Consider the following 72,089-nt stretch of genomic DNA (forward strand, 5'->3'; position numbering starts at 1 on the left):
AACAGAGAGTGAAACGTCACTTTTCCTTTTCTGCACTAGATTTGGATTTTTCTTCCTTTCTTCCCTATTTTCTACCTTTCTTGTATTGAGTTTCTTAGTTCTTAACATAGACTCAAGTTTTATTTCCATATAAACTCAGAATTTCTTGTAAATATTATAGATAGTGAGTAGTTTTCATTAGATTCTGGAGTTGGGATGTAATATTTGAGATATTTTGTGGATTTTTATTGGATAATCCATATTTTGTGATTTTAATGAAGTTTTATTCATTCCTTGTGTGCTCAATGATATGCTTAGTGTACGATTCCATTAAGTATTGTTCTTAATCCATGGTTGAAGCACCGAAAAGAGAAAACCTTGTGATAGATAATCAAGAAATTGAACTTGATTAACTTAGATCTAAAAATAGACTAAGGATTAAGAGGATTTACAGACTAATTAAGGAACTTAATGGGTCTTGATTAATTTTAACTCCACGAAAGTAGGTTTAGATTGATTAAGGCACTCTTTGTCTCACTCGAAAGAGTATTCAAAGGATTTAAGGATTAATCTCCTTAAAACTCGTAAATTCCATAAGATTGGATAACCAATTTAAAAATCCCAAAATAGCTTGAATATGAACTCCCAAACTCCGGAATCACCCCTTTTATCATTGTTATTTTCTAATCGAATTTAATTGCTTGCCATTTTAAACCTTGCCATATTTTAATTTGCTTATTTTAATTTGACACAAATTTAGTTGAATCATTACATTGTTGAATAGATTATTAATTTTGCATATATAGATTCCAAACTTCAATATCTATCAATTTATTGCTTTAATTTCAAAAATAGTCAAATTAGTCAATTTTTATATCAAAAATTCGATCATTAACACAACTCATGGGAACGATATCTTTTCTATATTACTTGTATGACCCGTGCAGTTGCGATTGGGACCCATCAACTTTTTAGCGCTGTTGCCGGGGAGTTATTTGTTTAAGATTGAATTCTTGATTGTTTTAGTTGTTTATAGTTTTTACTTTTGTTATCTTTTCATTTTTTGTGTTTGTTTATTCTTTTTAGGTACTCTTAATCTTTTATGAGAAGAGTTAGATACACAAGTGACACATCCTTATTTTTTAATTCTGAAATTGAGAAATTTTGTAGAGCCAACAAGAAAGAAATCAGAAAAAGGAAAGAAGCCTTGAGAGCAACTGAAATTGAAGCAGAAATGACTGATGAAAGAATTAGAATTGGTGGTGGTAATGCTGGAAATGATAGAAACAATGAAAATGCAGCCCAAGGTGAAGAGGTTGTAAATGCTAATGTGCCTAGGAGAAGTATAATGGATCATGCATTTCCTCATTTTGATGACTTGAGAGAGAGTATAGCAAGACCAAGAATTGAGGCAAATAGCTACAAGATGGATTTTGGGGTTCTTCAAATGATTCAAAATTCCCAATTTGGTGGACATCCTTCCGAAAATCCACACACACATCTAAAGAAATTTGCTATGATTTGTGATATGCAAAAACAACCTAGAGTATCTGATGATGCAGCAAGATTGAAGCTATTCCCATTCTCTTTGAAAGATAGAGCATTGGATTAGCTTAATTCTTTACCTCACAACTCTATTACAAATTGGGACAACTCACTGATGCATTTCTTGCACAATATTTTCCACCTGGAAAAACTCAAGAATTGAGGAATCAAATGACAGCTTTCAAACCAAGAGAAGATGAAACTCTCTGTGAATCATGGATGAGATGGAAGGAATTAGAGAGACAATGTCCACATCATGCCATTCCAAAATGGATGATAAATCATAATTTTTACACCAATGTTGTGAAGGAATGGAAGCGTGAAAAACACAAGTTTATACCATTGAATTCAAAAATGTTTACCTAGGGTCACATGCATCATGCAAGATTTATTTTTATCTATTTGACTTCAATGATAAACAACATATTAAAACTCTTTTAATATGTTTTTGGATCTGTATTTGCCATTTAAGATTTTAAAATTAATCAGATTAATTTTAGAATCCTAGATTAAATCAAGAACGATTACACTAACCTCTTGATGCACTGCAGCGTGTCTACGCCTTTGAGATTCGTCTTGAGGACACCAGATGTTGTCCCTCTAGCTTGTCCACACCAAGAACACCTATGGCAGCCCTTGAACAGCTTCTAAAGCCTTTTCTATTAATTAGAAATTCAAGTTCTGCCTTTTAAGAGATTAGAGATGTAAACAGGACACTAGAAACAATTCCTAGCGTTCTTAATTCAAGAGATTGATGGCTAATCTCTTTGAATTGATAAGAGATGAAGAAGAAGAGATAAAAACCCTCAAAGTGGCGTGACAAAGGAGTGTGGCTGCTGGTTGTATTTTATTTTCTCATAACAACACTTAAATAGCTAGGTTAACACATTAAACCCTTGCCACATGTCACCCTTTGATTAGCTCTAGGTTTAAGTGACCTAATCACATTGTGCCAAGTGTCAAACCTATATTTAATCTTGATTTTAATCATCTTACATGATTAAAAAAACATTTGGCAAGCTTATGTGTTATGCCATGTGTCACCATCTCATGGTGCCACGTGTCATACTGCAAAATGACCAAAATGCCCCTGTGTCTTAATTTTGAGTTCTCAACCCAAAATAATTATTTTTCTTCTTCTAATTAATTTATATCAAATATAAATTAATTAATTAATCTCTATTAATTAATTTCTCATTAATTAAATTCATATTTAAACACTTTAAATATAAATTTAACTTATATTATACATCCAATAATCTAGATTTGGTTTCAAGTCATGCTAGGGACTTTGCAATTTAATTGCAAACCAAACCTATTTAATTAATCAATTAAACTCTTTAATTAATTAATTAAATCATATTTAAATAGGTGATAACTTGTGTATGTGTGTGACTTACTAGGCTCATCACTAATTGGCAATGAGACATGATAACAACTCTTAATATCATCAGAACTCTTTCTTACCATAAATGATTTCTCTAAATTATTTTATGAACCTCATAGACCATGGTTAACACCTAGCATAGCATGCCATGGCCACCCAATTAGTAATAAGGTTTACCTTAAATGAACCTATAATCATATGTTACCATGCACTAGACTCTCTCATTACAAAATCCCAACTCAAGTGAGTCATGGTTTATGTCAAACTCCATTTGCTATGAATATTATGTTCTCTTTTAATTCCAGTTCTTGATTAAAAGATTTTCTCATCGAAACTCTTTTACGAATAAATCTATCTGTCTGGCAGAACTTGAAACATCAAGAACAATTAAATGAACATAGGATTTTATCTCTATTTACTTAGAGGAACAGATTAAATCTTGATCAACACCTACCTCCATATATAACTAGTAGGAGCCAACACATGCCCATATACCCATACACAGTACAAGTATGAAAGCAGTATCAAACTCAAACTACCTATATACAAGATAACTGTGCTATCTCAGGTCTAAAGATTATATGCACTGATATGATTTATGACAAAACATTGACAAGAATAAACTCCATGTGCTTGTCATAAGTGTCACTGGTTTGGCCTACTTATCATTTATAAGTGCCTATCATGTTTGTTATATGGCATGAGACTCACCATTCCATCTTATTTATATCTCATATAAATAACTTGGGAACAAACATGAATACAATCTTTCTGGATAAGTCATGTCCTTATTATGAAGTATCCTCGATTGTGAACCTATTTATGATACTTCGTGCTAGAAATATTGTCACTCATATTCTTAACAACTTAAGAATAATATTTCTAACAAAATATCAATGGACCTTTTCTATTACACATAAATATATTATGTAAACAAAAAAGTGGAAATGCCTTTTATTAATAAAAATATGTACAAAATACATACTAAATGATATGCTCTAGGGCATACCACTAACAATCTCCCACTAGCACTAGAGCCATTCATTATAATATCTTAGACCTATCTTCTCAAGATGTCGGTCTAACTGAGTCTGTGACATAGGCTTAGTGAATGGATCAGCTGGATCTTCAGCTGATGCTATTTTCTGCATGGCTACATCGCCTCGCCCAACTATTTCTCTGATAATGTGGTAGCGCCTTTCTATGTGTTTGGATTTCTGGTGAGACCTTGGTTCCTTAGCTCAGATGATCGCTCCATTATTGTCACGGTGTAGTGGAACGCTGACTCAATGGAAGGAACTCTGTAAGTTCTCACGAACTTCTTTATCCAAATGACTTCCTTTGCGACATCGATGCAACAATATACTCGGCTTACGTAGTGGAATCTGCGATGCGTGCTCTGCTTGGAACTCTTCCAACCGATCGCACCTCCATTACAAATGAACACATATCCAGAGGTAGACTTTCTATCATCGATATCGATTGGAAATCGTAATCGGTATAACCATCCAATTGCAAGTCTCCACCTCCATAAATCAAGAATAAATCCTTAGTTCTTCTCAAGTACTTAAGGATATTCTTGACACTATCGATGTTCCAAACACTGGATTGGATTGATACCGCTAGTCAAACTAACGGATATGCAATATCGGCCTAGTACACAACATTGCATACATTAAACTTCCAATAGCCAAGCATATGGAATCTGGCCATCTTATCTCTTTCTTGGTGTCTTTGGAGACATCTCTTTAGAAAGATTGATACCATATCTCACTTGGTAACAATCCTCTCTTGGAATCAAGCATGTTAAACCTCTTTAACACCTTTTCCAAGTATAGACTTTGGGATAAACCAATTATTCTTTTCTCTATCTCTATAGATGCGAATCCCAAGAATATAGGTTGCCTCCCTAAGTCTTTCATGGAGAATGTATTTGACAACCATAGCTTTATAGTCGTCAACATACTGTGTCATTACCCATCAACGATCGTCATCCACATATAAGACAAGGAAAGTGATAGCACTGTCACTAACCTTCTTATATACACATGGCTCATCCTCATTTTATATAAAACCAAAGGATTTAATGGCTTCATCAAAACGGATGTTCCAACTCCTCGAAGCTTGTTTCAACCCATAAATGGATCGCTTTAGCTTGCATACCTTGGAACCATCTTGGGATTCAAATCCCTTAGGTTGTTCCATGAAAATGTTTTCTTCAATGTATCCATTGAGAAAAGCTTTTTTAACATACATCTGCCAAATCTCATAATAATAGTACGCAGCTATTGCTAATAAAATCCTAATTGATTTAAGCATGGCAACAGGCGAGAAAGTCTCCTCATAGTCGATTCCTTGCCTTTGGCGAAACCCTTTCGCTACTAGCCTTGCCTTATAGGTCTCTACCTTTCCATCAGAACCAATTTTCTTCTTGAAAACCCATTTGTTCCCTATAGGTATAATACCTTCAGGTGGGTCAACAAGATCCCAAACTTGATTCTTATACATGGAATCAATCTCGGATTTCATAGCATCAATCCATTTTGAAGAGTTTATATCTGATATAGCTTCTTCATAGGTAAGTGGATCATCTCCATGATCTACTTCTTCATGAGTAGACAACTCTTGTTCTTCTTCATGAAGAAAACCATATCTCACTGGTGGGTGAGATACCCTGGTTGTTCTACGAGGAACAGCTGTAGATGTTTCATCAACGGGTATTGGTTGACTAGATGGATCTATATCCATCTAATCTGTTGGTTGGTCAGAATTCTCCAATTCTAACTCTATTTGCCTTCCTTTGCCTCCTTCTTGAACAAACTGTTGTTCAAGAAATGTGGCATCTCTACTTATCACAACCTTTTGTGAAGTAGGCAAATAAAAATAATATCCAAAACTATCTTTTGGATATCCAACAAATCGACCTTTTTCTGATCTGGTCTCCAATTTATCAGTGTTCAGCTTTTTGATATAAGCTGGACAACCCCAAATCTTAACATGCTTAAGACTTGGTTTTCTTCCATGCCATATCTCATAAGGTGTGGAAGAAACTGATTTTGATGGAATCCTATTCAGAATATACAAAGCTGATTCTAATGCAAATCCCCAAAAGGAGATTGGCATATCAGTATAGCTCATCATACTACGTACCATATCCAACAGGGTACGATTTCTTCTTTCAGATACACCATTCAGCTGTGGCGTTCCTGGAGGAGTCAGCTGAGAAACAATGCCATGCTCTCTCAAGTATTCATCAAATTCAGTACTCAAATATTCACCTCCACGATCTGATCGAAGAGCTTTAATATTCTTTCTTGTTTGATTTTCTACTTGAGTTTTAAATTCTTTTAACTTTTCAAAAGATTCATGTTTGTATTTCATCAAATACAAATACCCAAACCTTGATTTATCATCGATAAAGGTAATAAAATAATGAAAACCCCCTAGCCATTTCTTTAAATGGACCACATACATCACTATGTATTAGCTCCAAAATATTTTCACTCTTAGCCCTGTCCAATAAAGGGTGATCTAGTCATTTTGCCACTGAACGCAAGATTCACAAGTTGGAGTAGGCTCGAGCCCAATGAGGATAGAATCCCCATTTTCTCCGGTTTGCAACCCTATCTTCTGCAACATGACATAATCTTAAGTGCCAAATATATTTTGAACTTGAGTTGGTTTTCACCATGGCATTGCATTCTTTTAGATCACTTGCATTCAATTTGTGTTTGTCATTATTATCCAAATAATAAAGACCATCATTCATATAACGAACCAATATATTTATTTCCAAAATAAATATTGCAAACATCATCGATGTTCAAATTCATAGCCATTTCTAGTCAAACTAGATATAGAAATGTTGTTCTTAAAAGCATCAGTAACATATCAAATAATAACCAAACACAAAACATTTCCAAACATGTAAAAGATTTAGATCCTATGGCTAAAGCTTCAACAGTTGAGCCATTGCCAATCCGACTCTAACATCTTGAGAACGCAAGTCGCTACTATTTGCTAGTTCCTGCATATCATTAGAAATGTGAGAACTGGCACCAGTATCTAAAACCCAAGCTGTAGATGAACTATGAGTATCATCAGAATCTAAATAACAAGATATGGACATACCTTCCGAAGGTGTATCCTTCTTATCCTTCAGAGAAGTAAGATACTCTGGGCAGTTCCTTTTCCAGTGCCCATCCTTTTGGCAGTGGAAACACTTTCCTTTGCCTCCATCAGCTTTAGTCTTCCTTTTCTGTTTAGCTATTTTCTTAGAAGGACCAGGAATCTGAGGTTTCTTTTTCTTATTGCCCTTCTTCTTGTTGGACTTTCCAGTAGAAGAAGATGCAACCAAAGCTACCTCTTTTCCTTTATTGCCTGGCATATTCTTTTGGGCAATAACCAGCATGTTGAGTAAACCAGCTAAGGTGCATTCCTGTTTAGTCATATGGAAATTTGTCACAAAATTCCCAAAAGACTCAGGAAGGGACTGAAGGATCAAATCCGTCTATAGTTGGAAATCCATGTTAAAGTCAAGATGTTCCAACTGCTCAATCAGCCAAATCATCTTGTGGACATGATCCCCAACATTCTGTCCCTCAAACATCCTCATACGGAATAGCTGTTTAGATATCTCATACCTAGCATTCCTGCTGTGCTCACCATACAACTCTTGTAGGTGAAGGAGGATCTCACTCGCACTCTGCATGTTCTCATGTTGCTTCTGTAACTCATTACTCATGGAAGTAAGCATGTAACACTTAGCTCTCATATCATGCTCCTTCCACTTGTCCAAAGTTTCATGTTCCTCTTGTGTGGCCTCTGGAGGTAAGGGACCAGGAACATTTGAATCTAGAACATATCCTATATGTTCAAGGTTCAGGAAAAGTTTCAAATTTCTTAGCCAATCAGACAGATTAGGTCCTGTCAACCTATTGTGATCAAGTATGCTTGCAAGGATATTGGATGGTGGTGATTGTTTTGTGCTCATTTTTATCAGAAAATTAACTGCAGAAAATAACCAGATTAATTAGTAAATGTATCATGTAATTAACCAAAATGATTATGGTCTTTTAATCAAATTAGTCCTCCCACTAACTTAGCGAATCCTACACTTCCAAAGTAGAAAACGGAAATCCTAGTTGGATGGATTTCTAGTGGGTGATTGAATTCTTATAATTCTATTGATCATCCTCAGGTGCATCCATTATTGGAATTACAATAAACTATAAGTGAGCAACTCTTTGCCCATCACATCTCATGTGAGGTTCAATCCTTTACCTAGCCCCTAATGCTCAAAATCTCAGGTACATCCATTATTGACTTATCTTGCATTAGTTAAGTTGATCCCATTGAGCCAGTAATTATGCAATAAATTTTAATGTCCTCAGGTACATCCAATATTGGCCACTAAACCATTTACATATTTACAACATCTCATGCTTAACAATTATTCTTAAGAAAATCTCTTAAATAAATTGCATCTTATGCAACTATTTAAAATTTCTTAAAATAATTGCCCCAATGGAGGGCCTATGTTATAATTACTTTAATTATAGCATTTCCAACTTAATCATTTGTTTGGAAGATTTTATGGTCATTCTATTTACTATTAAGGTCTCACTTTGCACATTATCCATTTAGCATGCATATATCATATAATTGCATACATTCCCATACATCTCATGCATTCATGGATAAGCAGTAAATATGGTATGATCATGGACTTTCTAAGGGATTCAATTCTGAGCCACCAAGAATTGAATCAGGGCATTCCTAGGTGCATTTCATTCATTCATTCATTCATTTTACAAGAGTTGCTGAAGGAGTACATAATCAACACTTAATCTTGAATTCCTCCCACTGGTCTCACCAATGCTCTTGACCTCCTTGAACTTCTTGCAATCCAATATTACATAGTAATCCTTGGCATACCAAGGCGAATTTACAAGAACTTAAATAAATGAAATTACAACCCAAAAATTATTACAAACTTAATAATACATGCCCAAAATAAATTAAAATAAATTAATTAATTTACAATCCCAAAGAAACATAAAAGAAATAAATCCAATCACATTGGTATTTTATAGTCCATGATTATCCATCATGCATATCACTATTTAACAATTAAATAAAACATACATACTTAAATTAAATTGAATATCTCATATTCAACTTAAAAATCCAGATTTGAATATGATTCAAATAAATTTAAAAATTCAGATTTGAATCTCATTCAAACAAATTTAAAAATTCAGATTTGAATCACATTCAAACAACTTCAAAAATTCAGATTTGAATCACATTCAAACATTTTTTAAAAAATCAGATTTGAATCACATTCAAACATTTTTTAAAAAATCAGATCTGAATTTTATTCAATCAATTTTAAAAAATCAGATTTAAATATGATTCAAACAACTTTAAAAAATTCAGATTTGAATTACATTCAAACAACTTTTAAAATTCAGATTTGAATCACATTCAAACAATTTTTAAAATTCTGATTTGAATCATAATTTAATTGTGTGATAAAAACTACTAATTAAACACTTTAATTAGTCAAAGAATAGGCCTTAGATCATACAACAATTGCAGAATTAAAAGCCAAACCTTAAACCACCCATGGAAGCCAAACCATGCGCACCATTGATGGTGTTTTTTCAAGTATGCCGCCAACTTGCTTTGCAACCAGCAATGAATTTTTGATCTCATGATCAAACACACAATTAAATCATACAATCAACAATCTAAATGGCAAATATAGTGGCTCTGATACCAATTGAAGGAATGGAAGCGTGAAAAACACAAGTTTATACCATTGAATTCAAAAATGTTTACCAAGGGTCACATGCATCATGCAAGATTTATTTTTATCTATTTGACTTCAATGATAAATAATATATTAAAACTCTTTTAATATGTTTTTGGATCTGTATTTGCCATTTAAGATTTTAAAATTAATCAGATTAATTTTAGAACCCTAGATTAAATCAAGAACGATTACACTAACCTCTTGATGCACTGCAGTGTGTCTGCGCCTTTGAGATTCGTCTTCAGGACACCAGATGTTGTCCCTCTAGCTTGTCCACACCAAGAACACCTATGGCAGCCCTTGAACAGCTTCTAAAGCCTTTTCTATTAATTAGAAATTCAAGTTCTGCCTTTTAAGAGATTAGAGATGTAAACAGGACACTAGAAACAATTCCTAGTGTTCTTAATTCAAGAGATTGATGGCTAATCTCTTTGAATTGATAAGAGATGAAGAAGAAGAGATAAAAACCCTCAAAGTGGAGTGACAAAGGAGTGTGGCTGCTGGTTGTATTTTATTTTCTCATAACAACACTTAAATAGCTAGGTTAACACATTAAACCCTTGCCACATGTCACCCTTTGATTAGCTCTAGGTTTAAGGGACCCAATCACATTGTGCCAAGTGTCAAACCTATATTTAATCTTGATTTTAATCATCTTACATGATTAAAAAACATTTGGCAAGCTTATGTGTTATGCCATGTGTCACCATCTCATGGTGCCACGTGTCACACTGCAAAATGACCAAAATGCCCCTGTGTCTTAATTTTGAGTTCTCAACCCAAAATAATTATTTTTCTTCTTCTAATTAATTTATATCAAATATAAATTAATTAATTAATCTCTATTAATTAATTTCTCATTAATTAAATTCATATTTAAACACTTTAAATATAAATTTAACTTATATTATACATCCAATAATCTAGATTTGGTTTCAAGTCATGCTAGGGACTTTGCAATTTAATTGCAAACCAAACCTATTTAATTAATCAATTAAACTCTTTAATTAATTAATTAAATCATATTTAAATAGGTGATAACTTGTGTATGTGTGTGACTTACTAGGCTCATCACTAATTGGCAATGAGACATGATATCAACTCTTAATATCATCAGAACTCTTTCTTACCATAAATGATTTCTCTAAATCATTTTATGAACCTCATAGACCATGGTTAACACCTAGCATAGCATGCCATGGCCACCCAATTAGTAATAAGGTTTACCTTAAATGAACCTATAATCATATGTTACCATGCACTAGAATCTCTCTGTTACAAAATCCCAACTCAAGCTCGAGTCATGGTTTATGTCAAACTCCATTTGCTATGAATATTATGTTCTCTTTTAATTCCAGTTCTTGATTAAAAAGATTTTCTCATCAGAAACTCTTTTCTGAATAAATCTATCTGTCCTGGCCAGGAACTTGAAACATCAAGAACAATTAAATGAACATAGGATTTTATCTCTATTTACTTAGAGGAACAGATTCCATCTTGATCAACACCTACCTCCATATATAACTAGTAGGAGCCAACACATGCCCATATACCCATACACAGTACAAGTATGAAAGCAGTATCAAACTCAAACTACCTATATACAAGATAAGCTGCTATCTCAAGTCTAAAGATTATATGCACTGATATGATTTATGACAAAACATTGACAAGAATAAACTCCATGTGCTTGTCATAAGTGTCACTGGTTCGGCCTACTTATCATTTATAAGTGCCTATCATGTTTGTTATATGGCATGAGACTCACCATTCCATCTTATTTATATCTCATATAAATAACTTGGGAACAAACATGAATACAATCTTTTTGGATAAGTCATGTCCTTATTATGAAGTATCCTCGATTGTGAACCTATTTATGATACTTCGTGCTAGAAATATTGTTACTCATATTCTTAACAACTTAAGAATAATATTTCTAACAAAATATCAATGGACCTTTTCTATTACACATAAATATATTATGTAAACAGAAAAGTGGAAATGCCTTTTATTAATAAAAATATGTACAAAATACATACTAAATGATATGCTCTAGGGCATACTACTAACATGTTGCTCCTGTAATTAGAGGGATTATTGATGCTCAAATAGGAGGAGAATTTATTATGAAGCAAGAAGATGAAGCTTATAAGCTATTGGAGAAAATTGCAAAGAATACTCATCTTTGGAGTAGTCCAAAAGGACTAGCTCCAACTCAAAAGAGGCAAGCTGTTAGAATGTATGACCTTGATCCATTCAACATGATTAATGCAAAGTTTGATGCACTTACAAATGTTTTGGCAAAGAAGATGGAAGATTTAAGTATGTTGGTTAGTTCATCATCATCATCTGGAAGTTCACAATAAGTTGCTTATGCAAAAGGAACTACTAACTATAGAGTAGAGTATGGAGAGCAAGCTGCATATGTTGGTAATTATGGAAATAAACAAATGGGGAATCCTTACTCTCAAACTTATAATCTAGCTTGGAGGAATCATCCCAACTTTTCATGGGGAAATCAGCAAAATCAAGTCCCAAATTAGAATCTTCAACCACAACATCAACAAGGAATTCCATATCAGCAAAATAGGCAACCATTGCCTAATTTTCAGCAGAGAAACATGAATCCTCCACCAAAATAGCAAGAGCAAAGTTCCACCACAGAAGTTTTATTACTATAACACCCCTATTTATATAGCCGGTATATTTCACTGTTCCGGTGACCGGTGTCTGTCCGGACAATTAAGGGGATTAGAACCACACTTAAGACAACTAGAGAAGCTCTAAACACAAATAATTAGTAATGTTCAATTAATTGAGTATAAATAAGAAAAACAGAACATAAGAATTTAAACGAGCCGAGAGTCACAGCGATGGGTGACCTTCTTGGGAACGACTGTGAAGTCGATTTAAACTCAAATTTCGAACCGTAAAATGTGACGCTATGGTCCTTAGGACCCTTATAAACATAGTGGAAAAGAGAAAATCACGAAAAAAAACTGTTAAGCCAGTCAGATAATTAGGTCAGAGAGCCGGAAGAAATATTAAATTAATTACAAACCGGGATGAACAGGCGAGGGGCAATTTGGTCAATTGACCCCGAGAGCTGACTCCTGACTTAACTGTCAAATAAAATCGGAGAAAAGAAAATTTCAAAATCGAGAATTAAATTAAAGAACTAATAGAAAAATAAATAGAAAAAAAAAAGAAAATGAAAAAGTTAAAAAGGTGATGACATCATGCATGATGCCATAAAAATAATGATTAATATATTTAATTAATTAGATTTTTGGTCTTCCTAAAGACATAAAAATAAAAAGAAAAGAAAGAAAAAAAAAAAAGAGATCAAAAGTCTTCTTCCTTATCAAGTTGCCTTCCACTCACCCTCACTCCTCCATGAATGGTCCTCCATTAAAGCTTGCTCTCAAGCTTACAATCCTTCATTAAACCTCAATAGCTCCCATAGAAACCTCATTAGAACTTGTTTTAGCCACTTGAGAAGAAGCTTGGTCATCAAAGAAAGAAGAAAAGAAGAGGAAAATTTGAGAATTCAAATTCAAGTGAGGTAAGCACATCAATTTGAAAGTTTGAGATTTAGTAGTTATGTTTATAGTTTGATTAACTTGTAAATAAACATAAAATGAAAAGAAAAAATTATAGAGGGACTATGCATGATTTTCGGCCAGCTTGGGTATGAGGGTATTGTTGTATGGTTTGATGGATTGGAAGGAGTATATGAACCTTAATTAGATGAATGATTATAATTAAAGGCTTTGAAAGTAGCTAAATGCATGAGTTTATGAATTAGGGTTTTGAACATTAGGGTTTAGAGACCAAAGATGTGAGGAAGTCGTAAATGATGTCTTTGACCTAATGTGAAGTGAAAAATGGTCAGTTGTGACCTAATGAAGAGTGTTAGAGGTGTTTGAATCAAAGCCAAATGCGGATGGAGTATGGTCATGCTGCTGGCAGCATGACCAAATTTCTTTTGAGGGATCGAAAATGAAATTTTACAAGTCCAATTGGTATGAGACCAATTGTGAATGAAAATAGACACTAAATGATACAATTTGTATTTAGGAAGCATGCCCAAAAAGTGACCAAAACCTAATGAATAAATTGACCAAAGTTAGAAAATTACAGGCTGACCTATACAAACTGACCAAATGAACAGTGTTTGTTCATTTGGCCATAACTCGAGCTAGTTAGATCTAAATGACCTGAAATTTTATCAATGGTTAGATGAGATATAGACCTAAAACTTTCATGAAGAACACAAAACCAAATTATGCCATTAACCAAGTCATTTGGCCACCCCAAGTTGGTGACCCAAAACTGCCAGCACCAAAAATTGCCCAGAATTTTGGGTTGTGTCCGATCCGGTAGCCATGGTTGAAATGGCTATAACTTGAGCTACAAAACTCCAATTGGAGTGATTCAAAAAGGAGAATAAACTTAAGACAATAGGGAACATTTTCTATGAAGGAAGTTTTGCCAAATTCCAAAAGAAAAGTGACCAATGGAACAGTGCAACCTTAGACACTAAAACTGAAAATTTATCAAATTTGCCTAAAAGACTTAGAATTTGAATAAACAACCAAAATCAACAAATTTAGTGACCAAAATGTGGTATGTGGGTGAAGTTGGAATTCCCATACCTATTAAGCCTTAGAAAGTCAACAATTTGACTTGAATAGTGTAGTGAATAGTAACCCCGAAACACAAAATTTTAAGAACATCGAGTTTAGCACGTTAGAGCTAGGTAAAAGTGAAGTTAAATTTATTTTTGGATTTATGCTAAGTTATGGTACTGAAACACTATAAAATTGTGTGTTTCAGTTGAAAAGAATACCGGGAAAGAACCCGAGAAACCGAGTTAAGGCCAAGAGGCGACTCGCTTGAGGTTTGTGCACAACATCACTATGCTTTAAAATTCATTGATAAAGTGAATGAAATATGTATTTTACTTTTGCTTTGAATTGTGAAAGTTTATTTGTGATATTATTTATAAAGTTTTAATTTAAATTGTTGAAAGTTATTATGTATATTTGAAATGACAATGTTTAGCAAATTGTTAAGATAAGTTTTGAAACCACAGTGTCATGACCATATATTTGAACACCTCACTAGCATGACTAGTGGGGGTAATTAGTTTCGAATTTTGATTCCTTCTTTGGAGAAGTGTTGAAGTGTGCCAGTAGAAGAGGATGTGAATGGATATCCATATATTTGAGCTAGCTAGCCTTGTGATGTGATTTCTCTTTAGCCTCTGGCTATTGAGATTCTATTTGTTTCGAATGGCATGATCTAACTGTGGGTTTTATGAAATGTGATTTGATACTTCAAAATGAAGTTATTTGGATTAAAATCTCAAAATGCATGATTTGTATTTAATTCTCACGTTCAGTCAAATTTTTGAATAAATGTGATTTAAGTGCTGCATAAAGATTATTTTAGTATGTTGTGCATCACTGAGTCCTAGTACTCAGCGATAGCTTTTATTGTTGTCGCAGATATAGAGACTAGAGGAGCAGCAGACTGAGCTGCTGAGGATTGAGGATTTATCAGCTTGAAGTTATCGGGTATAATTTATACCCTGACTGTAAATATTTCTTTTGATGTATGTATTGCACATAAATGTATGGACATGTAAATCGGTCTTGAGCAGTTTGTACAAAGTTTGTATAAAGTTGTAATAAAATTTAGTTTGAATTTTCATACTGTAGATTTTGGTATGATGTATATATATAGATTGTTATCTTTAATGAATGGAAATGTTTTATTTTAATTTGAATGAGATTGATAGATATTATTTTACTGATGATTGAATTTTGGAAATTGAGAAATGTTGACTGTTGAATTTTGAGATTTGAGAAATTGTTGAGATTGATGGTGAAATTGAAGTAGTGGTTGAGAAAATTTTTGGAAGTGTTTTTTTTTTCAGGTATTTGAAGAACTGTTTTCTCAAAATACAGACGGAACTCTGGCAAAATTTTTATAAAATTTGCGGATAAATAAAATGGACCAAAAATATTAACTAGTTTTAATTTTAATTAAATATTTTAAATACCTATTAGAAAATGCTCACCACTTAACAAAAGTAAGAAAATTGTTTTAAGGTACTTAATGAGTTATCAGTAGGTGAAGTGCGGTAGTTCATTAGGTATTCTATGGGATCATGTTATACCTTACAGAGGGGTAAGGTGTGACATGTTTTAGTGGTATTAGAGCAAATTTTTGAAGTATGTTTTAACTTGAGAATTTGTGTCTTTCTTGTTAAGTACAATTGCTCAATGTCCATATTTGTTACATACAGTGCATTACATCATGAATATGAACTAACGGAGGGAAATCTCCTTGTGTTACTTGTTCAGGAGATACCCTAACTTCGGACTGAAATGGAAGAAGGGGATTGCTCAGTTAAGCAATCTGTTGAAGCTGAGGCACAAGGGGAAGCCCCAGCTTTACAGAATGTCAGTGGATCTGTAGCACGAGCTCCGCAAATGCCACAATTTCCTGCACAGTTCACATAGCAGATGGTGGCAATGTTTCAACAAATGGCTGGGGGTATGCCTGCTCAAGCTCCAACCCAGACACCTGTGGCATAAGCACTGCCTCCAGCCAGACAGTATGATAAATTATTGAAGTATGGGGCTGCATAATTTAAGGGTATAGTGGACCCTTTAGAAGCAGAGCAATGGCTTAAAAGAATGGACAGAGTATTTAAGAAGCTGCACTACCAAAATGAACTAAAGTTTGAGTATTCTGTGTCTCTACTACAAGGGGATGCGTATGATTGGTGGAAGACCATCCCCCACAGCTTGGCTGAACCACCAGTGCTGACCTGGGATGACTTCATCAGAGAATTCAGACAGAAATACATCCCAGATGCATATGTTGATCAGAAGTTGCAAGAATTTGAGTTTGAAACAAGGGAACCGATCAGTGGCAGAGTATGAGAGGGAGTTCTCCCGCTTAAGTCACTATGCTGGGAGTCTCTTCTCTACTAGCAAGGCAAGATGCAAGAGATTTGAGACTGGTTTGAAGCCCAGTTTGAGAATGCAAGTTGTGGGATTCAGACACAACAACTTCTCAGAGCTCATGTCTCAAGCACTTGAGCTGGAAAGAATAGAATCAGAAGCAACCCCAGTGAAAGAAAAATCAGAGAAAGCTGAGAAATCAGAAAAAGACAAAGGAGAAAAGTCAGTAGAACAGAGTTCTGGTGCTACCTCTGGAAAGAAGAAGAAATTTAGTGGACCCAACAGGGGTCGAGGTGGAAGATTTGGTAGGGGCAGATTTTCTGGACAGAGACCCCCTAGGTCTGGTCAGCAGTCGAGCAGGGGTTCACATTCTGCCTGCCCCTGTGAGACTTGTGGCAAGATTCATGGGGGGGAATGCTATTGGGCCACTGGAGCCTGTTTTAACTGTGGAGGCAAGGGCCATATAGCTAAAGACTGCACTAGTGCTCCGTGTCCGAGATATGGTCCAGCTCCTACTACTGCCAAGGGATCTATTCAGAGTCCTACTCCCAGAGGTTCACAATCAGTTGGCAGAGGAAGAGGCAGAGGTAGAGGCACCGCTTGAGCGATCAAGGCACGATTGGTCGATGCACAAGGAAGTGCTTAAGCCAGAGTCTACACTATGAGACAGCGAGAAGAGGCTGAGACTTTCGATGTGGTAGTTGGTACATTCTCTATTTCTGATCAAGAAGTATTTGTATTGTTTGATCCGGGTTCAACCCATTCATATGTTAGTGCTAGCATAATCAGTTCACTTGCTGTTCCATGTGTCCAAATGGATTTTGAAGTGCTAGTAACTAGTCCATTAGGACAAGAGGTCCAGGTCAATAGAATCTATAGAGACTGTCCTTTGGTGATCCAAGGACATGTTTTCCTGTCAAACTTGATTGAAATGCCCTTCAGAGAGTATGATATCATCTTGGGCATGGATTGGTTAGCCAGGCATCACGCCATGATTGACTGTAGACTGAAGACAGTCACTTTTGGTCTCCCTTTGTATGATGATGTGGTAATACATGGGGAGAGGCATTTACTGCCATCAAACATCATTTCTATTGCACTAGCCAGAAGGATGATCAGAAAGGGGTGTGAAGCATACTTGGCACATGTGATAGACACCCATGTGGGGAGTCCAAAGCGAGGACATCCCTACGATGTGATTTTCTGATGTATTTCTTGATGAATTGCCAGGATTACCTCCAGAAAGAGAGATGCAGTTTGAGATTGATGTTATGCCTGGTGTGGACCCAATCTCCATAACGCCATATAGAATGGCACCTGCAGAATTGAAAGAGTTGAAAGTGCAATTGCAAGAATTGCTTGACAAGGGCTTTATCCGCCCTAGTGTGTCACCATGGGGAGCGCCAGTATTGTTTGTTAAAAAGAAGGATGGCACTCTCCGCTTGTGTATTGATTATCGGCAGTTGAATAAGGTGACAATAAATAATAGATATCCATTACCCCACATTGATGACTTATTTGATCAATTGAAGTGCGGTATGTTCTCCAAAATTGACACGAGATCGAGTTATTATCGATTGAAAGTATAAGAGCAGAGTATTTCTAAAACTGCCTTCAGAACCCGCTATGGCCATTATGAGTTCTTGGTCATGCCATTCGGGTTAACTAATGCTCCGGCTGCTTTTATGGATCTGATGAACACTATCTTCATATCATACCTCGACTAGCTTGTTGTGGTATTCATAGATGATATATTGGTCTATTCGAGGAATGCAGAAGAGCATGATAGACATCTGCGGATTGTACTGCAGACTTTGAGGGAGAAACAGCTATATGCCAAATTGTCAAAGTGTGAATTTTGGCTGAAGGAAATATCTTTCTTGGGGCATGTAGTATCAAAAGAGGGCATCAAGGTAGATCCAAGTAAGATTGAAGCTGTCCTTAATTGGAGGCCACCCAGAAATATCACAGAGATTCCCGATTTTAGGTTTAGCCGATACTACCGTCGGTTTGTGAAGGGATTCTCCATGTTGGCATCTCCATTGACCAAGCTACTTAGAAAAGATGTGAAATTTCAGTAGACAGATAAATGCCAACAGAGTTTTGATGAATTGAAGAAATGTTTGACTGAAGCGCCAGTCTTGACTTTACCTACTCCAGGTAAAGAATACACAGTTTATAGTGATGCTTCTCACAATGGGTTAGGCTATGTACTGATGCAAGATCAAAATGTCATTGCCTATGCATCACGCCAGCTGAAACCGCATGAGAGAACTATCCAACACATGATTTGGAGCTTGCAGCTATTCTGTTTGCTCTTAAGATCTGGAGACATTATTTGTATGGGGAAAAGTGATACATCTACACAGATCATAAGAGTTTGAAGTATTTGGGCACCCAGAAAGAGCTAAATTTGAGACAGAGGAGATGGTTAGAGTTGATAAAAGATTATGATTGTCTGATAGACTATCAGCCAGGGAAAGTTAATGTTGTGGCTGATGCCTTAAGTCGCAAGACTATGGCAAGTCTACGGGTTACTCCTTTGTCTTTGGTACATGAGTTAAGATCATTGTATGCTAGCTTAGAGATTAATGATGATGGGCAGACAGCAGTTGCATGGCATGTACAGCCAATATTGATTGATCAGATCAAAATGGCTGCTCAGAATGATCAGAAATATCAGAAGCTGTTGGAAGAAGTTCGGCAGGGCAAGAAACCAAAATTCTCAATAAGAGATGATGGTCTATTGCTACACCAGGGTAGAATGTGTGTTCCTCATGATGTTGATTTGAGGCAGATCATTTTGAAAGAAGCACATGAGTCTCCTTTTGCCATGCACCCTGGTGGCACAAAAATGTATAGAGGGCTAAAAGAGCATTACTGGTGGATTGGTATGAAAAGAGATGTGGCAGAGTTTATATCCAAATGCCTAACTTGTCAGCAAGTGAAAGCAGAGCATCAAGTACCCGCTGGGTTATTACATCCACTACTAGTACCAGAATAGAAATGGGAGAGAATAACAATGGATTTTGTGATGGGACTTCCGAGGACACAGAAGAGTCATGATGCAGTATGGGTCATTGTTGATAGACTGACCAAGTCTACTCATTTTCTGCCAGTCCAGATGGACTACAATTTAGAAAGATTGGCCAAGTTGTACATTGATGAGATCGTAAGACTACATGGAGTGCCAGTATCCATCGTATCAGACAGAGATCCTAGGTTCACTTCTAGATTCTGGGGTAGTCTTCAGAGAGCCCTAGGAACTAGATTGAACTTCAGTACTGCATTCCACCCACAGACAGATGGCCAGTCTAAGAGGGTAATTCAGATCTTGGAGGATATGCTACGGGTTTGTGTGATTGAATTTGAGGTCAGTTGGGATATACACTTGCCTTTAATTGAGTTTGCTTACAACAATAGCTACCAATTAAGCATTGGGATGCCTCCATATGAAGCATTGTATGGCAGAAAATGTAAAACCCAATTATGTTAGGATGACATGGGTGAAAGAAAGATGATTGGACCCGAAATTGTTTAGCAAACTGAGGAGAAGATCAGGTTGATCAGAGATCAACTTAAGACTGTATCAGACCATCAGAAGTCCTACATTGATCTGAAGAGAAGAGATATTGAATATGCAGTGAGTGAGAAAGTTTTCCTCAAAGTTTCTCCTTGGAAGAGAATTATGAGATTTGGCAGAAAGGAAAAACTGAGTCCTCGTTTCATTGAGTCATATGAGGTTCTAGAAAGAGTGGGTCCTTTGGCATATCGGTTGGCACTACCTCCAGACTTGGAGAAGATACATAATGTCTTCCATGTGTCTATGTTGAGGAGGTATCGATCAAACCCATCTCATGTACTACCAGTAGAGGAAATTGAAGTGAATCCAGACCTCAAATATGAAGAAGAACCCATAGAGATTCTGGCTTATGAGGTGAAGCAGCTACGGAACAAGCAGATACCGTTGGTAAAAGTGCTGTGGAACCATCATTCAGGCCAGGAGGCTACTTGGGAATGAGAGGAGGACATGAGGAGACAGCACCCACAGCTGTTCAGAGATTAATACCAGGTAAAATTTTGAGACAAAATTTATTTTAAGGAGGGAAGAATTGTAACACCCCTATTTATATAGCCGATATATTTCACTGTTCCGGTGACCGGTGTCGGTCTGGACAATTAAGGGGATTAGAACCACACTTAAGACAACTAGAGAAGCCATAAACACAAATAATTAGTAATGTTCAATTAGTTGAGTATAAATAAGAAAAACAGAACATAAGAAGTTAAACGAGCCGAGAGTCACAGCGATAGGTGACCTTCTCGGGAACGACCGCGAAGTCGATTTAAACTCAAATTTCGAACCGTAAAATGTGACGCTGCGGTCCTTAGGACCCTTATAAACACAGTGGAAAAGAGAAAATCACGAAAAAAGAACTGTTAAGCCAGTCAGATAATTAGGTCAGGGAGCCGAAAGAAATATTGAATTAATTGCAAACCGGGATGAACCGGCGAGAGGCAATTTGGTCAATTGACCCCGAGAGCTGACTCCTGACCTAACTGTCAAATAAAATCGAAGAAAAGAAAATTTCAAAATCGAGAATTAAATTAAAGAACTAATAGAAAAATAAATAGAAAAAAAAAAGAAAATGAAAAAGTTAAAAAGGTGATGACATCATGCATGATGCCATAAAAATAATGATTAATATATTTAATTAATTAGATTTTTGGTCTTCCTAAAGACATAAAAATAAAAAGAAAAGAAAGAAAAAAAAAAAAGAGATCAAAAGTCTTCTTCCTTATCAAGTTGCCTTCCACTCACCCTCACTCCTCCATGAATGGTCCTCCATTAATGCTTGCTCTCAAGCTTACAATCCTTCATTAAACCTCAATAGCTCCCATAGAAACCTCATTAGAACTTTTTTTAGGCACTTGAGAAGAAGCTTGGTCATCAAAGAAAGAAGAAAAGAAGAGGAAAATTTGAGAATTCAAATTCAAGTGAGGTAAGCACATCAATTTGAAAGTTTGAGATTTAGTAATTGTGTTTATAGTTTGATTAACTTGTAAATAAATATAAAATGAAAAGAAAAAATTGTAGAGGGACTATGCATGATTTTCGGCCAGCTTGGGTATGAGGGTATTGTTGTTTGGTTTGATGGATTGGAAGGAGTATATGAACCTTAATTAGATGAATGATTATAATTAAAGGTTTTGAAAGTAGCTAAATGCATGAGTTTGTGAATTAGGGTTTTGAACATTAGGGTTTAGAGACCAAAGATGTGAGGAAGTGGTAAATGATGTCTTTGACCTAATGTGAAGTGAAAAATGGTCAGTTGTGACCTAATGAAGAGCGTTAGAGGTGTTTTAATCAAAGCCAAATTCGGATGGCACCATGACCAAATTTCCTTTAAGGGACCAAAAATGAAATTTTACAAGTCCAATTGGTATGAGACCAATTGAGAATGAAAATAGACACTAAATGACACAATTCTCATTTAGGAAGCATGCCCAAAAAGTGACCAAAACCTAATGAATAAATTGACCAAAGTTAGAAAATTGCAGGCTGCCCTGTACAAACTGACAAAATGAATAGTGTTTGTTCATTTGACCATAACTCGAGCTAGGCAAGTCTAAATGACTTGAAATTTTACCAGTGGTTAGATGAGATATAGACCTAAAACTTTCATGAAGAACACAAACCTAAATTATGCCATTAACTAAGTCATTTGGCCACCCCAATTTGATGACCCAAAACTGCCAGTACTAAAAATTGCCCAGAATTCTGGGTTGTGTCTAATCCGACAGCCATGGTTCAAATGGCTATAACTTGAGCTACAAAACTTTAATTTGAGTGATTCAAAAAAAAGAATAAACTTAAGACAATAGGGAACATTTTCTATGAAGGAAGTTTTGCCAAATTCCAACAGAAAAGTGACCAATGGAATAGTGCAACCTTAGATACTAAAACTGAAAATTTATCAAATTTGCCTAAAAGACTTAGAATTTGAATAAACAACTAAAACCAACAAATTTAGTGACCAAAATGTGGTATGTGGGTGAAGTTGGAATTCCCATACCTATTAAGCCTTAGAAAGTCAACAATTTGACTTGAATAGTGTAGTGAATAGTAACTCCGAAACACAAAATTTCAAGAACGTCGAGTTTAGCACGTTAGAGCTAGATAAAAGTGAAGTTAAATTTATTTTTGGATTTGTGCTAAGTTATGGTACTAAAACACTGTAAAATTGTGTGTTTCAGTTGAAAAGAATATTGGAAAAGAACCCGAGGAACCGAGTCAAGGCCAAGAGGTGACTCGCTTGAGGTTTGTGCACAACATCACTATTCTTTAAAATTCATTGATAAAGTGAATGAAATATGTATTTTACTTTTGCTTTGAATTGTGAAAGTTTATTTGTGATATTATTTATGAAGTTTTAATTTAAATTGTTGAAAGTTATTGTGTATATTTGAAATGACAATGTTTAGCAAATTGTTAAGATAAGTTTTGAAACCACAGTGTCATGATCATATATTTAAACACCTTACTAGCATGACTAGTGGGGGTAATTAGTTTCGAATTTTGATTCCTTCTTTGGAGAAGTGTTGAGGTGTGCCATAAGAAGAGGATGTGAATAGATATCCATATATTTGAGCTAGCTAGCCTTGTGATGTGATTTCTCTTTAGCCTCTGGCTATTGAGATTCTATTTGTTTCGAATGGCATGATCTAATTGTGGGTTTTATGAAATGTGATTTGATACTTCAAAATGAAGTTATTTGGGATTAAAATCTCAAAATGCATGATTTGTATTTAATTCTCATGTTCAGTTAAATTTTTGAATAAATGTGATTTAAGTGCTGCATAAAGATTATTTTAGTATATTATGCACCACTGAGTCCTAGTACTCAGCGATAGCTTTTATTACTGTCGCAGATATAGAGACTAGAGGAGCAGCAAACTGAGCTGCTGAGGATTGAGGATTTATCAGCTTGAAGTTATCGGGTATAATTTATACCCTGACTGTAAATATTTCTTTTGATGTATGTATTGCACATAAATGTATGGACATGTAAATCGGTCTTGAGCAGTTTGTACAAAGTTTGTATAAAGTTGTAATAAAATTTAGTTTGAATTTTCATACTGTAGATTTTGGTATGATGCATATATATAGATTGTTGTCTTTAATGAATGGAAATGTTTTATTTTAATTTGAATAAGATTTGAAAATTGAGAAATATTGACTATTGAATTTTGAGATTTGAGAAATTGTTGAGATTGATGGTGAAATTGAAGTAGTGGTTGAGAAAATTTTTGGAAGTGTTTTTTTTTCAGATATTTGAAGAACTGTTTTCTCAAAATACAGACGAAACTCTGGCAAAATTTTTATAAAATTTGCGGAGAAATAAAATGGACTAAAAATATTAACTAGTTTTAATTTTAATTAAATGTTTTAAATACCTATTAGAAAATGCTCACCACTTAACAAAAGTAAGAAAATTGTTTTAAATTCCCTTGTAGGGTACTTAATGAGTTATCGGTAGGTGAAGTGCGATAGTTCATTAGGTATTCTACGGGATCATGTTATGCCTTACAGAGGGGTAAGGTGTGACAATTATAACAGATTCTTGCTAACCAAACTAAGCATGATGAAGAGATGAGAGAGATGAAAGCAAGGCTAGAACAGATGCAAACACATAACAGAATGTTGGAAAATTAGATTGCACAACAAGCATCTTCCTCACGTGCCAAATCTTTTCGAAAACTTCCAAGTCGACCAGAAAACCCAAAAGAGCAGTATCAAGCTATTACTTAAAGAAGTGGGAAGGTTGTAAATAATGAGAAGAGTAAAAAAAGTGAGAAGAGAGAAAATGAGAAAGAAATTGATGAGAGTGAAAAATAAGAAAGTGAGAAAGAAAGTGCAGAAAAAGGTAAAGAGAAAATTGAAGAGAAGGAAGAGAAGTATATACCTCCAGAGCCTTACAAACCACAACTTCCCTTTCCACAAAGATTTCAAAAAGCTAAGCTTGATAAGCAATTTGGGAAGTTCTTAGAGGTTTTGAAGAAGCTATATATCAATGTGCCTTTCATTGATGCTCTTTCACAAATACCCTCTTATGCAAAATTCTTAAAAGAAATTCTCTCAAATAAAAGGAGACTTGAAGACCATGAAATTGTAGCTTTGACAGAAGAATGTAGTGCCATACTCTAGAAGAAACTTCCTCCTAAGCTTAAAGACCCCGAAAGTTTTTCAATTCCATGTCATATTGGAGAGTCGTGTTCTACAAAAGCTTTATGTGATTTAGGGGCTAGTGTTAGCCTTATGCCCCTCTCCATTTATGAGAAGCTCAATATGGGAGATCTTAAGCCAACACACATTTCTCTTCAGTTAGCTGACAGATCAATTAAGTATCCTGAAGGGATTTTGGAGAATGTGCCTTTGAAGGTTGGGAAGTTCTATATACCTGTTGACTTTGTCATCTTGGACATGGAAGAGGATTCTAATATCCCAATTATCTTGGGAAGGCCCTTTCTAGCTACAGCAGGAGCATTGATTGATGTTAAGGGAGAAAAATTGACTCTTAGAGTTGGTGAAGATCAATTGGTTTTCAATATTAATAACACCATGAAGAAGCATCATTCTGAATCTGATACTTGTTTGAGAATTGATATCATTGATGAGCTGGTTGAAGAACACTTCAGAAAGGGATATCCAAAAGATCCACTTGAAAATTGCTTGGCTCATGGAGGAAGCATAGACAATGACAACCCTCATGTGGCTGCATATGCTCAACATTTAGAGGGTAGTCCACCATTCATTTCTACTCCAGTTTTTCAACTCACCCAGAAGGAAAAAGTTGAATCTAAGCAACCATCATTCAAGGAAGAAGATGCACCTAAGGTAGAACTTAAGCAACTTCCTTCTTAGCTCAGGTATGAATTTCTTAGCCCCAATGACACTTATTCAGTAATTGTAAATGCAAACTTGAGCACTTTAGAGGTTGATAAGTTGTTAAGAGTGTTGAGGCAATTTATGAAGGTTTTAGGATACACCATAGATGACATTAAGGGAATAAGTCCACACTTTTACATGCACAGAGTTATTTTGAAAGAAAATTGTAAGCCATTTATTAAACATCAGAGGAGGTTGAACCCAAATATGAAAGTTGTTAAAAAGGAAATTTTAAAGTTGCTTAATGCAGGGATCATATATACTATCTCAGACAATGCTTGGGTGAGTCCAGTACATGTTGTCCCTAAAAAAGGTGGAATGACAGTGGTCAAAAATGAAAATAATGAATTAATTCCCACAAGAACAGTGACTAGTTGGCGAATGTGCATAGATTACAGAAAATTAAATATTGCCACTAGAAAAGATTATTTTCCACTTCCCTTCATTGATCAAATGTTAGAAAGACTAGCTAGGCATTCTTATTTTTGCTATTTAGATGGGTATTCGGGATTTTTCCAAATCCCTATCCATCCAAATGATCAAGAGAAAACCACTTTTACTTATCCATATGGAACATTTGCCTATATAAGGATGCCATTTGGGTTGTGTAATGTTCCAGCCACTTTTCAAAGGTGCATGATGGCAATCTTCTCAGATTTCATTGAAGATATAATAGAGATTTTTATGGATGACTTTTCTATTTATAGATCTTCATTTGACATATGTTTGGCTAACCTTTCTAAAGTTTTGCAGTGATGTGCAGATACTGACCTTGTGTTAAACTCGAAAAAGTGTCATTTCATGATTCAGGAAGGGATAGTGCTTGGATATTTGGTGTCTAACAGAGGCATAGAGGTTGATAAAGCCAAGGTTGAAGTGATAAAGAAGATGGCTCGTCCTACCAATGTCAAAGGAATTCAAAGTTTTTTAGGGCGTGTTGGGTTCTACAGACGCTTTATCAAGGATTTTTCTAAAATAGCTAAACCTTTGTCTAATTTGTTAAGTCATGACACACCATTTGTATTTGACCAAGAGTGTTTGGATGCCTTTTGTAGGTTGAAGCAAGCTCTTATTACTGCACCAATCATGCAACTGCCTGATTAGAGTCTACCTTTTAAAATTATGTGTGATGCTAGCAATTATGCAATTCGAGCTGTTCTTAGTCAAAGAAAAGACAAAAGGGCTTATGCTATTTATTATGCTAGTAGAACATTGGATGAGGCTCAAACAAATTATGCAACAACTGAAAAGGAATTCTTAGCAATTGTCTTTGCATTGGAAAAGTTCAGACCTTACATTATTGACTCAAAGGTGGTTGTATTTTCAGATCATGCTGCTATTGGGTATTTACTTCGTAAAAAGGAGGCTAAACCTATGCTCATTAGGTAGATTCTGATGCTACAAGAGTTTGATTTGGAAATTAGAGATAAGAAGGGAGCTGAAAATGTAGTTGCAGATAATCTTAGTAGGTTGAAATTGGATGATGAAGAAATGGATGCAGTCCCTATTGATGAGTTTTTCTTGGATGAATAATTTTTCTTTCTCATTGCTAAACTATCTTAGTATGCAGACTTGGTGAATTATCTATCTTGTGGAGTTTTACCTCTAGGAATGACATGGCAATAAAAGAAAAAGTTTTTGCATGAGACAAAATTTTATAGATGGGATGATCCTTTACTCTTTAGGAGATGTTGTGATGGTTTAATAAGAAGATGTATTCCTAATGAGGAGATAGAGAGTGTTATGCATCATTGCCATGCTTCTGATTATGGAGGACACTTTGGAATCTCTAAAATAGCTAGTAAAATTCTTCAGGCTTGTTTCTTTTGGCCAAACCTTTTCAAGGATGTGAGAAAATTTGTGTTAGAATGTGATAAAAGTCGAAGGAGCGGAAATCTGTCGAAAAGAGATGAAATGCGCCTAAATAATATTCTTGAGGTGGAATTATTTGATGTATGGGGAATAGATTTTATGGGCCCATTTCCTCTTTCATATGGTAATAAATACATTCTAGTTGGAGTCGACTATGTGTCAAAGTGGGTAGAAGCTGTTGCAACTCCAACTAATGATGCTAAGGTGGTAGTGAAATTCTTAAAGAAATTTGTCTTAAGTAGATTTGGAGCTCCAAGGGCTGTAATTAGTGATAGGGGTTTACATTTTTGTAATAAGCAATTTGAGAGCTTAATGAGGAAGTATATGGTGTAGTGCACAAGATAGCTACCCCATACCATCCTAAAACTTCAGGACAAGTTGAAATTTCTAACAGGGAACTCAAACATATCTTGGAGAAAATAGTGAGCAATTCTTGAAAAGATTGGTCTGTCAAACTAGATGTTGCTTTATGGGCATATAGGACTGCTTGCAAAACCCCTATAGGAACTACTTCCTTTAGGTTGGTGTATGGTAAGTGTAGGAGGTGGGGGCGTGAGGCGAAATATCATCCATTGGAATTATATAAAATGCACCAGGTAATGCCCAGGAAAGATGGTGGAGTCACAATGGTCTCACTTAAGTACCACCTCCTTAGACAACATTTCCTAGACATGCACTTCATACAATCCTAATAGAATCAAACCACTGGTAAGTACCGTCTTCCCATAACACTACCACGGTACTAAGGATTTATGCCACAAAGGCATAGATAGACAGGAGTCGCCACCCGGGTAATAACCGGGACATATTCAGTGTTTCTTCCGAGGGTCATGGATGGCAACTTACTCCTTGCAGAGTTTCCACAACCGTCGTTACCATAGCCCAATGTCTAGGTTCGGGATAGTGGGTACGTAAGGGGAAGGTGTTAGGCACCCCTTACGCCTGGTCTAACCTCGTTAATTCGAGTGCCAGTCCTCTACTAATGTTTCTAGAAGTCTTGTTTATTATTCCTTTATTAAACTTTACCCTAAAGATGCAATTCTAATCCTACACACGCAAGTAATTCACAAAAGGATTGTTGTTTACACACAATTTTCATGCACAAGTAATTCCTATCTATGGGGTTGCTAATTATTTAAGTGATATTTACCAGATGACTAAAATTAATTTATTATTGAGAATTTAATTTACAAACAAATTCAATTTCAAATAACCCTACGTTTCTATTTAACCTAATTAATTAATTTTCACCAAGTTACCCTAAGGATAATTGAACTAAGTTAATTATGTACATGTGTAATTTATTCTAATATCACATAAGGCCCAAACAATCACAACCTAATAAAGATTTATAACATGCAAATTTATTTTACAATTACCAAGTATTAAATTAAATTTATTTACATGCCAATGTTAGTTTAATTTACAAACAAGATTGATTTTAATTTACAAAGTATTTATTTAAATTAATTACATGCAAAAGTCAGTTAAATTAAAAACAAAGTTAATTTTAATTTACCAAATGAAAGTTCTATTATTACTACAATTTCATGCCAATGGTTATTTGAGAAGTTTAGAACTACTTACTTGTTGGTAAATGCAGTTGCCATTGGGGCAAGCTACCCTTAAAAAAAGGGTCTTCGCTTCTAGTATGGAAATGATATCCCTGGCTTACTCCCGTTTAGCTCCATATAAGCTCCACGCAAATGCCCTCTTTGGTACTTACCTTAGGGCTACTTACCAATTTTGTTTGTAATAAAAAATAAAGAAACTAAAGAAAATAAAAGAAATAAAGAAAATATTAATAACAATTTACATTGGATTCTAACTCTAGTCTCCTAAAGGGTTAAGATTCCTAATTAGTTACAACTACCTGATGGTCTAAGTCTTCTAACATGATCCAAACACTTTATAACACTTCTTGAATTAAAAGAATACAGAAAATATATCAAATATCAATTAAAACCTAAGAAAATACAAGAACATGCACAAATATACAATTTTCAAATTCTGGCAGATTAACAGTAGCAAGAAATTCGATTTTTTAAAAATAGTTAAACATGCCTAAAAATCATAAAAAAATTACAGAAGACAGCCTACATATCATACAATAACATAAAATTTATAAATCAAACAAAACCCTAGCCGAATGATCTACATAAATCGTAACTCTTCTAAGTGACAGAATCGTACTACTTTTTTGTAAAATTCATAACTCATTAACCACAAAAGATATGAATGCAAAACCAATTGGAAAAGATTCATAAGATTCTGAAGTTAATTTTAGACACTAGATTTGCACAAAAATATTAAGGAACAAGGGAGATATGGGCTCCACAAGTCGGATATCCTGCAAATCAGATTTTACAGGAACCCTAACTTCAAACAGCCATAACTTACAAAATATTAAAGCTTTTTTAGTGATTCTTGAGCCTAAAATTAATGGAATTTCGTGTAAAATATGAATATAATTTTTACAAATTTTTTTACAGATTCAGAAAATAAAGAAAAATAATAAAAATAAGAGAGACAGAAACTAAACATGTGCAGAGTTGTGTATCCCCTCAAATTAAACATGATTACATGATCAATATGAACATATAAAATAAATTGAAGACAAGGAGCATAGAATTAAAATATTGTGTGGCATAGATCTTGAAAAGAAAACAATAAAAACTGACCTTCCAGAAATCTTGTATGAAAATCTTCTTGAAGAAAAAAAAAATAAGGAGGAAGAACTCAAAGAGTCTTAAATATCTCTATATTTTTTATAGCTCTGAATTTTCTCTACATCTTTCCTTCCATCCTCCCCTTCTTCTCTTCTCTAGTAGGGTATTTATAGGGTTTTGGGAGAGAGGTGTGATAGGGTTTGGAGTCTTAGGATGATAAAATTTAGATGACTTAAACAACTACAATTGCAGAATTCGAATAAGACTGGGATATGGGTGAGGTGTTTCAACCAATAGGAAGACAGAAAAAAATGGAAGGCACCAATAGGGAATGAGGAAGAGGTGTGGTAGGATTTGGAGTCTTAGGGTGATAAAGTTCAGATGACTTAAACAAGCTGCGATTGCAGAATCGAATAAGACTGGATATGGGTGAGGTGTTTCAACCAATAGGAAGACAGAAAAATGGAAGGCACCAATAGGGAGTGAGGAAGAGAGTGGGGTCAAGGAGGAGAGAGATATTTTGTTATTTTAATTTTTAGAAAATAATTAAATGGGTCCCATTTAAAATTCCTAACTAGGCTTTCTTAGGCCCATAGAGCCCAATTAAACTTAATTAGATCCATTTAAGAACTACCCATATTAAATTTAAACAAAATAAAATTTTATTTAAATTTAATTAAATTAATTTCCTAAAATTTTATTATTAATTTTATTTTTTTCAAGATCATGCCACAGAATTAATAATTCATCTCCAAGCCTCCAAATACATCTTAAAGTCATATAATTTTTCATCATAGGGATTAAAACATCCACAATGCACATACACATCACAAAATAAGGGTCTGACTTTGCCCCCACTTTGGCGAAAGTTGAAATCAATGCGAAAGCATTGCTCAAGTTTCACAAAGTGAAAATCAAATTTCTAATAACTATGAAACATTGGCTATGAGGATCAAGTATATCTTGCTCGGTCGATATACTCTATGTTATGAGACTAGCTACGGTCTCATAATAGTAATAATTGTGTCATGTGAAAAACGAGTGTATCTTGCTCTGTCGATACACTCTGCGTCATGAGACTAGCTATGGTCTCATAACAGTGATAACTGTGTCATGTGAAAATTGAGTGCATCTTGCTCTGTCGATACACTCTGTGTTATGAGACTAGCTACGGTCTCATAACAATGATAACTGTGTCATGTGAAAATTGAGTGCATCTTGCTCTGTCGATACACTCTGTGTTATGAGACTAGCTACGGTCTCATAACAGTGATAACTGTGTCATGTGAAAATTGAGTGCATCTTGCTCTGTCGATACACTCTGTGTCATGAGACTAGCTACGGTCTCATGACAATGGCAATCGTGATTTGAAATGTTGTGGATTCGTATTTAGGACCGCAGTCCTAAACTACCTACGTATCCCCCTCATTATCCTAAGGAAGAATCAGACCCACTCGTAGTTCGACACTTGAAACTGTGGTGATGCATGTTATTCTACACCTTACACACCTACAGGTGACATGTTGATGCGTGTTCTTCTACGCCTTACACAACTATGCCATGTGCCCTAAACAGCGTCTAAGGACTTACCAAAAAAACATCTGTCATGAAATATTATGGGTTCGTATTTAGGACCATGATCCTAAACTACCTACGTATCCCCCTCGCTATCCTGAGGAAGAATCAGACCCACTCGTAGTTCGACACTTGAAACTGTGGTGATGCATGTTCTTCTACGCCTTACACACCTACAGGTGATATGTTGATGTGTGTTCTTCTACGCCTTACACAACTATGTCGTGCACCCTAAACAACGTCTAAGGATTTACCAAAAAATATCTAATTCGTGATTTGAAAAAAATTGGGATAACTTGGTCTCAAAATTCTCTCTGATTTTTCTTTTTCTTCTCTCCCCCTATGGTTTCTTCCTTGACTCATTTCTCTTCCATGAACTCCATTCTCTGTGCCCTAACTTTTGCCTGAAATGCCTTTTTCGGTTTTCATCTCAGCGGGTTTGCTCTAACTTTTGCCTAAGCGGCCCTTTCGGGTTTTCCACTTAGCGAGCTCTCTTTTTTCTTTTCTTTTTCTTGTTCTTTTTCTCTTTTTTTTTTCTTTGAAATTAGACAATCACCAGGATATTCATATCAAGCACCTATTCTATCATGCTCACAAGACAATAGGTTAAATCAAAACAATGCAGTTCAATTACTTAATCTTTTGATGTATCCCTCAAGACACAAACATTCACAATCATAATTAAATAAAACCTATTCCTGGTTAATGCAATAAAAACTTCTTTATTTATTCAGGTACACCATTACTCCCTCTTACATTTAGTTTTGCTAAATTTCTAACTTTCTGAATGGCCTTTTCAGGTTTTCCATCCAAATCTTCTCTCATCTCTCCTTTTGCCTAGACTGCCTTTTGCAGGTTTTCAATCTAGCATTTTCTTTTCTTTTCTTTTCTTTTTTTTCTTTGACCCTTATTTTTGCCTAGACCGTCTTTTGTAAGTTTTCAGCCTAGCGGGCCTATCTCACACAAAGTATTGTTTGAGCTTGTCTAAGTTGACTGGTTCTTGAAATTCCTTCCCATCCAGGTCTGATATTCTTATAGTAGCAAGATCTTTTTGACTATGTGTGGACCATCCTAGCTTGGGTTAAGCTTTCCTCTTAAATCAAAAGGGATGGGCCAAGCTTATTTCAAAACCATGTCTCCCTATTTGATCTTTCTTGGCTTCACCTTCTTATTAAAGGCTCTAACTATCTTCCTCTGATAAGCTTGCATATGATACAAGGCTCACATCCTCTTTTCATCAATCAAAGCTAATTCTTCATGTCTCTTCTAAGCCCACTCATTTTTTTAGGATCTTAGCTTCTAGCATCACTCTTAAGGATCTGAGCTCTTGCTTAATGGATAGCATTGCTTTAGTCCCATACACTAAAGAGAATGGAGTTGCCCCCGTGGATGTCCTTGCAGTACTACGATGACCTTAAAGAACATAAGGGAGTTTTTCAGGCCAATCCTTATATGTTTCGAATATTTTTTCCCAACTAGAACATTTCCATTCATATGGGGACCACACATTTCCTGCATGTATTTCTTTCATTATTTGCTCAGCCTATTTTTCTATCACACATAAGAGTTTGTAGAATTGCCCCCCAGCTAAAGTAAGTTGAGTGGCTAATCTATGAATTGTTGCTCTATCTCTTTTGTAGGCTTATTGCGAGTATTCTCTCACTTCCAGATACCTCCTTATATCTTCATATCATTTTCCTTCTCCCTCTAGGTCCACATGTGCTACTACTAATCCTTCATAGCATAAAATTTTACTCCTCATTAGAATAACTAGCTAAGTCAACTTTTGATCACTCTTTTCCTATAGCGGCACCAGCGTGGCTTGGGAATCGGCCATCTGATTTTAAGCTCAAGGCATGTGCTTCTTGGTACTTTGTTAACAAGGCTATAAATTTATCTCTTTCTTCTTGGGTTAAATCTTCAGCTAACTTAATGTCTTTAGGATTATTTGGTGTACCCAAATTAATAGAGATCGATTTTGATGCATTAATAAAAATAGATTCTAAATGATTATGAATGCCATGCATATGCCCATTAGAATAAACATCAAACAAGTAAGCAGGACTGGGAATGTTATTGATCTTTGCCTCGAAATCTTTATCAAGTACATCAGAATTGGAAACTTCAATATCACTACTGTGAGCATTACAAAAGATAGACTCAAACATAGGGGTATAGCTTCAAGTGTTTGGCTTTTCATGCAGTCCTCAGATCAATGGTGCTGATTTTCTGCTTTAGCTCTTTCACATATGGTAACCCCTAATCATATGTCAGGGTAATCTGCCCCTTCATCTCAAGAAAAGTCACCAGACCATCTATACTTTCTCCTAGGCCTATGCTAAGGAAAAACTTCAGCCCTCTCTTCATAGTAGTCACTTTTAGATCCATCTAGTTTTTATAGATCCCAACAACTTGAAAATCAGACACTAGTGGAACTGAACCATAAGTTGTAATGCAACTATCTCCTCATCAGAATCAATCCAGACATCCAAAGGACCCTCATCATAGCTAGAATTATCACAAATGTCAATAACCATTATAGACTGAGGTTCATTGGGCTTTTGGATGGGTTGGATAGGTTCACTGGGCTTTTTGATGGGTTGGATAAGTTCATTGGGCTTTTGGATGGGTTGGATAAAGTCAATAATTCTGTTAGGGTTATTTGAGGTGATGGAGATCATGTAGAGACCTGGTGTAGGTGGAAATTTTGGCTAGGCATGGGGCTTTTGGATTGATTTTCTAGGTCAATTATCCTTTTGGCATCAATTAGGTCTTAGATATCATGCTTCAGTTGAAAGCATCAGTCGGTGTCATGACTGTGGGCTTTGTAAAATTGGCAACATTGGTTGATATCATAGCTAGGTGGGAGTGGATTTGGTAGTAGTCTGGGTGCTAAGAGCTGTAGGAGGTCTTGAGCTTTGAGACGCTCCAAAACTTCAGATAAGGGTTAGCTGAATTGAAAAAAATCTCCTTGGGGTGTGAGACACAATTTGAACCTCAATAACTTTAATGCCACTTAATTGGCCTACCTCGGGGCCTCTTTTTAAAATTGACCACAATTTTCTCTTCTAGCTTAAACATCTCGGCTTTCAATATTTCATAAAGCATGATCATAGTTTCTTCCATCTTAAGTAGTGCAGGTGAAATCCTTACTAGTCTCTTCCCTTCCCTAACCTAAGTGACCTGACTGAAAGTCTCTTTGGTGTGTTTTGAGGCTATGTTTGCTCAAAAAAAAATAGGATTTAAGGGTTAACCTAAGCATGCTATGTACATGAATGCAATGCATGAATGAACCGTTTTTTTCTTTTTTTTCTTTTTTTTTTTTTGCCTTTACTTTTATAAAACCAAAACCGAACCATACTAATAGAATCAAAACTGAACCAAAACCAGACCATATAAACTGAACTAAAATCGAATCAAAGACTGAATCAAAATCGAAAAAAAAAAATTCTCCAGAACTGAATCTTCGCCCCCTTATACCTTCAACTCTCACGTGCAGGGTAAGAAAAAATTCTATCCTAGGCTATGGTACACTGGACACACCAACAGGGGATGGTCCAGGATGATCCTTCCCTCACAAATAAAGGATTTATATCCTTAAAGTTTAACCATAAGTAAGCATCCTCTTGCTTAACATGGGTTTTGAAATGGACTTGGGCCTATACACGCATTGGGTTTATGCATAGGCCTAGGTTCATCTCAACTACCACTAGAACTTATGGTTTGAACAGTAAGGATACGAATCCAGCACAACAAAAATCTACGGGGTACCTAGAGTTGAAATCTATGGCTCATGGGCTTCATTGGGTAGGAAAAGGGTCACCCATGCGAGAGCTTATCCATTAAGCACAACGGCCGGAGCTGTAGCTCTTTTATATACTCGAAGGTACAGGCATGGGGTGCTAGCATTCACCAATTCGTCATAGCTCGAGTAGAGCTATGGTTTCCTTGGCTAGTACTAACGGGGCTAAAAAGGGTAAGAGTGATCCGTGTGATAGTGTAGTGCAATGCAAAAGTTTAACAGAGGAATAATATTAGACTAATAGAAACATGTTGGAGTAACTATCTATTTATTCCCCAGTGGAGTCGCCAAACTGTAGGAGGTGGGGGCGTGAGGCGAAATATCATCCATTGGAATTATATAAAATGCACCAGGTAATGCCCAGGAAAGATGGTGGAGTCACAATGGTCTCACTTAAGTACCACCTCCTTAGACAACATTTCCTAGACATGCACTTCATACAATCCTAATAGAATCAAACCACTGGTAAGTACCGTCTTCCCATAACACTACCACGGTACTAAGGATTTATGCCACAAAGGCATAGATAGACAGGAGTCGCCACCCGGGTAATAACCGGGACATATTCAGTGTTTCTTCCGAGGGTCATGGATGGCAACTTACTCCTTGTAGAGTTTCCACAACCGTCGTTACCATAGCCCAATGTCTAGGTTCGGGATAGTGGGTACGTAAGGGGAAGGTGTTAGGCACCCCTTACGCCTGGTCTAACCTCGTTAATTCGAGTGCCAGTCCTCTACTAATGTTTCTAGAAGTCTTGTTTATTATTCCTTTATTAAACTTTACCCTAAAGATGCAATTCTAATCCTACACACGCAAGTAATTCACAAAAGGATTGTTGTTTACACACAATTTTCATGCACAAGTAATTCCTATCTATGGGGTTGCTAATTATTTAAGTGATATTTACCAGATGACTAAAATTAATTTATTATTGAGAATTTAATTTACAAACAAATTCAATTTCAAATAACCCTACGTTTCTATTTAACCTAATTAATTAATTTTCACCAAGTTACCCTAAGGATAATTGAACTAAGTTAATTATGTACATGTGTAATTTATTCTAATATCACATAAGGCCCAAACAATCACAACCTAATAAAGATTTATAACATGCAAATTTATTTTACAATTACCAAGTATTAAATTAAATTTATTTACATGCCAATGTTAGTTTAATTTACAAACAAGATTGATTTTAATTTACAAAGTATTTATTTAAATTAATTACATGCAAAAGTCAGTTAAATTAAAAACAAAGTTAATTTTAATTTACCAAATGAAAGTTCTATTATTACTACAATTTCATGCCAATGGTTATTTGAGAAGTTTAGAACTACTTACTTGTTGGTAAATGCAGTTGCCATTGGGGCAAGCTACCCTTAAAAAAAGGGTCTTCGCTTCTAGTATGGCAATGATATCCCTGGCTTACTCCCGTTTAGCTCCATATAAGCTCCACGCAAATGCCCTCTTTGGTACTTACCTTAGGGCTACTTACCAATTTTGTTTGTAATAAAAAATAAAGAAACTAAAGAAAATAAAAGAAATAAAGAAAATATTAATAACAATTTACATTGGATTCTAACTCTAGTCTCCTAAAGGGTTAAGATTCCTAATTAGTTACAACTACCTGATGGTCTAAGTCTTCTAACATGATCCAAACACTTTATAACACTTCTTGAATTAAAAGAATACAGAAAATAGATCAAATATCAATTAAAACCTAAGAAAATACAAGAACATGCACAAATATACAATTTTCAAATTCTGGCAGATTAACAGTAGCAAGAAATTCGATTTTTTAAAAATAGTTAAACACGCCTAAAAATCATAAAAAAATTACAGAAGACAGCCTACATATCATACAATAACATAAAATTTATAAATCAAACAAAACCCTAGCCGAATGATCTACATAAATCGTAACTCTTCTAAGTGACAGAATCGTACTACTTTTTTGTAAAATTCATAACTCATTAACCACAAAAGATATGAATGCAAAACCAATTGGAAAAGATTCATAAGATTCTGAAGTTAATTTTAGACACTAGATTTGCACAAAAATATTAAGGAACAAGGGAGATATGGGCTCCACAAGTCGGATATCCTGCAAATCAGATTTTACAGGAACCCTAACTTCAAACAGCCATAACTTACAAAATATTAAAGCTTTTTTAGTGATTCTTGAGCCTAAAATTAATGGAATTTCGTGTAAAATATGAATATAATTTTTACAAATTTTTTACAGATTCAGAAAATAAAGAAAAATAATAAAAATAAGAGAGACAGAAACTAAACATGTGCAGAGTTGTGTATCCCCTCAAATTAAACATGATTACATGATCAATATGAACATATAAAATAAATTGAAGACAAGGAGCATAGAATTAAAATATTGTGTGGCATAGATCTTGAAAAGAAAACAATAAAAACTGACCTTCCAGAAATCTTGTATGAAAATCTTCTTGAAGAAAAAAAAAATAAGGAGGAAGAACTCAAAGAGTCTTAAATATCTCTATATTTTTTATAGCTCTGAATTTTCTCTACATCTTTCCTTCCATCCTCCCCTTCTTCTCTTCTCTAGTAGGGTATTTATAGGGTTTTGGGAGAGAGGTGTGATAGGGTTTGGAGTCTTAGGATGATAAAGTTTAGATGACTTAAACAACTACAATTGCAGAATTCGAATAAGACTGGGATATGGGTGAGGTGTTTCAACCAATAGGAAGACAGAAAAAAATGGAAGGCACCAATAGGGAATGAGGAAGAGGTGTGGTAGGATTTGGAGTCTTAGGGTGATAAAGTTCAGATGACTTAAACAACTGCGATTGCAGAATTCGAATAAGACTGGGATATGGGTGAGGTGTTTCAACCAATAGGAAGACAGGAAAAAATGGAAGGCACCAATAGGGAGTGAGGAAGAGAGTGGGGTCAAGGAGGAGAGAGATATTTTGTTATTTTAATTTTTAGAAAATAATTAAATGGGTCCCATTTAAAATTCCTAACTAGGCTTTCTTAGGCCCATAGAGCCCAATTAAACTTAATTAGATCCATTTAAGAACTACCCATATTAAATTTAAACAAAATAAAATTTTATTTAAATTTAATTAAATTAATTTCCCTAAAATTTTATTATTATTTTTATTTTTTTCAAGATCATGCCACAGAATTAATAATTCAGCTCCATGCCTCCAATTACATCTTACAGTCATATAATTTTTCATCATCGGGTTTCCCACGGCCTCAATGCACATACTCATCACAAAATAAGGGTCTACAGTAAGTCTTGTCATTTACCTGTGGAGCTAGAGCATAGAGCATATTGGGCCATTACCTTGAATTTTAATCTCAAGCAAGTTAGTGAGAAGAGGCTATTGCAACTTAATGAGCTTCAAGAATTGAGGATGGATGCCTATGAAAATGCCCGTATTTATAAAGAAAGAACTAAAGTTTGGCATGACAAACATCTCAGGAAAAAGGAATTTAAAGAAGGTGATTCAGTTTTGTTGTTCAACTCAAGATTGAAATTGTTCCTAGGAAAACTTAAATCAAGGTGGACTGGTCCATATAGAGTTTCTAAAGTTTTCCCTTATGGAGCAATTGAAATTTAGAGTCAAAAATTTGGGAATTTTAAGGTCAATGGGCATAGATTAAAGTATTACATAACTGGAGACCCAATAAAAGGAGCAAGCTGTTACAAGCTCTCTGATCCCACACCTCCTTTTTAGTGAAATGCATGAAGAGTCCAGCTAAGGACTATAAATTAGCTCTCTTGGGAGGCACCCCAAGTTCTTTTATTTTGCTTTTGTTGATTTACTTTTATTTACATTACTTTTGTTTTTGTCTTAAATCTCCCCAAATTCAATTTTTGACATTGTTGAATTTTGTCTTTTGTAGATGTATTTCAATGGATGAAGGTTGTTGCACTGCTGGGGAGTTACTCTTAATTTGATATTTTATCCATTAACTCTCCCAAGATTGATTTATTTTCATTGCTTCCTGTGCAAGACCCCTTCTTGGCTTATGCCGAAAAATTTTTCAGCAAAAAGGGTCTGCAGCATATGCTATTTACTTCTTTGTTGAGGTTGGGCATGTATATTTTATATATATATGCTTCTCATGTTGATATGATGGTAAGTGGGTCATTTTAGTGGTTTTGAACTTAATTGGGTTGTGTGATTCAATGTGCACATGCAGCATTTTATTAGCATAACTTGGAAAGCCTATTTTCTTTTGTGGATAAGTGCAACTTTGTGCAAATTTTTATTGAGCTTTAATGTGCTAAAATGTTAATTTGCAGGGTTTGAGTTGAAATGGGATAATTCAGAAATGTCTCTTATGCAGAACTTACTTCTACAAACTTGTATGGTGCAATTGTGATGGATTTTGCATATGTTAATGTGTTTTTTATGATAATTTCTCATGGTTTATGCTTCACAGGGTTACATTTCTTCATTCTTATGTATTTTTCAAACTTGTAAAGCATTTTTTATTGTAATCTGAATCTTGTTGAAATGTGCATAAATAACTGCATAACTTATGTAGCTTTCGGGTCTCACATTGCTTTAATTTTCATTCCTACCGAAAGCTGTATAAGCTCTTGCATAACTTATGCAATCCTGCATAACTAAATTTTTTCCATTTCATTTCTTGCCGAAATCTGCATAAGGGCATGCATAACTTATGCAATTCTGCACCACCACAATTTTTGCCATTTCCATTTCTATCGAAACTTGCATAACTTATGCACTCTTGCATAACTTCAAATCCTGAAATTTTCATTTCTACCGAATTTCACATAACCAAGTGCATAGCTTATGCACTATTGCATAACCAAATTTACTGGGATTTCTTTTTTGTCGAAACTTGCATAAGTGTGTGCATAAATTATGCACTTTTGCACAACTAACTTTTCAGAATCCCCATTCTTGCCGAAACTTGCATAAGCACCTACATAAGTTATGCACACCCATATTCCCCTTATGCAGAAATTCGCACGTCCTGTGCAAATCAAAATTTTCGCACAACCCACTTTCCCACCTCCCACTTCCCATCATTACTGTTCACAACCACCCTCCTCATTTTTCTCGGCATCAATCCCTCACCCCCCTACCTTTTTGCCGATCGATACCTTAACTTCCCCTCTATCTCTTTTATTTTCTTCTTCCCTCCTCCATTCCTACCATCATCAACCACCACTACCATGGAAACGCCTCCCCCTTCCCCTCAAGGCTCTCCTCTCCAAGTCACACCCCTCGCTATGCAAGCCCTCAATCCCAATTCTCCTCCACAACAAACCCCTCCACCTCCTCCTACATCCACCTATAAAAGAAGAATCCAGTCTAAATCAACCCGATCCATGGCATCTGCACCACCTCTTGTAAACACGCAAGGACCCACCTGCTACTCCACTTTCTGAGCCTACACCTAAAAACCCAAGAACTTAAGCTTCCACACGATAAGGGGTTAGTGCTTTTACCTCTACCCCACAAGCCAAATCTCCCTCCTCTAGCAAGAAGCAACCTTCAGCAGGGGCAACACAGGTATCCAAATTACCTTGGCCTCTTCTTGATCCAACCCATAAGGCAACTTTTAAGAGGCTAAAGGACAAAAAAGTGTAACCCACTAGGTACATTTTTACAGATGTCCTCTAATCTATTGGTTTATTTGATAATGTTGTTACTTACCTTGATGGTCTAGGTTGGATGGAATTTGTGCATAAACAAGAATTAGTTTATCCAGCCCTAGTTTTGGAATTTATTTCCTCATTTTCTGCTACTTTGAAACTGCATGAGATGGATTACAAGCCAACTATGAAATTTAGGTGCTTGGGGCAAAATAGAGAGCTATCATTAGACTAATTTCACAGTATCTTTGGGTTTGCTATTGATGGATTGTTTAGGGTCCCATACACAGGCATAGAGGTAGCAAATAAAAGTCTTTGGAATGCTGTTCAGTTTTGGAGAAACATTAGAAATCAATCTCAAGGTTTTTATGCTGGCAGATCCAAAACCTCCCAAATAATAAATGCAGCACTTAGATTTATCCATAGGGTTATTACTAGCACTATCTTGGGTCGAGGGACTAGTTCTGGTACTGTTAGAAAATCTGACTTATTCATGCTATGGTGTGCTTTTCACAAAGTCAAAATATCTCCTGGTTACTTCTTTTGTGAACATGTGTTGCACACTGCTACCAAATCTGTAGGTGATATAGTCATGGGTGGACTTATAACTGTTATAGTTAAACATTTTGGCTTTGATTCGGAAGAGCATCCTCTACCAGCACTTTCAGACACTCTATATTTTGATGCTTCTCACTTATACAAGACTGGATTCAGTTTGCCACCATCTGACATTGCACAACCAGTAGCAGATACAGGACCATCTGCATAACTAGAGGCACAATTTGCACCAGCAGTCCAACAGCCTTCTGCTGAACCTACACCACCTACTCAATCTGCACAGGATACCCCAGCAAAATTTGCACAACCAACACCATCTGCAGTTGGACCCTCTTCCTCCACAGCAACTCCTCTCTTCAACACTAAAGCCTTATTCACTTATCTTGAGAGGCTTAGTGATGATGTATATTTTGTGGATAGGAAGCTTGAATCTAGTCTTGATACCCTTAAAGATTATCATGATTAACTCTTTGATGTTGTTATGGAGACCAGAGATAAGCTGAAAGAGTTGAAAGAGATGATGAAGCAGCTCATGGCTTTTCTAGGTATGCCACCTCCACCTCCATCACCTCCTCCAGAACCACATCTTCAGCAGCAGCCAGCTCCATCCAGTCCTCTAGTAGCACCCTTGGACAATGGCAAGACCATAGAAATAGATTAGTTTTTATCTTGCTCTTGTTCAACTTCTAGGAGCTTTTCTTTTTAGATGTGCTGGAACAATTTTAGTCTGTCTTGAATTCTGTTTTCTTGAAATACAATTGGATGGCTATTCCATTGGTTTTTCATTGCTTCTCATTGCCTTTGCTACCCCTTTATGCATACTTGTTAATACATTGTACATATTTACATACCTCTGCTGGTGTTTTCAAGTTTTTCCTTGATATATCATTATGCTGCAACTTTTCAATATACTGCACAGGCTATAAAACTACTTATGCAAATGTTTTGCATAGCCTGTGCAGTCCCTTATGCAACTCGTGCCATACTGCATAGCTTATGCACTCTCCTTATGCACCTGTTTTGCAAAGTATTTATTCTGCATAACCTATGCAGCTTCCTTATCCATCACCATCATCTTTTAAATTCACATTTTAGATGCTAAAACACTGCTCTATACCAGGTAACTCTTTCTTTTTGCTTTTAAATTTAACTATTCCTCTTTGCTTTGAGTTTTCATGCTGCACTGCCTTAGACATTGAGGACAATGTCCAATTTTGATTTTGGCGGTGTGTGCATTTTGATTTTTGCTACATTTTTCACATTTTGAGTATAGGAACATCTCATCCCATTCCATTTATATATATATTGTAAATATTTTACATACACATCCATACATACATATACATAACACATTCACATACACATTATACATCACTTAGAAATTGTACACATTGCATACAAATAGATTTCTTCCATTTAGTTAATGCATTGCTCCTTTTTAGAAATCATGCATCATGAAATAAAATCTTTTTCCAAATCCCTTGAGTAATGAGAAGTTGCCTATGAGAGTTATTTGACTTACCTTAAGTTGGGTTTGTGGATTGAAAGTTTCCTAAGAGATACAAAGTTTTGAAGTGTTTATCCCTTGCCTATATCTTCTTGGCCAAAAAGCCACCCAACTAGTCCTTTTAGAGATTGAAGTGTTTAGAGGGAGTTATTGGATAAAAGGTAGTCAAGTGATGTCTCACCAATCCTAGAACAAATTTTCTAAACCTTTCAAGGTGAAATACTAGCTTATACTTGAAAAGGGAGATGATTATGCATTTTTTAACTGCAAACCTCTTATTTTAAACTTTTAACCTTCCCTTTATTACAACTAACTCTTGTAAACCCCTTTGAGCCTTTGTATTCTAAATTTTTCTTGAAAACCTTATTGCTACCTAGCCAATGAACCAAACACTCCAACCCTTTTCATGAGAATAATTATTTATAATATTAGGTACACTTTATATTCAAAAAAAAAGGAAAAAAAAGGAGAAAAATATATAGAAAGGGAGAAGAAATGTTTGTCATCTTGTAAAAGTGCTAGTATATGTGCTTTTCACTATTGTCATTCAAATTGAAAGAAATCCACCCAAAGTAATTAAAAGAAATGAGTTTGGGGGTGGCATTTTTAGGGACAATCATCAAAAGAAAATACAAGATACAAGTTTAAAGTATCAAAGTGTCCCTCCATTTTATGTATTTTGTAAAATATACTAGCACTTGAAAAAATTCTCATTGTGTATCTCTCTCCTCTTTATATATATATATAAAAAAGTGTATTTTATGTTTTCAAGATTGAAAATATTCTCATGCTTTGAATCCCTTTTACCCTTTTCCTTCTTAACCTTATTTTGAACCCTATAGCCCCATTACATTCCTAAAAAGACCTTTGATCTCTTGATAGTACTTGCTACATTAGTGGAGATAGGAGTAGGGAGTTTGCCTATGGGATTGGAAATTCATTCATTCACTCATTAAATTCCAACATTCTATGTAGAGACACTTTGGTTGTTGATTATTCTAAGATTCTTTTTGAGCATGACTTTCTCTTTTGATTGGTTGGTTTGGAAATTTTGGATGATAATTGACTTGATGGCTAAGCGGTGAAAGCTTGGATAAGCATTAGATTCTTTGCATCTTAAAGGATGGGTATATGGATTATTGGTATGGCTAAAGGTATATTAAGTTACTTAAATAGATGATTTTTCATAGCTCTTTGGACAAGGCACCCCCTAAAATTGCATTATATTTTTAAATTTGCTTGAGGACAAGTAAATATTTAAGTTTGGGGGTATTTGATACATGCATTTTGCATAGTCATTTAGGTTAGATTTCATGGCCATTTCATTCACTTGTTAGTCACTTTTAACCAATTTTATTAGTTATTTAGATAGTTTTTCATAATTGTTAATTTTTGGATTAATTTATAATTTTACTTTGTTTTGTAGGAAAAATGGTGTTTTTGAGGGATCAAAAAGAAATTTTACCAATGATGAGTGATTTCTACAGCCAAAGATATCAAAAACAAAGTTTGAAAGTTGAAAAATGCAAGGTGGCCGAAATGTGCATAAGCTGCTACATAAGTTTTGCACAACTTATGCAGCAAACTCCAAAACCTGTCGAAACCTGCATAATTACTCTGCATGACTTATGCAAGTTCAAGTCATGCTTATGCAACTTCACAGAAAATTGCATAACTTATGCAATCTTGCACTCTGCCTATGCAGCTTCACGCAGAAAACCCAAAACCTGCCAAAAACTGCATAAGAGCCTGCAAACTTATGCAATCCACTTATGCAGTTTCATAGAAGTCTCTAAAGCTTGAAGAAATTGCACAACCAACCTGCATAGCTTATGCAACATCACGGGAAACACCTTGAATCACCAATTTTGCATGGAATCTGCATAAGAAACTTGCACAACCTGTGCAACTCTTCATAATGAGCTGGCAGAAGATTTTCCTCATGTGAACTTCACCTCAAACACACCATTTTAGGGCTACTCGTCAGAGATATATATATATATATATATATATATATATATATATATATATCTGTCTTTATCCCATTTCAAAAAAGAAAGAAGGGGGGAAGAAAAGAGCAGCAGCAGAGGAGAGTCAGAAAAACAGAGAGTGAAAGGCCACTTTTCCTTTTCTGCACCAGATTTGGATTTTTCTTCTTTTCTTCCCTATTTTCTACCTTTCTTGTATTGGGTTTCTTAGTTCTTAGTATAGACTCAAGTTTTATTTCCATATTAACTCAGAATTTCTTGTAAATATTATGCATAGTGAGTAGTTTTCATTAGATTTTGGAGTTGGGATGTAATATTTGAGATATTTTATGGATTTTGATTGGGTAATCTATATTTTGTGGTTTTAATGAAGTTTTATTCATTTTTTTGTGTGCTCAATGACATGCTTAGTGTAGGATCCCATTAAGTATTGTTCTTAATCCATAGTTGAAGCACTAAAAGGAGAAAACCTTGTGATAGATAATCAAGAAATTAGACTTAATTAACTTAGATCTAGAAATAGACTAAGGATTAAGAGGATTTACAAATTAATTAAGGAACTTAATGAGTCTTGATTAATTTTAACTTCACGAAAGTAGGATTAGATTGATTAAGGCACTCTTTATCTCACTCGAAAAAGTATTCAAAGGATTTAAGGATTAATCTCCTTAAAACCCGTAAATTCCTTAAAATTAGATAACCAATTTAAAAATCCCAAAATAGCTTGAACATGAACTCCCAAACTCCGGAATCGCCCCTTTTATCATTGTTAATTTCTAATCGATTTTAATTGCTTGCCATTTTAAATCTTGCCATATTTCAATTTGCTTATTTTAATTTGACGCAAATTTAGTTGAATCATTACATTGTTGAATAGATTATTAATTTTGCATATATAGATTCCACAATTCAATATCTATCAATTTTGTAACACCCCTATTTGTATAGCTTGGTGTATTTTACTATTCTGGTGACCGGTGTCGGTCCGGATAATTTAGGGGATTAGAACCACACTTAAGACAACTAGATAAGCCTTAAACACAAATAATTAGTAATTATCAATTAGTTAAGTATAAATAAGAAAAACAGAACATAAGAAGTTAAATGAGCCGAGAGTTACAGTAATGGGTGACCTTCTCGGGAAGGATTGCGGAGTCGATTTAAACTCAAATTTTGAACCGTAAAATGTGACGCTGCAGTCCTTAGGACTATTGCGAACACAGTGAAAAAGAGAAAATCACAAAAAAGAACTGTTAAGCCGGTCAAATAATTAGGTCAGGGATCCGAAAGAAATATTAAATTATTTGCAAACCGGGTCGAACCAGAGAGGGGCAATTTGGTCAATTGACCCCGAGAGCTGATTCCTGACTTAATTGTCAAATAAAATCAGAGAAAAGAAAATTTCAGAATCGGGAATTAAATTAAAGAACTAATGAAAAAATAAATAGAAAAAAAAAGAGAAAAAGGAAAAGTAAAATTAGTGACATCATGCATGATGTAATAAACACTAAATAAATAAAATAAATAAAATTGGATAATTGTGGTCTTTCATAAGGGATTAATTTATAAAAGGAAAAAAAAAAATTTTGCAAAAGTCTTCATCTCTTCCACTTTGCCGTCTCTCTCTGTCCCTCTCCCTCACCAAACTCCATGGAAGCTCATTTTGAGCTTGATCAAACCCTAAATCCCACCATAGAAATTTAAACTTCCATCATTAAATCTTGAACTCAAGCTTTGATAGAGAACTTGACAATAAAAATAGGAAGAAAGGAAGAAGTCTTGAAGAGGTGAAAATTCAAAGTGAGGTTAGTAAGCTAAACTTTTAATTTCTAGTTAAATGCATGCTTAGTTACTTAAAGTAACTTAGAAATTAAAGAAATAAAATAAAAACAATTGTGAGGGACCAAACCTTAATTTCGGCCAGCTAGGGTTTTGATGTGTGTATGCATGAATTTGATTGAATTCAAAGTGTAGGTAAGTTAGTATGAGTATGGAAGTGATGTTGGAATGCATTGTAGTAGTTGAATGTAACAATTAGGAATTAGGGTTTGGCACCTAGGGTTTAGAAGAAAAAATTGGAGAAGTGGTCAAATGGTGTGTTTGACCTTGTTTGAGGTAAGAAATGGTCATTTGTGACCAATTGGTGTATGTTGAAAGTGTTAGAACCAAATGAAAATTCGGATTGAATGGGGGCAGTATGCAGACAGCATGACCAAGGTGTATTTCAGAGACCACAACTGAAAATTTACAAGCCCAATTGGTGTGAGGCCAATTAAGAATGAAACTAGACACAAAATGACACATTTTTCATTTAGGAATCATGCCCAAAAAGTGACCAAAACATAGTGAACAAATTGGCCAAATCCGGTTGTGAGTGTTCTGCCCTGTACAAAAATGACCAAATGAACAGTGTTTGTTCATTTGGCCATAACTTGGGTTAGGTAGTCTAAATGACCTGAAATTTTACCAGTGAAAAGTTGAGATATAGATCTAAAACTTTCATGAAGAATACAAACCCAAATTATGCCCTTAACCAAGTCATTTAGCCACCCAAAATTGGTGACCTAGAACCGCTGTAACTGAATTTGCCTGAAAATGCAGGTTAAGTCCAATCCGGCAGCCATGATTCAAATGGCTATAACTTGAGCTAAAAAACTCCAATTGGAGTGGTTCAAAAAGGAGAATAAAGTTAAGACAATATGGAACATTTTCTATGAAGAAAATTTTGCCAAATTCTAACAGCAAAATGACCAATGGAACAGTGAAATATAAGACACCAAAACTGAAAAATTTGCAAATTTGCCTAAAAGACTTAGAATTTGAGAAAACAATCAAAACCAACAAAATTGGTGACCAAAATGTGGTATGTGAGTATAGTTGGAATTCCCATACCTATTAAGCCTTAAAAAGTCAACAAATTGACTTGAATAGTGTCATGAATAGTAACTCCGAAATACAAAATTTAAAGAACACCAAGTTTAGCATATTAAAGTTAGGTATAAGTGAATTTGAATTTATTTTTAGATTTTATAATAAGTTATGATACTGAAACACTGTGAAACTGTGTGTTTCAGTGGAAAAGAATACCGGGAAAGCATCGAGTCAAGACCAAGAGGCAACTCGTATAAGGTTTGTGCACAACATCAATATGCTTTAAAATTCATTTACAAAGTGCATGAAATGTGTATTATGCTTTTGCTTTGAATTGTTGAAAGTTTATTTGTGTATGTTTGAAATGACAATAAATGTTTAGTAAATTGTTAAGATAAGTTTTGAAACCACAGTGTCATGACCATATATTTGAATACCTCACTAGCATGACTAGTGGGGAAAATCAGTTTCGAATTTTTATTCCTTCTCTGGATAAAGTATTGAGGTGTGTGCCAGTAGAAAAAGAAAAAGAATGGATTCCCATATACTTGAGCTAGCTAGCCTTGTGATGTGACTTCTCCTTAGCCTCTGGCTATTGAGATGATATTTATTTCGAATGGCATGATATAATTGTGTGTTTTTATGAAATTTGTTTTGAGACTTTTGAAATGAAATTATTTGGGTTAAAATCATGTTTTGAATTTTATATCTCATGTTCAGTTAATTTTTTGAATAATTATATTTTAATTCTGCATAAAGATTATTTTAATATGTTGTGCACCACTGAGTCTTAGTACTCAGCGATGGTTGTTATTGCTGTCGCAGATATAGAGACTAGAGGAGCAGCAAAGTAAGCTGCTGAGGATTGAGGAGCTACCTGCCTTAAAGTCTATCGGGTATATTTTATACCGTGATTGTAAAAACTATTTTGATGTATGTAACTGTATGGACATATAAAATTGGTTATGAGCAGTTATATAGAGTTGTATAAAGCTTGTAATAAATTTTGGTTTGGATTTCTCTTAATGTAAATTTTTATAATGATGTATATAAATTATTTTTTCTTTAACGAAATATGAATGGAAGTATTTTGTATTAATTTAAATGAAATTGATGATTGTTGAAATTTGGAAATTGATAAATGATGTTGAAATTGATTGGGATGGTTGTGAAATTGAAGAAGTTGTTGAAATAAATCATTGTAAGTGTTTTTTTCAGGTATTTGAAGAACTGTTTTCTCAAAATACAGACGGCACTTTGCCGAAATTTTTTTAAAATTTGCAAAAAAATAAAATGGGACAAAAATTTTTACTAGTTTTAAATCTTCGAATAAATAATTTTAATACCTATTAGAAAATGCTCACCTCTTATAAAAGTAAAAAAATTATTTTAAAATCCCTTGTAGGGTATTTAATGAGTTATCGGTAGGTGAAGTTCGGTAGTTCATTAGGTATTCTACGGGATCATGTTATGCCTTATAGAGGGATAAAGTATGATAAATTTATTGCTTTAATTTCAAAAATAGTTCAAATTAGTCAATTTTTATATCAAAAATTTGATCATTAATACAACTATTTGTGGGAACGATATCTTTTCTATATTACTTGTACGACCTGTGCACTTGCGATTGGGACTCATCAAGCAACTTGTTCACTGTACCTTCCAACATAAGTATGCAGTACTAAAAGATGGCCCTGATTTGGAGTTGGAGCTATTCCAAGAAGACGGAAAAAAACAGAAAGGATAAAGTAGAATGCGACAAGTCACAATAATTCAGATTCCGTCCATTAATTCTTGGAAAACCCCTAAATCTTCTAAATACAAATACCATTAAATTTCAATATTGTTTACATGCGCAGTTGTTGTAATGTTCTGCTAAGTCTGGGTACTTCATAGCTCGGTTTCTACAAAGGGGTGGTGCAAATCCTTATCAAGCAGAACAGGGACCTAGCTCTCATTTAGGTGTCTCCTCTTTTTGGATGAAGGTATGGAGTATTGCCATTCCCTCAAAGCTGTCCATCTTCCTATGGAGTCTCCTTAAAGAAAGTCTACCTACTAATTCTCTAATCAGGAAAGACTACTCTAGTGTCTCCAGATTGCCCTTTTTGTGGTCCCAGAGAGACAGCAAAGCATCTTTTCCTAGAGTGCCCTAGAGTGATAGAAATCTGAATAAATTCTCCTTTTAGTATTAGATCCTCTCTTGCATAAGGAATTACCATGATGGATTGCTGCGCAGAGCTTACAACTCCAAGTGCGAATCTTGGTCAAGGGAAAGAATTCATTCCTAAACTGGTTTTTCTGCTTTGGCACATATGGAAAAGTAGGAATGCCCATCTTTTCAGAAATCAAAGCTCTACCTTCCAGGGGAGTACACCTTGGCTCAGCCACAAGAGAGAGAACCCCTTGAAGCTGAGAATTCCAGTGCTCCAGTTTGGGAACCTCCACCTCCAGGCGTGGTTAAAATTAACTTTGATGGGGCAACTTCTTCTCGATTGAATGCTGGTGCGCTAGCAGTTGTGGCCAGAACACAGTCGGGTGAAGTTTGTGGACGGAAATGTAGGCGTCTTTCCGGTAATAACAGAGTTAAATTTAGAGAAAGTATTAGTCAAATTATAATTTAATTTATTTTAATTTAGATTTATATAAATAATTAAATTGATTTATACATTAAAATGACTAAGTCAATATTGCAATCCAATCACTTACATTCGCCATTCCCAACGTGGGACTTAAATTCCCAGCATTAGTTATCCAGGCATTGGCTTGTCGTGAGGCCTTGCTACCAGCTCAATCAAAAGGTATGGAAGATATTGTTGTAGAAGGTGATGCTCTTCAGGTCATTCAATCCGTTCGGGGCCTCCCACCTCATGCTACTTTGAACTTAGCGTTCACTACTCATCATTTCTCATTAAGCTATGTAAAATGAAAGGATAACAATTTATTCCATAAAAATAATATTGCACCCATCATACATCCAAACGCATATAGCCTATGGAAACAGGCTGCCACACACCTATAGAGTTCCATTTTTAACAAGTCACACCTATAGAGTTCATTGGCAGTCACATTGCAGATTTTAATTTAGACCAGACTCCATACCACAATTCATATCAGGGTCTCAAGTCGCACCGTAAGCCATACCGTGGCCTAAGTTAGACCGGATGCCATATCGCAGTCTCAAGTTAGACCGTACGATATATCGCCAAAACTCTCACATGAAGTCCCACGTAAAGCTATTGAACGGCTGAATTAGCTGGTTTACAACTGTCCTAGATAGATGGTTTTACCGGTAATTAGATACAGATAATGGATAAACTTTGAGAAAGATTGCTACAGCGCCGCTGTTTCTATGTCTGATTCGATGAGTGGAATTCTTTTTCTTCCTTATTCTTGAATGATGAACTTTTATTTGATGCAAGTTGCAGCTTTTGATCTTAGAAAAAAAATGTATATCATCTAAATATAACCAGCAAATGAAATCTCATCTAGTTGGATAAGGATGAAGATGGTCCCCTGCCTTCACAAGTCTGGTAGATTGACAACATAAATTTGATAGTCTTGATAACGATAACAAATTTAATTTTAGAATAAAAAAAAGCTAGTACTTAATTGCTTGCCAGCATATATACATAGCACACTCTAACCAGTTGCAACATTAAATTTTGGAATTCAAGATCAATGTTGATGCCAAATTTGAATGTTCAAGATTTTTAAAGTTTATAAGCAACAAAATCAATGATTTTTGGGATATTTCCGAAGAAAATCAAATGCTAATTGATTGAATTATATAACAGAAGGAAAATGAACCGAACTGCATTTTATTTCATATTTGATAAATTACAGAGTTTGAGAAAACCTGAATCTCAACCACATCAACCAACATATCTTCAGCAATCCCTTCTTAATTAGCGCACACAACACAATTTGGTAATACCAGATATAAAATTTGAACTTACTGGTCTTCTGGGAACCATAATTTAGCAATGTTCTTAAGCTGGCTTCTTCACAACAAGAACAGGGCACTTGGCATTGTGAATACAGTAGTTGCTGACACTTCCAAGGAAAGCCCTGTCCAGAACAAACTTGGGTTAGAGTTTCAGAAAACAGGATTATAAAACTGATCTTGCAGTTACAGGCAACTAGAAAAAAAAAAAGAAAAAAAAAAGATTCAAGAATTCGAAGAAATAAAAAAAGAACTAACAAACCTCTGTATAGCACCCCGGCTATGACTGCCTAATACAAGAAGTTGGACGTTGTGCTTTTCTACTGCCTCACATATAGCCTCTTTGGGATCTCCAATCTCTGTCAATATCTCTGCAACAATCTGTGGCAACACAAAGTTGAAGAATAACACACAATATCTAGCAGAAATCATCATTTCCAAAAAAATTTCCTGAAGTAAAAGAGCAATACTATACCCCATGGTTGGCACAGATGCTTTTGGCTTTCTCCAGGAGAGCTAATGCAACCTTGTGTTGATTTTCTTGTATAGATGCAATCAAATCCGGAGCTGCAACCCCCAGAAAAAACAAAGAAATTCAGAAACAAATAAGAATCAAGAAAAATAAAAACACATGTTGAGATTGAGATTTTGAGAGAGAGAGAGAGAGAGGAACTACTGACGAGCAGAACCAAAAGAGGAAGCATAAACATAGCCGAAGTTAGAATTGGACTGAGCAGTGAAGATGACAAGATCAGAGTTGGCTATGTCGTCTTTTAAAAAATCAAGGGCCCATTCGAGAGCGTAGTGGCTAAACTCGCTGTCATCTACTGCCACCATTACCTTCTTCTTCTCCTTCTTTCCCTCTTCCATTTTCTTTCTTTGCGATTATGGCAATACCAGCTTAAACCCTTTTATAATCATCAAACTGTAGAACCTTTTTTTAAAATCTGTTGGCGTAAAAGTAACGGCTGATGATGACGATCACTGGTCGGCTGGGTCCATGGGCTACATGATCACAGCTCAAGGACCACGTGATGGTGAAGATCGCAAGATCAATGTGGAACATGATGTACATGATTGAGCCCGTTGGTCATACCTTACGATCAACATAGTCACGTGCCATAAAAATATTAGTAGTTGGGTCTCTAGAGAACCATGTGGCTAAAAAGTAAGAATTGGATCTCGTGCACGACTGTGCTATGTGCGGGCACCTTCCAAACCTGCCATTTGTTTTTTATAATTTCTCAATTTTTAATTAATTTTCTTCCTGCAACCATTTATGCAGTCCCAATCATTATCTCCAGTAACTTTGCGCTCCATTAAAATTCAGTTCTATGATCATGTTTCCAAGATTTTTTTACTGTAAAATGAGAAGTATTGAAAGGTCTGATCTTCATGTTTCCATTAAAGCTTTCTTCCCAGGACATATGATGAAACTAAGAATCTGAACAAATATACAAAATTTCAGAAGAGGAAGATTTAAAAGTGCTTAGTGCTCACATTTTCTTTAGCAAGCGCATATGAAAGTTGTTTTTATCGGATACAAAAATAAAGAACTCAACAAATATGATGAATTCCATATTTCCATTTCAAGGGATTTCCTAGTTCTAAAGGTAATTCTGTGAAAATACCTTTCTAACATCCAGCCCATTCCCTCCAGTCCCCCCGCCGCCGCCCCCTGCCCCCGGTCTTCTTTTCAAGTAAAAATGATTAGAACAAGTAAGCATGGAAATTTTGCAATTTCTAGTGGTGATAAAACTAATTAGACTCATTTCTGAGAAATTTAACCAATTTTGATCTCAACTCGGATGGAATACGAACAGGGCGATAATTTTTGTCTAGCCAAACTGCTGTGGCTTTTGCTTCCAAAATAGGCTGCGGAAAACATAATCAGAGCCACTTAGCAAGTAAAAGAAAACTATGACCAGTGCAAGGATATTAATACCTCTTCATTTGGCAGTTTGAAGATGAAGTGATCAAAGTATAAGCGAGCAGCAGAGGAGCCAGAGATCCTCACCCTGACAACAAACCTGTCTCCACTCTAGTGGCCCCAAAGACAACAATGACAAAAGACATGATCAAAGTCCACACTAAGCTTTTATATGATAAACCATTTCTTGCTTTCGCCATTGAAGAACATTTCATAAGTACTGTGCACTGACTGCCCTTCTTAATCAAACAAAACATTTTTTGTTCTTTATAATGTTCGTTTATGATCATAAGCAAAACACATGGAAGATATACCCTAAGCAGAAATAAAATTGGGACAAGCCCAGCTAAAGCAGGCTATGATACAGCTTTGATAGTTTTAATGATAAAATGTACACACCATAGGAGATTCAAACTTTAAACCCTTTTAATAGCGAGAAATCATTCCTCCTTTTAACAACACTCGTCAAATTAAAGTCAAGAGTATTCCATTCTCTAGAAGATCCTAACAAGGCTAACATAGTACATATTGATGGGTGTTCAATGCCTGCTATTTTGTTCAGTATTGAAGAAAACATAGAAGCAACAAAGAATTGCAACAGACAATAGATCTGCATTCAGTACCTTATCATATAAACATACAAACTCGGTTTAGTAGTTCAAAAACATAAAGACCAAAAACATACTCTTAGAGGAGCAAGGAATTTGAGTGACAACTCTGACAGTGCCAATGCATCACCAGTGCGAGCAACAGCATCAGCACTGACACCAATCCTCTCCAAAAGTTCATGACGACCTGATTCAGATATTGAAGAACAGAAGAAGTAATCAATATATATCAGCTAACCATATAAATGAATCAAGAAGGTCCTTTTTCATGCAGTGAAAAATACAAGAGATATTTCCAAGGGTTAGGCAAAAGACAACGCAATATCTCCAATACAGTGCCATCAATAATTATATAGTGGAGATTTATATTTATTGCATTCCACTCTGATTCATTTTTCCTTTTCATTTATAATACTATTCAACATATAGAAGAGTGACAAAATGGAAAGTCATCATTTTCCTAAAATCAACTTTGGGCAACGATATGCTCAACCCACATAATCAAATTCATTTTTATACGGATTCTACAATACAACAGAAATAACAACCGACTCACATTTAATGAGCTTATAAACATAATGACAAGAAAGCGCAAGTTGCACAAATACACTCCATCACTTCAGGATTAGTATCCAAGTATCCAACAACATAAAACACCCTGATTTACCAATATGGATGACCACCTCGTAACTTCATGCAGTAGTTTAATCTCAATTGTTAGTTTGAATTCCAATTTTACACTGACTCAAAACTAGCTTTACTCTCCTCTATCAGCTGTACTGAGAAATAGAAAACAAATGTGGAGATCCTCGGACATAAAAAAGACTGCTAATAAAAAATCAAACACAAGGAAACATACCAGGAGGATTAGAAGTTGAAGTATATATTATCATTTTAAAAGTTAAAATAAATCAATAGAATTAAGAAACTTGTTTGGAATATTTTGCTTAACAAAAGTAACTAGAACAGCAGTAAAAGTTTGACCCAGGAAGCATTGCAGTCAGATCATAGAATCAGTGGCAATAACAAGCTAGCAAAATAGGGAAAAAGGAGGAAGAAGAAGGTAACAGAAATAAGGATATAGAAATTAAAACTACATCATTTTTTTTTGTGTTCATTTTCAAGTTCAAATACAAAAGCAGTAGCTAATGTCATGAACAAAGTTTTGCGAAAAAAGCTAAGAGTTATGGTAGCCAGTGGCTTCCAACCCGAAGCTGATATGGCACACACTCAAAGAGTCACAGGCCTTTCTGGATTCAACGAAAAACAGACTCTAGTTATGACATCAACACGTGATCCATGATCCAACATTTTTGAAGACCTCCATTATAGGTCAACAACCAATGCCAATGCAACAGAGGCGACCATCTATGTTCAAAAAAAAAAAAATGCAAATCAAACGAGCAAATTTGCAACTAACCAGTTCTACATCTGAAAAACTCAAAGAAGCAATTAAACAAACAGTTAACAGGTTGATTGTCCACAATGCAAAGCCAGTGACAGAGGCGCAGAGCCTTGTTAAAGCATAAAGAAAGTGAAAAGATTCCCATATCTCCTAAATCTGATACGAAATTATCTTAAAACGAAACTGTGGAAGCTGTAGTTACCCAAATTGGCAAGGAAACCAAAAAGATTACCATGTTGACAGTAACTCGCATAAACAGCATTGTTAACAACTCCATATTGATCCAGCTCGTAATCACGCACCTTCAGCTCAAATTCAACAAACCCACTCATTCTACAAGTCGAATTTCGACATAAATAATACGGTGGTTTTAAGAGCTAACAATAACACTAGATTTATCTAAAAGAAAAGGACCAAGTCTTACCCTTTGCCACCTTTGACATCAAGAAAAGGCAGTCCAGTGCAGCTCCTCAAGATGGGGAGTGACCGAACAAGTGGCGGCAGAGGCGGCCGGGAAATTCGAAAGGATGCTGGCAATGATGGACGGCGGAGATGGGTCCAAGTTATCTTGGCACGTGAGACAGGAAGAGTCACGTGCACTGGGGAGACCAATGCCTGCAGGGACATAGCTTGTGCTGTGAGTAGGCGATGGAGATGATGAGAAATTGGTCAGTTGGGAGGGTGAAATTGGGAAAAGGGATGTTTTCTTCTTTCTGGGCGTTACAATCCATGGAAACTGCCAACCGTTAAGGCGCTCTGGTGGGATCCTCACGGACAGAAAAAGATTGCAGTCAGAGTGCGTTTGGCGCTGCGGTTCAATCGTAAAAAAGCACGCGTTTTATATGATTGGTTAAATTTCTAAACCACGTTTGGGTACCTCAAATCCGCTTTTCACTCGGGTTGTTTTAATAAAACTAACTACTAAATATTTTATTTTGAAAATACGTTAATTAATTTGTGTAATTTTTTATTTGTTCTTTAATTTTTTTTAGTTTAAATTAAATTTTTTATTAATAAATATATTAAACAGAAAGAAATTATTATTATGGGTAAAAATGGTTTAAAGGTTAAAAATAAAAGAATTATGTAATTATATTTTTTAAATTATAAGGATTAAATAAAATTTATTCAAATTAATGTTTAAAATAATTAAAGTAATCAAAGATTAAATAGAATAAAAATACAGAATTAATTAATATATTTTTAAAAATAAAAAATTAATAATTAATTTTATTAAAATAGATAAATTAAATAATAATATTTAAACTCAATTAAAAATGAATTTAGTGATAAATAATTAGATTGAGATACGTTCCAATTCAAAAAAAATATTTATTTTAAATTTAAATTTTATATATTAAGTATCACTATTTAAATTTATTTATATAAATAATTAAAAATTTAATGAATAAATTGGTTTCATAAAACAAAAATAGCTCAATTACTTTAAAAAAAAATTCTTCAATTTTTGCGGCTATTTTTTTTTTCATCCTAAAATAAAAATATATGGCTCATATGAAATTTTAGTGAAATATTATGCCAGCATAGGAATATAGGTAAATGTTTAAAAAATTACACAAAAGGTGAGATAAAGTGTAGTAGATACGTATGGAATACAGTATGCAGCTTGTTCAATAATTAATTTAACCCAATTCTTCATTGGCATTGGAGTCATCAATCCGTACAAGGCCCACGATGACAATAAATGTTTTTACAACTATATATATATATATATATATATATATATATATATATGGGTATATTTCTCAATTTTTTTTATTTAAATTCAATTATAACTTTATTTTGTTTCTCCCAATATTCAAGGATGAAAAACACAAATTCAAATATGTGTCTACGATGACAATAGAAAAGACATTTAATACAAGTATAAAAATACTAAATGAACACTAATTTAGTATAAACCCTAAATCATTAGAAGTACAAACATGGACAAAAACCGAAACATTGCGAAAAAGAATATACAATAGAGAACATTAATGATGATTTCACAGGTCATTGGGCACAAATGAAGAATAAGATAATTTCTTGTAATAAAAACATTAAATGTATATTTTTTTTTCTCATTTGTAAATTCATTTAATTTTTCTGCTCATTTTAATTAAATCATACATATATAATAATTTGTATACTCAATAGATTATATTTTGCAATTTTTTTTTCAATAGTTACATAGACTTGCATTTTTTTTTTAATTTAAGCACACAATAATTTTGTTCTAAAAAAATTATTTTCTGTAATTTTTAAATTATTTTCTGTAAGTTTTAAATTATTTTTAACTGATTTAGAATTGAAATCAAAACCAACTCACAAAACTCAAATCCTTAATTGAAATTAAACCCATCATTAGTCCGGACCGAAATCGTTAAAAAAAACTGTACCTATACAATTCCGATCTCAATCCCTTCTTCCTTCTTCCCCAACCAAAACTGCTGGTTCCGGGAACGGACCGAACCACGGCCAGGCCTACCAACAGCCGTATCCTTCTAGATATCACATTGCCAATGCACTGGCATTTTGCTTCTGCGATGTGACCTTTTACTTTTATTACTATTATTATTATTATTATTATTATTATTACTGTAAGTAGTAGTTCATTGATACGAAAAGCAGTGTAAGGGATAGAAGCCCGATTACAACATACAAGAGGCATAAAACAATCAGGCAAACATTAATGAAACACAACCTATAAATCAAATAAACCCATGGTCATACACTCAATCCATAAAAAATTCAAGCCCACAACCAACAGTTTGGGTAAAATAGCAGAAACATTTGCACAAGACATTTTGCATGCATCGGGGAGAACAAGAGTCTCAAACAAGGCTAAAGCTGGATCTAGGAACTTCAACAAAACCACCCCCAGTAACTATGGATGGACTAAGTCAGAAATCCATATAGCCAAAAGAAACCATAAAGACCACAATGCTTGGAGGTAGCAGCGTAGTGCTCTTAACAACCATCAAGTTTTAAGAGCCAGCAACAACAAACGTGTATATGAACTCCAGAGATACCGCTCGCCAGAAAAATTCAAACTTCCTAAAAAATTTCACGCCAAATATCAACAACTCAGAATGAGACACTAGAATCCAACAAGGCTTGAAGCCAACACTGAGATAGTAGACCCAAAACAATAAGGAATCCTCAATCTTTGGACCTGTGGCCTGCAAAAAAATGAAGAACACCTATTTTTACAACCCAACCCAATAAATATCGAGAGAATTCACTTACCGGATCAGGGAAAGGTGGCCTTCCCCTGCCAGAAGAGGCAGAGAAAGACCTCTGGCAGACCTTTCGCTTCTTTCAATGCCACACTTGTTGACGTCTTGTATATGGTGATATTTTGCCTTCTAAGCATGGGCTGGAGCGGAGATTGTTGGGCTTCATGAACGTCTCCAGACAGATTACATGTTCTGTTATTTTTTCCCTTTCTCAAATCTAATTCCATTGTAGGTAAATATTGTTATTGTCCAATTCTAGCAACTTGTTAAAAATTGAGATGGCAGTATTAACTAACAAGTGGCCTAATTTCTGGTTGTAAATGCCCATTACCCAAATTGTTTTTTTCTTTTTTTCTTTTTCTTCCAAATTGCATAACCTGTGTTTTAACTCATGGGTACTCGAGGCATCTCCAAAATGTAAGTTTTATGAAATGGAACCTAATCACAGGTAAAGAAGCAAGTATTGGCTCAAACTCATAAACCAATCAACCAAAAATTGCTTCTTGTATTATGATTAATGTGTTCTTTTAAAGCAAATTAGAGGGATAAACATAATACTGTTGGCCAAAACCATGTTTCCTGTTTGGTATTGAATTTTGAAGTCTTAAACTGATTTTCTGAATAAAAATATTATTTTAGATGTCATTGAGAAAAGCAGTTTAAAAAAAATTATTTTATTATTTTAGTATTCTTATGACTAAAACTGATCAAATTTAATTTTTAATTATTTTTTAACATTATCTAACAAGTATATTTAAAAAAAGTGATTTTCTCAACGGTAATTTCAACAGTAATACCAAACAGACCCTAAAACTGATGTGCGGCACTGCTAATGTGAACTTATTTTTTCCGAAAAGAAGCGCTCTGGTTGTTGGCGTTGGGATTAGCCAATTGGCAAGTACCCATTGCCATTATCAGTTCGATTTCATTGTAGAGCTAACGAGCTTTCAAAATCTATCTGAATTGCCAAAGGATGGCCCAAGAACCCCGGCAGCTATGGCCGCCTTGGTAGTGCTGCTTTAGGTATACTTATTATTCTGTCCTCAGAATCAAAGCAAAAAATGATATTGTGAACTGTATCTTTCCAACTGCTTTTCCTTTACTTAGCTGTGCTGAGTAATGCTGCGTTGCAAAGCTATAAAACCGTAAATTAGGGGCTGAATCTGCCCACATTAACTAAGCTAAAATGCCCCACTCTTTAATTTACAAGCTTACACGCACCAAACCCAACTATAAAACTCCAGGAACAAAAATATCCAATCCTTTTAGTTTCTTTCATCAATGGACCCATTTATATATTTAACACTCTCTCTCTCTCTCTCCTCATTCTTGGTGGTAGGGTGCATGAATTTTCAATCTTCTAACACATGAAGTGTATACATATACTAATACATAAAACTCGTCTCCCAATTACTACTCTTAGTCAACTATATTACCATTATTTTTTTTGTTTTAATGGTCCCATTAATGGTGTGGCCTCTAGTTCTCTAGGGAAACCTAAATCTCATAATATTATAATAAAAAAGTTTGATATCGTAAGTCACTAAGGTGAATAATATCGTAATAACAGTAGAAAATAAATAAAAAAATATCGTATTTAGGGGTTGGTCTTTCTTATCCCATATCGACTGTGGAGAGTATGTGCATAGCACTTATATATGAGATGAGGAGTCTTAATAAAATTACTATAGTTTTATCAAGATATTGAGTCATATTTCTAAATATTAGGTTTGTGTCTCTATCTTTAGTAAAAAAAAATGTAAAAAAAATATTAAAATATATGAAATTTTTGTAACTAGACATGATACTATTCATCATAATGAGTCACTACGTATAATAAAATTCATATTATAATGGGTAATATATGTTATTGATTTAGATTTTTAATTTTACAATTAGACCATAAAAATTTTTACTTCTTTAGAAATCTCATAATCTTGACTGGGGTAGAAAAATTATTCTACAATATCATTATTTTCATATATTAGATGTAGTGATTTCTACTCCCATCAAGATTATGAGATTTCTAAAGCATGGCATTTAATAATAAAGGACTTTGTTTCTTGGCATTTATCATCCCTGGTTGTAAATATGCGGTGCTTCAATTTCTAGCCTGACCCAAATTGCATTCTGCGGCGTTTTCCCACTGACTCCAGGTTGTTCTCTTCGGCTATATGGGGTATATGTTATTTTCGTTTCCCATTGATTTGTCTGTTATATATAATGTGATCGAGTGTCCTGTGCTGTTTTCGTTCCTCAATAATGCTTTTGCGTTTCATGTTGGCTGCTACGATTCTAATGTTGCTGCTGTGCCTTGCGTCCATCCCAGTTATCATTTCAGCATCTGTTTTGTGTCTGGTTGCTTCTCGTCTTCCTGTGTTGATTTCGTAACTTTGTTGTACTGTTTTGTGGTTTGGATTGTGTTCTGATGTTGTTCTGTTTGTTTTGTACCTGCTACTTTGGTTCTGTTTTATGTTTTCCTGTATCCTGTTTTCCAAGTTTTTTAACTTACTTGTATTATCTTTAGTGTTTTGGGGAGTCTGACGACAGGATTAAAAGGATGTTACGAGTATTTATAATTCTAATACAATTTGCTTATAAAAAAAATATATCATTTTCATGGAAAATTAGACAAACAATAAGGAAATTCCTGAAGTTGTATAAGCTGTCATGTCTGCTTGGTCTTGGTTATTGAAGATATGCAATGAATCTGCCTTCCATATATAACACAACACAACTACCACTTCTCAACCATTTATAATCATCATCATATAATATATTAAGTTGCCAAGCCAACATCACTTAGAATTTACATAATTCTGTAAGTGATGGGAAATATAGAAAATAGAAACTAGCTAGAAAGTAGAGAATGTCATTTTCTTTGGCTATCACCATCACATAGATGCAATTTACATCAAAAAGATGTAGGATCTTTGATGAAGCGATAGTCTACCTAGCAATAATTTTCAATCGCATGAAGTGGCTAAGACAATCCTAATCACCAAACAAATATGTCATCTTCCTCATGTCCTTGCCCAATAATACGTTTCCTCTTCAGTATGATTATGAAGAGACTAATAGAAGAACTAATACTACCTCTAACATAAAGGTACCATAAATTATTATAGACAAAGTACAAGATTACATTAATAACGATTTTATGTTTTATGTTCTATGTTTATTCATTGCCATAAGCAGATAGATAAGGTGTACAATTTTCATTTGCATGCATCTATGTCTGCTTATAAGTAAATTTAAAGAGGACGAAATTAAATATATATCATAATTTTAGTTAATGTGGTCTTGCTGAGTGAAATTATTAGAAGGTACCCGGCCCATACCCTTCTCTTCCCATCCTCTCCATCTCTTGCACTACTTCATATGCATTTGTCCCCTAAAGCATAATTAAGAAATAATTAATTTCAATGAAGATAAATTAATGGCATCAACATATGTTAAAAGAGATTATTAAGATAAGATGCTGCATTTTCAAAGATTAATTACTATCATAATATGAATGTATTTGTACAATAATAACAAGATTTTTAAGATATGCCAAGGAAATAAACAAATCCCATATCCAAAAAGAAAGCATTAAATGAATTACCTGCATTGTTTCTATGACGTCCCTCTCCAAGTTGAAATCATAGTACATACTAGCTGCTGAAAGCTTCATTGAGAGAAACTACAAACAAGAATAAAAATGGAAATTAATTACTGAGTTCCATTGTAAATAAATAATAATATTCTAAGAAGATTAATTTTAATTATGATTCAGTAACTCACATCAATTTGATTCTGGAGTGACTGAACATAATTAATAATGACATCCAACATAACTGCCAATCCCATTGTCTGCAAAGGTATATTACAATTATATATCATATATATGATAAATCACCATATATACCATACACACACACACACACAAAAAGAGTAAATCGAGTTTTGTTTTTTTAATTAATTTACCTTATAACATCCTGGAACCAGGTCCTGTAAGTGCCTGAGTTTCTCATTGATTTTCTCTCTTCTTACCTACAATGCAGAAATATGTTCACATATAATTTTTAGCGTAATGGATTTTTCCCTTCTAAGTTCCAAACAGTTGAGAAAATAGAGAAGAATTCTATGGACTAATTTTCTTAAATTATAAAAAATATAAATTAATACCCTTTCTGCCAAACTATGACTATCTGTAGCTTGGCCCCTTTTTGCTCTCACATGAACAACTTCTGTTGGTTTCTGCAAATCTTTCTCATCCTTTCTCTTTCTTTTTCTTCCTCCGAAGCTCTGTAAGTATCACATTAATTGTTAGACACCCTAAAACTTGCACACACATAATACAACAGAAGCTTATATAAGACAAATTAAGCGCAGAAACACAATATCGATTTCTGACCTTAATATTTTCACTCAGCCCAGTTCCAAAAACTGCAGGAGTAGGAGATGCGTGCACCAAGCTTTGGATATTATTAGCAAAGTTCATAGGGAGATGGGGTTGCTGTTGATGATTGGAGAAGCTGCTGCCATTGAAGAAAGCTAAAAATTCTTGATCATCAGTTGAGCTGAAGTTCTCCAATGCTCTCAGCTGGTTATTCCCTATCAAATGCAAATTTGAATAGTTGATGCCTGAGAACCGTGGCTTAAGGTTTTGTACGTTCCCAGTAAACTCGTGAGCCATCTGATTCTAAATAAATCTTGTGTATATGCATATGCACTTAGAGGAAAACTTAAGATTGCAATATATAAATGAGCTTCTGGGGACCTACAACTTCTTTTATTTTCTTTCTTTTTTTTTTTTAAAAAAAAAAAATAGACCACTGCTAGATATAGGCATTGCCAAAATTACATAAATTATATATACTTGAATGTGTTTGTGTGTGTATGTGGAGAATGTATAAGGAATTACCTCTTATATTTTTTTAGATAATTAATCATTTCAAACTCACTTACATGAATAAAATAAGGGTTAATTTTATTAAAAAATAAAACTTAGATAACCAAATTTTAACTCAATTGATTTTTTTTATATATATTTTATTTATTATCTTGCAAAAATATAGACCAAAAAAAAAAAAAAAAAGATAAACGCAAATAAACCCATTGACAATTCAATTAGTATTGGTGCAATTTATCCATAATACGGAAACATAAGTTTTACACGTTCAGTATTTGAAACCACATGATTGAGAGGTAAAATTTGATGGGCATGGCATCCGTAAAAGAATTCTTGGAAATGACATGATTCCTTGCCACCATTTTCTATTTTTTAAGCACTGTTCACATTTACTAGTCTGATTCTGTATGGCCCAAAACTAATGAGTAATCTAAATCTATTTTTTCACTGCATAGAGCATATAATAATAATAATAATAATTTTCTTTGAATTTTTCATCTTATTTAAAAATTAAAATAATAGATCCACAAAAATCAATTTAGTTAGTAAGATAGCTCGAGTACTCTTACTATCCTTTTAGATGACGATTTATAAACTCCATTATAATTTATCAACAAAATTAATGATTTGTCTGCACTGAGAAAGTTTTACTTTTTTTTTTAATTAAAAAAAATTAAAATAACAAGTTTCTTTTAATATTTTTACATAAATTTTAGGTATTTAATTCAAATTCTGATCAATATGACTAAAGCAAATAAAAAATTCCCAAAATCAGTATCATTTTCCTTGTGATTCCAAGATATGTTCATTCAATTCCCACTTGAACTCCCACTAATCAATAAACTAGAAAACAAAGATACTCATAGATTAGAGATGTTACATTAATATTTGACTCAAGCATCCTAATATGGTATTATATTCCAGTAATTAATACATATTCTAATTAGGGTTTTGTTGACAACTTGATCACCTATACTAGAATCCAAAACTTGTGGATATAGATGTCTTGCTTGGGAAATGCAATTGCATGGGGCTATATATGAAGAGAATCTTCACTAGAATGGGCGTACGATTTTCATGCTCCTAAAATTTGACATGTTTTCTAACAGTTGGAAGGACTTAGTCTTTCAAAACTGAGATTCATCAAATATGTCAAGATTCCTAATAGTGCACCAAACCAAAAGGCTGTTAAGGCCCTGCACATTGACTGTAATTTGCCATAGCCAGTGTTTTAGTGTTAATGTGAAATGAGACTGTCACCGTCTTCATAAAAGGTATTCAATGATTCTTTTGGTTATGCTTGGATTTCATTCAATTGTCTTAAAATTATGTACATTTTCATGCTGAACTCAACTGAATTGAAGATAAAAATAACCAAATTGAATTTCTTTGGTTCTATCAATTTATGGTTTTGTTTGGGGCCCTTAATTAGGCAATTTGATCGGGGACAAAAGATCAAATGGATATTACGAGATGCAAGTGACAAATGCAATTCTGCTTTTTTTCTCAAATAGATCATAGGTCAAGAAAAGAAAACAAGACAAATCAAATAAATAAAATATGAGAAAGTATCATCATTTAATCTTGAAAGCCAATGGAAAAAAATATATGTACATATTGAGCAGCTCGTTTTGAATAGCCCATTAATTATTAGCATTTAAAGACTAAAATGTCTCATGGCATGGGGCTTGAGGCTTCTAATATGACTAGCCTAAGGGATTCTCAGCACTTATTGGGCAATTGGGTGCAATTTTTGTAAAGCCCAATGTATATATCCTTATTCCTCAAGGCCTCTATTTGATCACCAAGCTCTCAAGCAAAATCAGAACTACAATTTTTCGTTGCATCTACTGAGAAATTTTAAATTATATGAAAAAGACGCAAAAGGATTCAAAGAAATGAACTGTAGGACAAGGCTAAAGCAGTAATCTTTGCGCAAGTAAATATTGTTAAAAAGTCAGAATTGCCCCCACGCAGGATCGAACTACGGACCTTCAGTTTACAAGACTGACGCTCTACCACTGAGCTATAGGGGCTCCTTTAGGTAAAATTGTCATCCAAAATTATTTAACAAATAATCAGATACTCGTCAACCATATACACAAGGGAATCGAATCGACCAATAAAATAAGCAGTAGTTAGTTATGCAAGCCTGCTGCAAAAGTCTTCTCCTTTCTTTATCTTTTTGGGGTGGCGGTGGGCAGGCACCCTTGAGGTCAAAATGCCAGAGCAAGAGAACAGGAAAAAATCTATGGAAAGTTGAAACATCACATGCCACTATACATTTATCACCGAAAAATTTGTGGAAATATCTAATGCTAAGAGAGAGCCCTTTAGACCAAACTCATAAAATAAGTGGCTATGTGCATCCTAATTTCTATGACATTAATTAGTTTTGGACAATAAACATACAAATCTTTCATTAATTAAGTTGTTACAATTTACACCATTCTGAAAAGATTTCATAATTCTTCTAAAAAATTTCTTAATTAAGGAAAGAATTGCCCAAGAAAATGGTTTGAAGTATGATTTTAGATTCTTGATCATATAAATACATGATGAAATTAATTGAAAATATACAAAGAAGACAAAATCATGCAATGCATCATTATGAACATTATCTCAATGCAGGGACAAGATAATATCCTCTCCTTTCTGTTGTGAAAATAAAAAGCAATGTCAAGTTAATGAAATTAATTCGAAGTCAGTTCAAACCTGTATGAGCAAACGTGCATACACATTCAATATCTTAAATATTTTTGACAAAATTGATATTATGTGTTTTAGTCACTGTTATTATGGGGATGTATCACATGAAACTATAAAAATTATTGATTTTAATTGAAATACTTTTATCTATTAGGTGAGTGAGTCGCATGAGATGCTTTACCAGTTTACATTCAAAAATGTATAAGTGACAAATGCATCTCTTTCCACTCGTACTGGAAGCTATAGGCTGGCTGAATATGGAAACCTCTATCCTCTAAGCTCAAGTTCAAAACCCCTTGTCTCGGCTTCAATTATTGATTCTTGTATACTCTTCTTTTTCCAATCTTTTCACAGCTTTAAACTCATACCTTAGGCCCCCACTAGCTTCCTCTACATTTAAATCCCTCCTGGCCTCCTTGTACCATTTTGTCCCAATGTTTCTTGCCATATTTTATATTATATATATATTAAAAAAATCAATATCATCTCATTTGGCAGATTTGCCAACGGAGGAGCCCCAGAAGGGAGATAAGAGTGTGGATCCTTTCGAAAGAGTTGAACTCAAGATGTAGACATCAATTGCACCGTTAAGGTCAAGTGTCTGTCATTAGATCATTGGTTCATGTCTTATCATTTTGACAATCATATTATATGCTGTGGAAATCAACTATTAATTAAATACAGTCAAATTTAAATTGCATTAGGAACAGTAAACATTTCATTTTCCCTAGCAAACCCTACATATGACCCTTTTGGGTCTTTTTCCTTAGCTTTGATGGGTTTCATTTTTAGATATAAAGGTTCCAAACAGTTTTCAATATTTTCTTAATTACTTTTTTTTCATTTATTAAGATATTTTCTATTTTTATTTTACAATGAAAGATTAATCCTTTTGCAATTTATAATTATCTTTTTTAATAATATATTTTCTAATAATCAAACTTAAGTTCTCCCTTTTAAAACTTAATAAGCCTTACCACTATATCCAATACTTATTAATATTCCCTTAATTACTATTGATTAATTAAGAAACTCCTTATTTTTCACAAGTGAGTTGAAATTTTATTAAAATAAATTGTCCAAGATCAATTAAGAAAACTCTACACTTTTAAAAATAAGTTTTATCCTATTGATATTAGAGTTATCTCAATGATTATGAAATTTGAGTTTGAATACTAATTGAATCTAAGCTATATATATATATATATATATATATAATCTACACTTCATGTTTTTTAATAAACACAATATTTCATTTGTCGTATGTATAAAATAGTTTGCATGTGTCTTTTATTTATTTATTTTTTTTTCAAAAAAGAAAATTATACATGATCCGAGATTTAGTTTTGTATTTAACCTGTAATATATTTTGTCTAGTCAATCACGTTTCTTGCAAAGTGAGCTTAGAAAAGAAAAAAAAAAGGAATGAATCATTGCCCTTGAGAAATAAACATAAATCATGAAATATGGCAAAGACTTGGCTGTATTGGACTGTTGATACTCTTGTCTTTGGACTGATCTCTCCACCTATGACTATGAAGAATATAGCTGGCTAGTCTTTTAAAATTCATAAAATTATCTATAAAGTTGGTGGAATATATGCAGAGGAACAGTCCCCACTTTGTACTTGCATGATGATGGTATGTGATTTGCCTCTTTCTTGATTGATGGTTAAAAAAAAAAAAAAAAACTCTGAATTTTCCAACTTGAAGTGTGATTATTGATATATATCTTATTGCTATGGGTAGGACCCATGAAGTGGACCATAGCTTTAGCTATATTTTCATTGCCACCTATTCAGGCTGGCACATCGGAAATGAGCAATGCGACACACACAGAAAATTCCATTCATTTTTGTATATAAAGGGAAGAGCTTGTGGAGAGACTGCTCTATGGTTTCCAAGCTTACCAATCCGAGTCTTAAAAGAAATCTACTCTGATTTCTCTCCCTGAGGCACAGTATGAGAACTCCAGTGCCTAGTAGTGTTACAAAGGGGATTTGCAATTCTCGTGAGGAGGAAAGCGAGCTAAGAAGAGGTCCTTGGACCCTTGAAGAAGATACTTTGCTCACTCATTACATAGCTCGTCATGGCGAAGGACGTTGGAATATGTTAGCAAAATATGCAGGTAATTAATTAATTAATTAAACTACTAATTACGATTGACAAACTTTTTTTTTTTTTATTCACCATGTTTTGTTTAATTAATGACTTTTCAGGACTGAAGAGAACTGGAAAGAGTTGCAGATTGAGATGGCTGAATTATCTAAAACCTGACATTAAGCGTGGCAATCTTACCCCTCAAGAGCAACTCTTGATCCTCGAACTGCACTCCAAGTGGGGTAACAGGTAAACCTTAATTAATTAATTAATTACCTTGTTAATTATATTAATCTCAAGAGATCAATTCTTAAATAGCTAAGTTTTTTATTGTCCTCTTTATATTTAGGTGGTCAAAAATTGCGCAGCATCTGCCTGGAAGGACTGACAATGAAATCAAGAACTACTGGAGAACAAGGGTGCAAAGGCAGGCACGTCAGCTTAATATTGAGTCTAATAGTAAGAGGTTCCTGGATGCTGTTAGGTGTTACTGGATGCCAAGATTGCTTCAAAAAGTGGAGCAAAATTGCAATTCATCATATCCTTTATCAACCCTGGATTCACAAACTCATGTAATTGCTTCTGCATCATCAACCAATTTCACAGTTGACAATTCTTCGTCATCAGAATCATTTCCTCCACAAACCAAATTGGCACAATACTCAAATCTTGCAAGTGAACATTCAAGTTCAGTCACTAGCCCTAGTGTTCTCTCCACAGATTCCATGCCAATCTCACGCCAGCCTGAATTTCTCGAAAACCCGGCAATTATTAGTCCACCTCTACTTGATAATACAGTCAATAACAACCTAATTCTAAGTGACGGTTACTATGTGGAGAACAGTGGCTATCACATGGACGGATTCAATCCTGCTTCTATGCCTGAAATTGGCACTTTTGGTGATTCAACATCAGAATGCCAAATGGCAGAAGGCAATTGGGTATTTGATTATGACATGACGGATACTCTATGGAACATGGATGACATATGGCAGTTTAGACTTTAGAGAAAGGGAATGAGAAGGCCATATATCTATATACCATCTATAGCTCTGTGATTATGGTTAGGGACATCCACACGTATATCATCTTGACGCAGACATCATATACTGATTTGGAATGGGTTTGCAAGGATGTGTAATGGAATTATAACTAGTAACTTACATTTTGTAGTTCATAAAGAAAATACTCATATATATGGTTAGAAATTATTTAGTGTTCTTTTCTTAATCTTTGATCAACCATAGAAATTTAACAAAATAATTATTGGAAAGAAAATGATAAAGACTAATTTAAGGATATATCCAATTTTCTTTTTCTTTCCCCTTTCTCAATTGGTTGTTTTCATTGCATTTTCTACAAAAATTATAAAATTCCAGGACCGCCAAATGGTAACCGGAAAAACAAGAGAAGACTAGAAAGGTGGTAGTCAATTCAGGAAATGATGGGAGGACATGACTACAAATAGGTTCGGAAGTGGACTCGTGTCTAAAGGGTAGATATTAAACACTCACATGTTAAGAGGACCTGGAGGAAAGTAGAGGAAAGTAGAGGAAAGGGCGTGGGGGCTGTATTTTTGCAACTAGCCAGATTGGGGGGTTGCCTTAGAAAAAGCAACTAGAATGAGAGGAGGGAAACACTTACACATCACTTCAAATAAAGTTGTTGATAATCTATAGAGCAATGTATCTGAGATTTGCAAGTGCAAAAGCAGTGGAGATAATAATAATAATAATAATAATAATAATAATAATAATAATAATAATAATAATTTCTTTTCTTGGAGCTTCCACGTATAAAGAAGATAATGCATTACTTAATTAAAACCTTGTCCTCCTTTCCACCATGGGATGATTCTTGACAAGTCACCAATTCCATTATTAAATCATGTACAACTTGTCCTATTCCACTGGTATTCTCAAACGTGGAACGTATGTTCGAAAATGATGCTATAGGTGGCAACAATGATTTCATCAATGTTGGATTTTTTTTTTTTTAAATAGAGATAAAAGCATATTTTCATTTCACGACCAAGAGATATTTACAGAGTACTTAGAGATTTATAATAGAATTTATGTATCGGCTAATTATGGGGATTTTTAACAATAGTCAGTAAAATATTTTATGGGTATAAATATTAAACAAATTAATTACAATGAAAATAATTTTAAAACTTAAGAATTCAATTTATTTATTATTATTTTAAATTAAAGATATATTTATATTTTATTCTTGTATTTATAAAAGTAACTCTAAATATATGTGATTTGTAATACCCCTATTTGCATAGCTTGATATATTTCACTGTTTCGCTGATCGGTGTCAGTCTGGATAATTAAGGGGATTAGAATTACTGATACGGTGTGTTGTGTGTCCGCAAGTGCACGGGTCACAGTAGTATAGTTTTAAAAAATGATATCGATCCCACAGGGAATTGTGCTTAAATTGGAAATAAAAGTATAAGCTAATTAGAATGACAAAAATTAAAAGATATTGAAAATAAAATCTAAAAATTAAAATTAAGACAAAAATTAAAGATGTAAAATGAAATTTGGAATTAAAATTGGTATTTAAGGAATTAATGCTAAATCAAACAATTAACTAAAATTAATTAGACTAGATTACCAAAAATTAATTTGAAATTTCTATTTATGAAATTAAGAAGAATTAAATCTAAAAAAATAAAGTAATTCTAGATATTGGATTTAAATTGAAATTGCTATTTATGAGATTTGGAGGATTTAAATCTAAATTCAATGAAAATTAAATTGATTCTAGAGATTGGATTTTCAATATTGTTTGCATGTGGTTTATCCTTAATTTAGCCAAACACATGAGAATTGCAATTTTGAGGGAAATCAATTCTTAAATTTTTGAAACCTTTTTCAAGCATCTCAAAATTGGTTTTCATTAAATCAAACCCTGTTTTCACGGTATTTCAAATCTAACAAAAACCCAATTAATGCTCTAATTGATTTTTGGAAAGTTCCCCTTAATCTTCTTAGCTTATTTCTAACACCAAGAAAATAAAGTTTATTGCAAGATTATCCATCCCCAATATTCACTTTTCAGTCCATCTATTAAGGATTAAAACTTAACTTAATGAGGGCCCATTCATCAAGCAAGGAA

At 34.4% G+C, this 72,089-nt stretch overlaps 4 protein-coding genes and 2 non-coding genes across 7 annotated transcripts; 1 reads left to right on the forward strand and 5 right to left on the reverse strand.

Moving 5' to 3' along the window:
• Positions 1-1,680: 1,680 nt before the first annotated feature.
• LOC131175787 (small nucleolar RNA R71) lies at positions 1,681-1,787 on the reverse strand. Its single transcript, XR_009145977.1, has one exon. It is a non-coding gene; the product is annotated as a small nucleolar RNA R71 (small nucleolar RNA).
• A 50,140-nt stretch (positions 1,788-51,927) lies between these two features.
• On the reverse strand, positions 51,928-52,979 carry LOC110658089 (universal stress protein A-like protein). The gene is made up of 4 exons (XM_021815573.2): positions 52,754-52,979; positions 52,549-52,640; positions 52,336-52,454; positions 51,928-52,198 (listed from the first exon to the last, which is right to left on the reverse strand). The coding sequence occupies exons 1-4, from the start codon at positions 52,941-52,943 to the stop codon at positions 52,120-52,122; spliced, it is 480 nt and encodes a 159-aa protein (XP_021671265.2). The 5' UTR covers positions 52,944-52,979; the 3' UTR covers positions 51,928-52,119.
• A 781-nt stretch (positions 52,980-53,760) lies between these two features.
• Positions 53,761-56,794, reverse strand: LOC110658070 (acyl-acyl carrier protein thioesterase TE3, chloroplastic). Of its 2 annotated transcripts, none has more exons than XM_058139557.1 (5): positions 56,441-56,794; positions 56,219-56,349; positions 54,689-54,798; positions 54,019-54,114; positions 53,761-53,948 (listed from the first exon to the last, which is right to left on the reverse strand). In XM_058139557.1, exons 1-5 carry the CDS (start codon positions 56,641-56,643, stop codon positions 53,832-53,834), a joined length of 657 nt encoding a protein of 218 aa, XP_057995540.1. In that variant the 5' UTR covers positions 56,644-56,794; the 3' UTR covers positions 53,761-53,831. The 2 variants fall into 2 exon arrangements, with proteins under 2 accessions (XP_057995540.1, XP_021671240.2); XM_021815548.2 differs by having other exon boundaries at positions 56,249-56,349; positions 56,441-56,793.
• Positions 56,795-62,354: 5,560 nt separating this feature from the next.
• Positions 62,355-63,983, reverse strand: LOC110659666 (transcription factor bHLH75-like). Its single transcript, XM_021817670.2, has 6 exons — positions 63,655-63,983; positions 63,426-63,545; positions 63,225-63,290; positions 63,042-63,110; positions 62,863-62,940; positions 62,355-62,649 (listed from the first exon to the last, which is right to left on the reverse strand). The coding sequence occupies exons 1-6, from the start codon at positions 63,934-63,936 to the stop codon at positions 62,575-62,577; spliced, it is 690 nt and encodes a 229-aa protein (XP_021673362.2). The 5' UTR covers positions 63,937-63,983; the 3' UTR covers positions 62,355-62,574.
• Positions 63,984-66,116: 2,133 nt separating this feature from the next.
• TRNAT-UGU (transfer RNA threonine (anticodon UGU)) lies at positions 66,117-66,188 on the reverse strand. Its single transcript has one exon. It is a non-coding gene; the product is annotated as a tRNA-Thr (tRNA).
• A 2,481-nt stretch (positions 66,189-68,669) lies between these two features.
• On the forward strand, positions 68,670-70,175 carry LOC110658095 (transcription factor MYB62). The gene is made up of 3 exons (XM_021815583.2): positions 68,670-68,988; positions 69,080-69,209; positions 69,310-70,175. Exons 1-3 carry the CDS (start codon positions 68,823-68,825, stop codon positions 69,965-69,967), a joined length of 954 nt encoding a protein of 317 aa, XP_021671275.1. The 5' UTR covers positions 68,670-68,822; the 3' UTR covers positions 69,968-70,175.
• The last annotated feature ends 1,914 nt before the right edge of the window (positions 70,176-72,089 follow it).

Source organism: Hevea brasiliensis, chromosome 17, assembly GCF_030052815.1.
Source record: "Hevea brasiliensis isolate MT/VB/25A 57/8 chromosome 17, ASM3005281v1, whole genome shotgun sequence".
NCBI lineage: Eukaryota > Viridiplantae > Streptophyta > Magnoliopsida > Malpighiales > Euphorbiaceae > Hevea > Hevea brasiliensis.

Coding starts and splice junctions, on each gene's coding strand:
- LOC110658089 (XM_021815573.2), bottom strand. CDS start 52,943: ATGGAAGAGGGAAAGAAGGAGAAGAAGAAGGTAATGGTGGCAGTAGAT. Junction 52,641..52,753: donor TTCCTCTTTTGGTTCTGCTC/GTCAGTAGTTCC, acceptor TGGGGGTTGCAG/CTCCGGATTTGATTGCATCT. Junction 52,455..52,548: donor GCATCTGTGCCAACCATGGG/GTATAGTATTGC, acceptor GTGTTGCCACAG/ATTGTTGCAGAGATATTGAC.
- LOC110658070 (XM_058139557.1), bottom strand. CDS start 56,643: ATGTCCCTGCAGGCATTGGTCTCCCCAGTGCACGTGACTCTTCCTGTC. Junction 56,350..56,440: donor GATGTCAAAGGTGGCAAAGG/GTAAGACTTGGT, acceptor TTCGACTTGTAG/AATGAGTGGGTTTGTTGAAT. Junction 54,799..56,218: donor TGGTTTCCTTGCCAATTTGG/GTAACTACAGCT, acceptor TATCTGAATCAG/GTCGTCATGAACTTTTGGAG.
- LOC110659666 (XM_021817670.2), bottom strand. CDS start 63,936: ATGGCTCACGAGTTTACTGGGAACGTACAAAACCTTAAGCCACGGTTC. Junction 63,546..63,654: donor GGCTGAGTGAAAATATTAAG/GTCAGAAATCGA, acceptor TGATACTTACAG/AGCTTCGGAGGAAGAAAAAG. Junction 62,941..63,041: donor CACTCCAGAATCAAATTGAT/GTGAGTTACTGA, acceptor TCTTGTTTGTAG/TTTCTCTCAATGAAGCTTTC.
- LOC110658095 (XM_021815583.2), top strand. CDS start 68,823: ATGAGAACTCCAGTGCCTAGTAGTGTTACAAAGGGGATTTGCAATTCT. Junction 68,989..69,079: donor TATGTTAGCAAAATATGCAG/GTAATTAATTAA, acceptor ATGACTTTTCAG/GACTGAAGAGAACTGGAAAG. Junction 69,210..69,309: donor CACTCCAAGTGGGGTAACAG/GTAAACCTTAAT, acceptor CTTTATATTTAG/GTGGTCAAAAATTGCGCAGC.